General features: G+C 44.5%; 1 protein-coding gene across 1 annotated transcript; it reads left to right on the forward strand.

Moving 5' to 3' along the window:
* The first annotated feature begins 323 nt into the window (after positions 1-323).
* On the forward strand, positions 324-50,259 carry MANBAL (mannosidase beta like). Its single transcript, XM_069243726.1, has 3 exons — positions 324-435; positions 3,443-3,638; positions 50,016-50,259. The coding sequence occupies exons 2-3, from the start codon at positions 3,489-3,491 to the stop codon at positions 50,121-50,123; spliced, it is 258 nt and encodes an 85-aa protein (XP_069099827.1). The 5' UTR covers positions 324-435; positions 3,443-3,488; the 3' UTR covers positions 50,124-50,259.
* The last annotated feature ends 21,830 nt before the right edge of the window (positions 50,260-72,089 follow it).

Raw genomic sequence — 72,089 nt, forward strand, 5'->3', positions numbered from 1 at the left:
GCTGTGTTAAATATGTGTGTAAACTTTAAACATTATCAGTAAAATTGACCATAGACATAGGAGAAATACTGAACAAATATACGCGATGGTTGCAAAGAAATATATTAAATAATGTACAGAGATAAATGCACTCAGTGGTTGCATTAAAGCGAAAAAAGGGACACTAGCAAGTCAAACTAAGTGGATAATGCGAAATCACCAGAATCTTGCAATTTTATGGAAAGTTGTTTAATTATGCACTGATTGGCTCATCCTATAAAACGTTTCCCATCATAACATGGCGCTATTTTATGTCGCTGCCTGGGAGGATTGTGGGACTAGTACAGTCCTCTCTCTGTTTTTTACTGCAGACCTGTCTATGCAGCTGGAGTTTCTTACTGTGTGGTTTGGGCTATCCCTTAACTGCTTTCGCGTTGTGTTTTCGAGCTGCTGCAGGTACGCGGGCAAATCGTATTCCTTGTGTTTTCGGTCTTTGCGCCTTCCCCTTGAAGCTCTTCCTTTATTGTAGCTTCCTGAACCTCTTAGCTGCAGTTCCAGTATGTCTTCTCTCATGTGTGAAATTTGACCTGCCTGTTTTAACTTTTGTTATCTTACTGGTGAATCAGTGTTTCTTAACACCGTAATTTATAGAAGAGTGTTCGAGTCCGATGGAAAGGATTGTGCCTGAATGGCACGTGAGATGCTACAGACGGCTTTCTTTTCGTATCTTTCTCCCTCAGTAAGGCGCGCCCTCGGAATCAGTCCGGTGTATGTTGGCATTTGGAATTCTTGGATCAAAGGCAACTGTATTCACGAACTGACTTAGAAAGGGGGCAGGCCAGCTTAAAATGTCTTATTTTTGGTCACGTACACGGCTGTACTTTGTCGCTGGACACATTGAGAAAAAGCAGAGTGCCGTCTCTCAGGTTCTGATGTCCGATTGTGTCAAAACCACACTTGTGTCCACACAGCTCCTATGGCAGATTGTGATTTAACTGGTTTTAGAGCGAGAGACCGCCATAAATTGGCATATAGAGATACGCAGGGAGAGTTATGTAGCTCGAGACAGATAATAATACAGTTTACAGACAGCGACATATAAATAGACAGAAAGAACAGAGTAGATAAACATGGATGGAGACAGAGAGATAAAAACGCATAGAGCAGTGAACAGATTTATTAAAATATCGTGAAGAAGAAAGTTCTGTTTATCTTTCCTTATCTTTTCTTTACCTTGCTCTCCCTTTCTTGTTAGGGTGTCTTACCCCTTCTTTCTCCCTCCTGTTCTTTCGCTGGCTGCCCGTCTTTCTCCCTAAATGTTTTTTTTGACTCTCTCTTTAGTACTCTCTACTTGACGCTCTCTGCCCCTCCCTGTCTCTATCTCCCCTTTTCTCCTTGCCCGTCTGTCTTTCTTAGTCTCTCTTTTTCTCTTGCTTTCTCTTTTTTACCTGAGTCTTTGTCTTCTTTTCTCTTCATCGTTTTCTATACCTCCCTCACTCTCTCCTTGTCTCTCTAACATTCTCTGCCTTTTCCTGTGACTCTCTGCCTCTCTCTGTATCTCAGCGTATCCTTGTCTGTCATTCTTTTTTTCTCCCTGTCTTTGACGTCTTTCGTGCTCTCTCTCTTAATTTTTACCCCGCTCTATCTTTCTCTGATATTCTTCCTCAATTCCTGTCCCTGCTTTTCTCTCGCTCTCTCTCTCTCTCTTCCTCTCTCTCTTCCCCCCCCCCCCCTCTCTCTCTTCCTCTCTCTTCCTTTCTTTCTCTTCCCGTCACCCAGTCCTGGGCCTTCTTAATGTCTTGGAAATACCACAGACGTTCGGTGCTAAGTGCTTTATTTTTGTGGTGCAAGAGGAGTGGTACACTTCTGATCAGTTGTTAATTTGTGTTACTTTCAAATTGGAAAGCTTTGGCTAGGAACAGTCTTAGCCGTTTTTACCAACTCCTGATTTGTTTTTGTGTCGAATGCTTCTCAAGCAGTCTGCAGGGATTATAGTATTTTGGGTTACTTCTTTAACCCACATCTGCGTGCATAGTAATCATTTTGTTGGGACCAGTATTTGGCACAGAAGCCTAGAAACACTTCTGTGGTCAGGGGGTTAAGCAGTTAGTGATGGTTTCACATTCTGGTAGAAGGCCTACTTTGGCAGTAGGTACTTGAGTTAGTCCCACTTCACCGGAATGATGTGTTCTGGGATAATTGTGTTTTCTTCCTTTCCCCATAATTCCTTTAATTGGTATAGTTGGGAGTGCTTAGTATTTGACTGTACACGAGTATTGTTTTATGGTATAAGGGTTAACTTCACTCGAGACAACTAATTTTTCAACAAGAAGAAACACCCAGACTCTACGGGAAAGACATTCAACATAATTAAATATCCAAAATGTATTTTATCTTAATGCTACTATTCAGCCTATTTCAAAGAGATCACAGTTTAGATTGATAAGGAAACCGAATCATATAAAGCATTATGCCCCAGAGTCTTAGAGTTTGGTGAGAATTCAGTGCAGGACAAGGACTCCACATTGAACTCGCCCAATAAACGACAAGTTAAGCTCTGAATTGTTTTTGTGAGGAAAAGGTTCTTTGTAGTTCCCCACCCTTTATTTCGTCATGCTTGTAAATTCGACTGTACCATATAAAATTAATCCCTGATCTTCTGCCCAATAACTTCTTCAGTTGAAGTGCTCATTTACTACAGTGAATTTCCATAACACTTTTTTTTATTGCACACTGTATCGTATTATACTTAGAAAATGCATACCCTTCAGCTAATTTCCCTACTTTTTATCAGCTGGTGTATAAGATTAGTAGGTGTACTACAATACCCGACATGATTACCAGTGACAACCAGTTACCAGAGAGAGAGATGTGCACCTGGTTTTATAATGGCAGAAGGAAACTTTTCAGTTCTGCACTCTACAAGTGATGAAAGCGGTTTGGGAAACATATTTTTGTATGTGTGATCATAAACAGATGTGTGCCATGTTACGCTACCCCAGATTAATAGACCACGTGCTCTTGCATCCTAGTAGACTGTCCTGGGACACAGACCACAAGGTAGCAAAACAATGCGTGTGTATAGGGGACCCATGTCTGCTAGAGGCTGATGATGGTCTAACCAAATGCTGGAGTCTTGATGTTGCGTGTAGCGGTCCCTTTGTACAGCCATTTTCACATGTTAATGTACCTTGTATGACGGTCTGATTTACGTTGGATATGTGATTCATTATTGCTAAACTGAGGCTGAGAAAAGCAACCCCACTCTTCTGCTGTGACTCCTTGCCTTACTGCATCTGTTTGCAAGCATATTGAATCAGGGCTTTTTAATGCTGCTGGAATCATTTGCTACTTAACGTTATAGTGTGACAGTTTTGTGTATTCAGAAGTAAATATTGTTTGCAGTCTTTTCACAATGGGAAATGGAAATCTGTCCTCATATGAGAAGTATTTCTTCATGCAGAAAACAAAGGATCTAGAGTGGAGAAGTATAAAGGCATCATCTTGACATGGCAGCTGAGTTGGACCTTTCTCCCCCTGACATACCAGAACCCACGTTTCTGGAAAACCTACTGCATTATGGGCTATTTCTAGGAGCTATTTTCCAGCTGGTATGCATCCTGGCCATCATCTATCCCACTTCCAAGTCCCCACAGACGGTAAGTGAGTTAAATACGTTACCTGTTTGGCTGACTTCATTTTCTTTTGAGAACTCAATATTATTTTTCACAAACACTCCACTAGTATCCCTCTCTTGTCATGTTTTCAATCCACCTCCTGATGTCTATTTCATGTACCATGTGATTTCTACTCTATCCATATGAAAAAAGTAGGAACAGACCCGGCACACGGTGACCACGTGAGAGAGAGTAAGGCAAGAGGTAAAATTATCGTGTAATATTTGTCTTAGTGTCATCATTGATTAATTCCTCCCATTTCCGGTATTTGTTTCTCACCCTCCTACTGTCTTCTCCCCCCCATCTCTGTATTTCTGTGTATCCTTGCCTCTGTCAATCTTTATTCTCTCCCTTTCTTTGACATCTCCCCTGCCCTGTCTGTCTGTCTTTCTTTACCTCTCTCTATCTTTCTCTAATATTCTTCCTCAATACCCATCCCTGATTTTCTTTCTTTCTACTTTTTTCTCCCCTCTCACTATTTCACTCTTTTTCTCTTTCTCTCTCTCTCTCTCTCTCCCTCATTCTTTACATTCTCTTTCTTTCTCTTCCCGTCGCCCATCCCTGGGTGTTCTTAATGTCTTGGAAAAACTACAGATGTTCAGTGCTGAGTGCTTTATTTTTGTGGTGCATGTGTAGTGAACCGGTGTGAATGCCATGTGCAGTAGAACTGCAAAGCGTTCAGGTCTGAGTGTTTTTTGGGTTACTTCTTTTCCCCACATTTGCATGGATAGTAGACATCTTGTTGACAAAAGTATTTGGTGCAGAAACCCAGAACCAGTTCTGTAGTCAAGGGGTTTAGCAGTTAGTGAGGGTTTCACATTCTGATGGAAGGCCTAATTTGGAAGTCAGTACTTGAGTTAGTCACACTACACCAACATTGTTTTTTTTCTCAGATGAGAAAAGAAGTGAATTTAAAATTGTCTTTGGGTTACCTACTGGTATAGTGTATTTTAATATTGGCAACCTTGGACAAGGATTGAAGAAACCAATGAACTCAAGCATCCTAAATGTGGGTCGACATGTTTCAGCCATAAGGTCTAAGCTGCCCAAGAAACAGCCATTCTTTATTGATGAATCATATTTTCACTACATAAGGTGAGTTGCTTTTTGCACTTATCCTGAATTCTTACCCAGTTTGAGAGAGGTGCCCTGCTTGCGGAGGGAAATATTAGCAGCACCACCGGGGATAAAGGTATTGTAGGAAATTTAAGATCCAGGACCATGCTTTGCACTCCTCTCTTAATGCCCATTATTCCTGCAGTTTACCTAGAGCTCTGGCCTGTACTTCTTGCGATTGAACATAGTCATAAAGTCGTAGATAAGAGATGCCATCACAGCAATCCTTTACCGTCTTTTGTCAGTACCCTACCAGGTGTCAGAAATCAGTGATTTCCAAGTTGACACACTCATCCATGGGGGCCACACTGAACTGGCCACAATATAAAACAAAGGCGCCCCCTCCATGCTGCCTACAAAGTTGGCCAAGAGAGAAACCTGGATATGAAAGCATTCTCTTTTAGAGTCTTAAACAAGACCGAGTCTACAAATAAAGTAGGAAATGGTTTGTGATGATGTCTGAAGAACCAGAAGGTGGAACACTTATATGGAATCCTGTGTTCCTTATAGGCTTGGGAAATAGTTTGTCGTTTTAATGAATAATTGTGTATGCAGGGATATATATTAGAAAACTGAGCATGATGATTTACAGCACACAACATAAAATGATTAAGTCATTGGTATTTAATAATAACTCAATCCAATGTAATCACTAATATTTTATGAACACTTGTCTTAGCTGTGCCAGAAATTAACGTTATTTCCAGTTGAAAGGCAGTTTTTTTTGCAGCCGGTGTGCAGCCCTCTGAATTATTTTCCAAAATCAGGGCTTGCGTCCTGCAAGTTACCCAGTGATCTCTGTAAGCACATTAACCCACTGAGCTATCTTAGTAAGTTATTAGTCCTGACGGGCTTACATGCAGTGTCAGTCAAAATATACATCAACATTGCCATTAAATTGCAAGACCAGTAACAAGTTGCAAAATAACAGATATTTATGTTTGTATGTTCTGTATGTGATAAAACTAGTCAATGTGGAACATCTCCTTGCCACACATATAGATTAAAGTCAGGGTTTTGCAAGAAGCAGAGATGTTACCCTGGAGACTGGCGAGGTGCCCAACTACCCTGGTAGTGCAGGTGCACTTGAGCCCTTTCTGAGGAACCGAGAGCAGCTGGCAGAGAGGCTCCTGGGTTGTGAAGGCCCCGGAGTAATGGTATCTGGTTTCAGGTATGGAGTGCAATTGAGTGGACCCAAGTGGTAGTCAGTGTTTCCCTAAACCTGAAACCACTAGCTCTGAAATTAGGACACAGAGGCTAACTTATTGAAGCTCAGTAGAAACATGGGAAACAGAGTTCAAAACGATAGAAAAACAAACGCCCAAACTCTTATGCAGTGCACCCTGTTTTGAACCTTAAGAAAGGACCCCAACTGTTAATTAGGTAGTATATCCACCTAATAATATTAGACATATAGCACCAACCACTCTTTTGGTAACCGGAGTCTGGTCAGTTCGGTGCAACTGTGGAGCCAAAAAACAATGCAGGTGAACTGAGCAACTTGGGGAAATCCGATAGTTGAAGGCACTTCTTTTGAGGTTCATGGAGTCAACTTGTGAGTAGAATTTATGGAGAAATGAAAAAAGAAAAGTAAATCGTTTTCTGGTGGGTGTTGCATTCTCCAGGCTTCTGCAAAGCCAAGCTTACCAGTCATAGTTTTATCACCCGTCACATATTGTCGGGATTGAAGGTATCCATAGTTATATTAAAAATAGTTAAATTTACCTCACGGTAATAAGGGGATTGCTAATTTGACTGTTAACTATTGGTAAAATCTAACATTGTCATAGTTTGCTTCGCAATGACTGCAAATGGCAACTAGGCTCGCCTCTGTTTCTGTTTGGGCAATTATCAATCATCCTGCAGAGTCTTTGGCCTCACTATTCATCTTCTTTATATCAACCAGATCTGTCTCTGGACAGGAAAGTCTTTTGTAAACCGAGAGCATTACAGGCAAATGCTTTAAGTTCTTCCGTTATCCGACCTCCTGCCGGTCTAGCCTGCCAGATGGCACAGCTATCTGATTGGGGGAAAAAAGACCTGTTGCCAACTTGCCAGATTTTAAGTGGTCTTAAGGCCCACCCATTGCTACCATGGGTTGTCGTTATTTTAACTTCTGTTTGCTTGCTTCCTATTCAATGGTTTGGCTTGTCCATCTTGTGTTTGTCCATCACCTGGAGCTTTGCCCATTTACTTGTGTGCTTCCACTGCTCTCTCTTAGCAAACTACCTTTTTCTTTCCAGTTAGGCACTCTAAGAGTGAAGGTGTTTTCAAGCTGCCTTCCTCTTATCCCACCAAAATACAACCCCAACCTGTTTCTCTCCTCCTTGAAGGCTGCTTGCACTATTTCTCAACTGCTTCTCTCTCCCCCCCCCCCCCCCCCCCCCCAGTATTGTTCTCTCCATTGTCTTCCCCCCCCCCCCGACCTCCACCCCTGGTCCACATGTTGCTCTCTCTCCTGGTGTGCTGCTGTTCCTTTTCACCCAAACCCTCTAGTTCTTTCAAAACTCATTGGGCTTCTCTTCAAGCTAGACTGAAACTTACTTTTCTTCCCTGGTGTCACTTCATCCTCGTTATGGCTTGTTCCCTCGCTCAGTCATCTGGTTATCAGTGGATCTAGCTGCATTGCTCCTAACTAACTCTGAACCACCGATGTCTCCCTAGTCCTCCTGCTGAAGCCACCATCGCTGATTTCAAGCCTCTGACAGGGGGTGCTACGTGGATTTGCACCACCATGTTTGCATTTCTGAAGGGAAAAATGGTTTAAAGGAGAGTCCAAGTGTAGCCAACTCCCCTCCTAACGCACTCCCCCACACCTCCTATCCCTGACACTACATTGCAGTTTGGGGAGAGGGTGGGCTCTGGCCTGAACATCTGGGATAACACCCCACCCATATAATATACATTGTTCAGTAAAATGCTTCCCATGAATAAATGTTCCTAGACTTCAGTTGTAGGGGCATAAAGTACGTTTCAGGTGACAAGTTGTAGTAAAGTATGCAAGATTCGTTTCCCAGCATTCCACTGTGTCCTCAGTCCCAGACTAAATTGAAGAAGTGAAAGGAATTCGTCCTCTTTTGAATGAGCTAGGTTATATACCTGCCTGAACCAATAGGTAATATTATTCTACACAGGCACATATGTTCAGTCTCTCTCACACATACTCTCAAATTACCCCCCCCCCCCCCCACAACTCTTGTTCACTCTCTGGCATACATATTCTTATAGCCTATAGGGAAATTTAAAACTGACCCGGTCACCATCTATAAATAAAACAAATAAATAAAATGATGTGAGAGGTTAAATTCTCTGCTCCCAAGGCTCTCTTCACAAGTACATGTAACATTCTCCTGCGGTTAGGTGGCAGAGCTCGGTCAAGCGAGGAATACTAACATTTCAAAGACCGTCTCTGTAAATATCATATCAGCCTAAAATCATCATGCAATAGTTTTCTTTTCAATGAAATCTGTTTAACCGCAGTGTAAAATCCACAGGCCTCTCAGCCGAAGGATCGTTATTACCCAGGCCCACACTTCTTGTCGAGCCTCTGTTCCAGCTGCCACATTCATTTATAGATTTTACAAATATAGCCGCCCTGCATAATAATGGGCATGCAGTTAACAAGGATCATACCACAAGATAGTGCCAAATATTTTGTTTTATTTTTCACTATAGGACATTTTTAGTAAATTCTGAGAGACAGACTTGTCCTGCGCACGGTCCTGCTTTTTATAATTGACTATGGTCCTAGAAATCAAACTGCCAGATGAAAGGTGTAGAACCTGCGTGACCTCTGTATGATATGCTTTTTTGCTGGAAATTGACTGTTTCAACCTTTCAAACTCGCATATTTTTTTTTTTTTTTTCTAGAAGAGAATGTAAGCAGAGTCTCAAGCATACAAGTAGAGTCTTGCTTAATTAAGCAGAACTTACTTTTGATCCATACATATACCAAAGAGACATCTCCTCGTGCATTAAATGAAACTCACTTCAAAAATACTCCATTGACCGAGTATGGAATAACACCCATCGTTACAGTCATACACAAGACTTCTTGAGATACCCAACTAGCCTTTCGGTGGCCAAAAAAATAGGTCTAGCTTTTAACTGAAAGTGACTTTTCACTGGTTGGTGACTGTTTTTTTCCCCTTATCTTTGGTACCACCCACCCCCGCCTGTTCTGCTCTGATTCTCCACCTAGTCTCAATTTTTTTTTCTTTTTTTTTCTCGAGGGCCCCAGAGCTGTCAAATGCTACTTGGCCACTCGCTTCTATTTTGTGCTGTTTGTTTTTCATTTTTACTTTATCGCAGTGGCTGTTGGCTATGTTCGAGCGGTAAAGTACACAAAGCCAAAACTATAACTGTTGTTAAAGAATTCAGCTCCAGTGGAACTTCAGCATCAAATCAGGAGTAACTCAAAGACCCATTTTTAGGTCTGACACAACATTCAGCTTTAACTGAATGCTGTTTAAGACCCATTGTCTACAATGAACGCACACAGAGTGGACTTTGCGTAAACCCCTCGCACATGATTGAAGGCATTATTCTTTACCTCAGTACCCTGTTCCTTCATTGTTTGTTTTGCTCCATCTTCACGTTAGGTCATGCTGTCTGGTTGCGAAAAGACCTTTTGTTAGCTTACATCGGGCTAAGAGCCTGCCAATTGGTTACCAATGTTAGCTTTCTTCTCATTTATTTGCTGGATTTTTATGAGCTAGCTTGTGTGGGCTTTCCTTCCTTTTCTTCTATTTGTCTCTTCTGTGCAGCTTGGCTTCAGTATTTGTCTGTTTGCTACTTAATTTTCAGGCACTACTTTTTTTTCTTCTTTTTTTGATTAAGCACTCCATGAATTTGTATTTATTTTCCAACCATTTCCCTCATGTACTTTTTGTCCATCCTCCATGGTCTGTGCTGCTCTGTCTAGTCTGTGTGTTCCCCCACTCACTCAATGTTGCGCTCACCCTCATGTGCTTTCCCCCATGTGTTACTTTCTCGCACATGTTCTTCACTTCTCCCTGTACTCCAGATTGCTCTGACTTGCCCATGTCATGATCTTCTCCCCACGTCTGTGTTGCTTTTCCCCACCTGAGCACTCGGGCCCTCATTATGAGTCTGGCGGTCATACAACTGCCAGACTCGTGGTGGCGGTTGGACCGCCCCCAATGCGGCAGTCAGGCCTCCACATTATAACCGTGACGAATGAGCCATGGTCAGACCGCTGGGTCCACCACCTTTTTGATGGCCTGGTGGTGCAGGCAGTCTAGATCCACCAGGGCAGCACTGCAAGCAGCACTGCCCTGGGGATTTCGAGTCCCCTCTCCGCCAGCTGTTACATGGCGGTTGCACCACCATATAAAAGCTGTCTGAGACGGGGTGCCTAGTGGCCCTTGCACTTGGCATAGGTAGTGCAGGGCACCCATGGGCAGCCGCGTCATGCCTTTCACTGTCTAAGAGACAGTGAAAAGCGTGACGGGTGCTCCTGCACCCGGTGCACTGCTACATTTCCACTGGCTCAATTACGACCTGGCGTCAATGTTGTGGGCTGTTTCCAGCTGGGCCAGCGGGCGGAAACTCTGTTCTCGTAATAGGGGCCGCTGGAAGCAGACCGCACTGGCGGTTTCCTGAACACGGGAGTTTGACGGGCAGCATTTTCCACCTGCTAAATTCGTAATGAAGGCCTCAGTGTTGCTTTCACACTCCTGTGAGTTCAATGCTCCTTCACCAACCCGCTTTAAAAAAAAATGCTTTTGAACTACATTCTTTATTTAGTTATTTGGCTGATCTAAATTAGTTTGGTAAATAAGGGAAAAAAACTCCAGCATTGATCAGTAGATGCACATGTCTGGTGCGTACTCTAACAAAATGACATAGCAGCTGCATCATACGCTGTTTTTTTTCTTTTTTTTTCTCTCTGATTCTGACGTCGTACACAGCATCATGACATTATTTGCTTTGCCAATGTTTGTTTGATCTATTGTTTAGGCCTTTGATCTTCCATGGTAGGACATTAATCTGCTGTTATTGTTGGATAGCATGAACCTTAATTTGTATATAAACATGATGATAAAGCTTCAGTGGATTATCTTTTTTTCTTCATATCTCCATCCATTAGGAACCCCTGCCCTTCTCCCTCCCAATGACACTTGTTCACGCTCCGCATTAGCTGGCACAGAAAGGAAAAAGATAAGAAACTGATGTTAGAGTGCAGGGGTGGCACTTATTCACTGATCCTCTCTGTCACTTCCAGGCTGGTATGGAACCAGCGTGGAACCGAATGACTTCAACTCGTGCTGCACTGGAGAACTGGTTCAAAATTCTCCTGATTCAGTCTGGCACCTTGTGGATTTTCTAAGATAAGGAATCTGTGGTTAGGTAGAGTATCCACCAGAAAGAGCGTTACCAAAGGTATGTAACTTGTTCATCAATACTTTAATTTTTTTATTGTTTCTCCATTGTGGATCTCAGGAAGTCTGAAGAGCAAAATATTGTACTGACTCCCTCCGCTATCACTATGTTGACTGGCTTGGCTTTCTTTTGTAGGAGGCCATGGAGCACAAAGTCTTGGAAATTACTGATAATAGAATATGTTCTGGGGAGTGGAGTGGGGGTTCCATTGGAGTATATAGTGGAAGGTGATGTGCACGCAAAATCTCTTTTAAAAATCGTATTGCATATATGTATATATATATATATATATATATGTTTGTGTGTGTGTATATGTATGTTTGTGTGTGTGTGTATATGTATATATATATATATATATATATATATATATATATATACAATCATCAAAACACAGTACAAACGCATACTCAGGACGTCGGAGTTGCAGATGAGTGGAAAGTTTAATCAAAACACAATGCATTTTGGCCGTAGCCTTGATCACATGTAACATTCCTCCAATCACAGCAGAATAAATAAGTTTTTAGTGTGAACAAAGAAATGGGACTGCTACATTGAAATGCAGTTGCTCGTTATAGAGTACAATTATTATAAATGTCCATCTCAATCGCTTTATGCAGATCATATTATGACCACCAAGGTCCACACAATTCATATTATTAATAAATATTGCTTTGTTCCGAGTGCATTTCAACTTATTAGTGAGGTACCACACCTGAATGCCAATGTTGTGACTAAGCGCACTCAGAGTTCGAACATGTAGTCAAGTTAAACAGAATACAGATAGATCATGTAACCAGTATTGCACTGCTGTCTGAATTTAGATCCCAAAGGGGCAGTCTAGAAAATAACCTCTGTCTATACGTTAATTGCATTTCTCAGTAGGAGGACAGATCTATAATTATAAATACTATTTCTACCTTGATGCACAAACCCAAAAATAGACTCAAAATATAAAAAACCTGTGAAATCACCCTAAATTAAGAAAAAAAAATACCATTCCATTATACAATTAAAATACATCAGTACAAATACATGGTCTACATACAACTCTTATCATTGCTGAGGGCCCGATACAAGAAACATTTGATACAAATAGCTCATTTAGTGCACGAAGATTGTGCACGAATTGCAGATCAACATAAAGGCAATGTTAAAAAAAAATCAGTTCTCCGTATATGCATAACTAATAATTGTTAACTCCAGAGTAGATACAGTATGTATTGTCATTAACCTTCATAAAGATGGCTCATTTGGTGCATTAAAATTATGCATGGGTTGCAGATCATAATACATACTGTATCTACTCTGGAGTAGTCATTAAACTTAATAAAGAAGGGTATTTAGCTCTTCATCGTTATTCAACCCTTTTGGTATTTTAGTTTCGAGATCTAGTATATATCTAGATTATTTTTTCTTAGATGTACCAGTCTTTTGGCCCCCCTGTAATTAGAGGGCACCTGTTCTACAGCAAAATAAGCAAGTGAGGAATTATCAGAATTCTGATATTCTTGGACATGTCTGGCAACAGCATAGGAGGAATCATTCGATGCGATTGCTCGCATATGTTCAAGCATTTTTTTTATTTTTACTATGTGTTTAGTAATCCCAACATATCACGGTTTACACAGACATTCCAATACATATATGGTAAAAGTGCTACTGCACATAAGAAATTGTCTAATGTGTTTGTTTTCTTCTGGTTTACATGTGGGATATTCTTTCTGCATCAGACTGTTGCGGTACCCCTTACGGTAGCCACAAGGGAAAAATCCCTGCAAATTATGATCATTAATTTGAGGGACAGTGGTAATGTCATTTGACTTCAGGATATCTCGTAGACTACGCCCCTTACTATATGTGATGCATGGCCTCCTTTGAATTGATGAACCAATAAGGGGATCACCTTTCAAGATCTCCCAATTTTTTGCCAACAATATTTTGATCTCCCCTGCATCCTCATTGTTTGTCATGATTAACCTGGTCTCATTCACCTCTGTTTAGATGAATAGATCATCAGTGAATCAGAGCCATAATGTAACCTGTTCAAAATCGTGGAGCATGTCTCTATCTTTTGAAATCTCCTCTTCCCACCAACCACAGTATCAGATTTGCAAAACTAGGAGCCAAGCACGTTCCTATTGCTGTCACAAGTATCTGCTTGCACAGTGTGGCAGATTAAGTGTGGATTCTGCTGTATTGCTTTATAGTTGGATTGAGGCACGGATACTGTAAGATCAATGATGACATTGACCAGGAGAGAAAGGCAGGTGCCCAGGTGCTATTTGCAAAAGCAGTGAGAGGGCAATCACTATCAAAGAATCAGGAGTCAACCAATGACCTCAATATATTATTGTATAGACTAGAAAAATTAAGTAGAACTGAGATATCGAAATGGCACGGGCTCATTGATGAAACGTCGATTCCAGTTTCTACATTCAGTTTTTGCAGTGCAATTGACCTAAAGTGTTTGGCTTACATTTCAATTGCTGAGATGCATACTGTGGGCTTGGAGGTTCCAATCATGATTTGACCTGCTTGAGTGAGGATTTAAGGACGATTTTCTTTAAAAATCGGCACTCAGGAGTTCACTGTGAATTGCAGGGTAACCAATGAAAGCGGACAGACCTGTTGATTTCCACAATGGATTTTAAAAATGGCAAAGAATATCTGATTAGCGCTCATTCCTGCAATAACATGCCTATAGAGAGTGTTAATTGCCTATATCATCGAATTGGAGAGTGTATAAATCATCACAACCACCCATAACTACCTGCAGCAGACCTCTTGACATTCTTTCTTTGCATCAAAGAAAATTGCCCTTACAGGATTTTTATATATTTGTGCCTCGCCAGTTAGGGTTGTTATCCGATTAAGATGATCAGTCCTGTGTTCGCCACTAATGAAGCCTTGTTGCTTACACAAAACTAAGTGGAAAGTGCTAAACCTTTTACAAGAGAGTTGCACAGTGTGATAGACAGTTTAGCAACTTTTAGGAAAATGGGACTCAAGTTGCCTCCAGACTTTATGTAGAATTTGCTTCAGTACCATCCTCACCCATTACTTTGTAATGGGGATCTGAGTTTTAGGTCTTGCTTAAACATCACATGTGACTCCACATAATGCCAAACTATAGCACTCCACAAAATGCCAGTTTATGCCTTTCCCCCCTGTGCCACTCTACACCATTCTAGTCCACTCCACCCCCACACTGTGCCACTTCACTCTATGCGCTGTATGCCAGTCTACTCTATGCAGCTGTATGCCACTCCGCTCAACACCACTCTATGCCACTCCAGTCTACGACACTCCACTCCACACAGTGCCAATCTATGGCACTCTACACTGCACCTCGCCACTGTCACGCTTCTCTACACCACTTCATCCCACTCTGTTGCTGTACATCACTCTACTCTGTGCTACTCGACTCTGCTGTGTGATGCCCTTTTCTGTGCTGCTCTACTCTGCGCCGCTCTAGTCTAGGCCGCTCTACACCATTCCCTTGACTTTTAGCCATGCAGAGCAGCAGCCACACTGCTGTACAGTATGGCTAAAATGCATTGGCAAAGCTAATAGCTTTCACATAGGTGAGACCTTTTGGCTTTGCCAATGCTTCTTATTTATCTGGATCTTCCTCTGAGTGAGGTAGGTTTGAACATAACTGGGATGGCTTGTTTATTGTGGAGTCTTTGCGCATGTGCCTTTACGTACTTAATCCTCCTGTTATAACGCAGTCTGAACCATGATCCTCTAACTTATTTATTACCATAGTCATCCGTAATGCTCCAAATTTCAGTTTGATTTCTTCTTTAAAGTACTATAATCCTGCTTCCAGAGATTAGTCACTAGTTCACAAGAGTATAGTCCAGACGTGGGCAGGATTTTAGAATTCCTAATGAGAGATTAGATTATTGGGCATTCATTGTTAACTTGGAGTCCATGGTAATTCCATGGTTTCTCACTTCCTTAGATACTTTAGAAGGTGGTCCCAGATCGTCAGGCGAGGTGCAGAAGGGGTCATATTTTCTCAAATCGCCACATGTGAGTATTTCTGTTTTGGAAGCATTCAGTTTGAGATGGCTCCATGTAATCCACTGATCAACGGCTCTGAGGCAACTGTAGAGTTCTGAGTTTCCAGTGTATTTGGGGCTTTCCAGTTTAAGGAGTATTTGTGTGTTACCTGCGTAGTTATAGCATGTGTGCTGAAATTCATTGATCATTGCCGTTAATGACTTAATGTAGATGTTTAAAAGCATGGTGATATGACTGAGCCTTGAGGGACCCCTCCTTCTGTGAAGTAAGATTTGGATGAGAAAGAGGGAGTATGGGTGACATTTGTTCTCTTTTGAAGTAGACCGTCATCCAGTGGAGAGCAGCCCCCTCCATGCCGGCTCTGTAGAGTCTTTGTATTAGGGCGTCATGGTCAACTGTGTCACAGGCATCTGAGAGGTCCAAGAGAAGTAGAGCAGCAACTCCATTGCAGTCTGTGTTTTTAAAGTCATCCAGGATGGTGATGAGGGCAGATTCTATACCTCCTCCTGGGCGGAATCCAGTTTTGTAGTCTGAAAGTATGGAGTTATCTTTAATGAATTGTGAAATATGGATGAATGCTGTTCTGTCTGTCAGTTTCCCAGTAAAGGTCCATTTGTATTTGGTCTGTGGTTGTTGGGGGTCATGTGGGTCCAGGTTTTTTAGCTTTAATAATGAGTGTATGTGTGCCTTTTTTTAGGTCTTCTGGAAAGATTCCCATATTTAAAAGGTAATTGAGGATTCTTGTTCCTAGCCTGGCAGTTCAGGCTGGACTGTTACCATGGGGAACAGGATCAAGACTGATTTGCATACGGCTGGGTCCAAACTGGAATGGCATGGCAAGCAAAAAAACTGATGGATTAAACCCAGATCCGTGACTGGGGGGTAAATGTTTGATTTTTCCACATTCCGTCCATCATCTGTTCTTTTTGTATTTGTTTTCCTAGGTGGGAAGAGTATGCCCAGACATAGGTCCCCTGCTTGCTATGCCACCAGATTCAAGCTAGGCTGGCTAGGTAGGGGTGATACTCCGAAACCAATCCCAGGATGCTTGTTTCTGGTCCAGGGAGGACCTGTCCTAGCAGTTCGGGCTGGACTGTTGCCATAAGGAACAGGGTCAAGACTAAGTTGCATACGGCTGGGTCCAAACTGAAATTGCATGACAAGCATAAAACTGATGGATTAAACCCAGATCTGTGATGGGGTGAATGTTTTTTTTTTCTTCCATATTACGTCCTTCATCTATTCTTTTTGTATTCCTCCTTCTCTTCCTACTGGTGTGGCACCTGATGTAGCTAAAAGAATCTTCTTGAAAATTTATGGTGGACAAGGGTCAGAAGGGCAGCCAGAAGACCTGCTTGCTTTGACCAGATCCATAAACTCACTTTATATTTGTCTGAAGGAATGCAGACTGGGTTGGCTTACTCTTGGAGGGGATTTTTGGAAATTGGTTGATGCTGCTGTTTTTTCTTTGTCTTAAATAGGAGCGCAACGTGTCTGGTTTGGTTGAGTAATTATTTGCCAGTGATTTCTTGACTGAGTCCCTTCTGTGCATTTAGGTTTACGAACTACAGTGCGAATTTTATAAAATTCTTTATTTGCAGATTTAGCATTTCAAATTCTGTCTGAATAGAACCTCTTTTTAGCTATTCTGTTAGGTTTGCATATGTGAAGTTTTTCTTGAATTCTGTTAATTTTGAGCCAGGTTCATTGCAGCCTTCTGATATGTTGTTTTATCCTTTTTTTAGTTCTGTATTTCTTCAAGGTGCTTGTTTTCTTTTGTCCTTTTTTGGTGTTCTTAGTATTATTACGATATTGAAAGCTTCCTGTAGCCAAACATAAAGTTTTTGAAACACATTTATTGTGTATAGACCTGTGTTGGCTGTTGTGTTTCTACGTATTCAAAATTTAGTTTGTTCTATGGGTGATAGGTGGATGCATGTAAGGTGGTCTTGAGTGTGTTTATTTGTGGTGTTTTATATTGGAAAATTACCCAGTGGTGATCTAACCGTGTAACTGGTGTAATCCTTTGAAAGGTAACTAGTTCTGGATTTGCAAAAATTACGTCTAGGATGTGTCGAGCGATGTGTGTGGGTTTGTGTATGATCCAATGTAGGTTCAGTGTGACTAGGCCAGTGATGGTAGTTTTTGGATGGGTCATATTTGGTTTGTCAAACAAAATGTTTAGGTCCCCAAGAATGTATAGGTTGGAGTGTAGTGTTATAAGGTTTGAAGCTGTGTCTAGAAATATGTATGGGAATGTTGCATTGCTAGATGGTGGTATGTAAAGGAGGAGGAATATGGTGTAGGGTTGCATATGGTGATAAGGGCCTCACAACCTTGTATGGAAATGTCCCCATTTTTGGTGAGATGCATTGTTTGGTTGAATATAATAGCTAATCCACCTCCTCTTTTGCCTATTCGATTTTGTATGATAGTTGGATAGCCTGGAGGAACAGCTCCATGCAATACTGGAGCCATGCCATCTCCCAGCCATGATTCTGTTATGAAGGGCAAGTCAGGATATTTGTCGGTGAGTAGGTTGCAGATGTGGAGAGAGTAAGCGAGCATTTATTAGTAGGCAGTTTAGAGTTAGTGTGTTGGTGTGACTTTGTTTTCTTGAAGAGTGTGCAGTATATTTTGAACTTTTAGCAGGTGTGTCGTTAGTGTTGGTATTAACTGTATGAGGGTCACAACAGTGTTGCTTTTCTATGTTGTGTTCCTCGTCCAGCAGGCTTAGAAGGCATTTTGTTGGGACTTTGTGTGTTGGTGGTGGAGATTGTGAATGAGAATAAGATGGCGAGTTGTGTTGTTTTTGTAGAGTAGCCTTGTGTAATAGACATGTGGATGTGAAATTGTGAAGTGGGGCATGTTGTTTATTTTGTTTGCATCTGTTTAGGGGGGGAAGTTGTATGGACTAGGGGAGGTCGTGGAGTATGTGGGTCATACTTTCAGACTCTGGATGAGAGGCGGTTGATGTATTTGGTGTTGGTGAAGAAGAAAAAATTGGGGGTAGAGATGGTTTAGGATGTGTGTTATTTGTGTAGTCATAAGGGTGGTAATGGGTGTATGAGTCTAATTTGTGACGGAAAGTTTTATGAAAGTGTGTGTAATTGTTGATGTGCTGGTGTGTGCCTTTTTGTTTTGTTTTTGTGGAGTAGTAAGAGGAGGTATTGATGTAGTGTTTTTCTGAGACGAATTTGTATGTAAAGTACTGCTGGTGAGTGGTATTTGAATTGTACCAGGGATGGTGATGTGTTTTGGAGAAGAGTGTATGTGATGTGTAACAGGGGATGGCAAGAGCTATGAGTGTTTGTGTTAGATTTGATAACTGGAAGAGGTAATATGTGTGGAGAGGATTGTTTGGTTTTGTGTTTTTGGTAAAATGAGGAGGAGGGTGCTGGTGGATGATATGATAGAAGGCTGAGTAGAGGCCTTGTGGTGATAAAATGGAGTCTGTTAAGAGGAAGGCAAGAGGAAGGATAGAGCTGGTTCGTAGCCCATCTCAGGGTAAATCCATTACCTTGGAGGCGTGTTGCAACTGAAGAGAACCTGAAAGAGGTCAAGGCAAAGGTCACAGTGAATGAGTAGTATGTAACAGATATTAAAGTCTGAGCAACCCCTTCTAGACTTTAAATGCTTCTCTGCATCTTCTCCGATGTACTTGGAATCGCAAAAGAAAAACTTAGATTTGTAGAAGATTCATAGTAGGATGCCCACATGCTGTTATTAAGGGTTTTGGTCCAACATGCAGAACGAGTACCTTTAGTGCTGACATCCCGGGTCTTCTAGAAAAAGATGTCCTGCCGGCCAACACCTCATCTACAGTCACATGTGGAAGACTTACACGCTACCAAGCAGCACCATCAGGAGAAACCCAGAGGTAACCGTGATGGCTGAGCGGGGCAGTCCACAGGACTGCATGCAATTTTCTGTGTGAAGTTAGCAAGTACAAACTACATTCCATTGGTGGTGGAGAATATTGCTCTTCCCTGATTAACTCCAGGGAATCATAAAACGTATGCAGACGCTGCAGGTGATTAAGAAGGAACTGTTTAATACGAGATTTGAGGCATCGTTGTGGCATCCATTAAAACTAAATGTCACAGCAGAATGGATGCTCTGTGCTTTCATACAAGTTAAAAGTAGCCAAGGTGGTCCTAGATGCAATAAGGAAACGTGTGAGGATTTTCCGCGGTGGGCGGCAGATTGACTTCGAGAATTGGTGTGTACAACTTTTCAGCTGTCTGCGGTGTATTGGCCCCGCATTTTTGCCTGGTGGTTTGGGGTTATTTTGCACCATAGCACATGGGTATTTTTCTTTTGAAGTAGAGATGTGTATGTTTCTCTTTTCCGACTCGCCTCCTCACGCCCCTGCCTGGCCAACCTGTCTCTCGGAGGCGAGTTGTACCTTCCACTTCCGCACCAAGGTTATACTAGCAGTAGGCCACTGTTCTGATTATTGAAGATGCATGTGTGTTATATTGGTTCTCTTTTTGAGCTTATGTTATTTGGTCAGAATTACTCCTCAAAATTAAATCAAGAAAAATCTCAAGCCTTTCCTCTTGGACAGCATTATTGTCTCATAAGCACTCGTTTGTCGGTGGGACAGTGTGATTGGAACTGAACATATTTACTTTTAGTTTTCATAACAGTTTGTTTGATGTTGGTCTGTTCTGCCCCTCTGACACTGCTCTGTCCAAGACGTTCATGTTCTAGTATCATGTGTTTTGTTTTGGGAACATTTGTGGACAGGTGGGCAGGTGTGTAGATAAAGCTTTTTCTAAGTTATGTGGATTCAAATATTATTTGTTAGACCTTTTGGTGTTTTACAACTTATTTGAATGGAAATGTGCTAATATAAGTGACTGCCACAAAACGTAACTGTTTATTTGATTGGTCATGGTCCGAGTTAGTAAATATGCATCGTGTTGGTCTGTGACAGTTCTTTAATGCAGCCTTCTTGCTACCAAATTCCACCACAGAGTGTTGTGAACATACCGGGGCTCTCTCTCGTGGCCATGTCCACGTCCTCTAACCCCCACTATATTTCTTAATTCCGTCAACGGTAGTTATCCTCACTTCTCCCTGCATGGCTCTAAACGTTGTACTACAAAAAAACTGCCATGTTGATGGATTTTGCTTGTTGCGGTGCATTTGCGCGTTTGTGTCCTAAGATCCCGAATCTATGAATTGAGATCGGTTACCTGTGCCCACACTTTGTATTTCATGGTGCACCTAAGTTGAAATCTAACTAGGTCTAGAGTTGGTTTCAGTCTGTATGAACTGAAGGCAAATCTCCAAAGCGCACCGGATATATATTTCGTTTGAACTGAAAAATTGAGCAACTCCCGTGTTAAGCCGCTAGGGGGTAGTGTCACTCTCTATTGGAACCCTACGAAGCCTTCCACCTGAGAAACTGTTTAATGTGCAGCCAGAGTAAACCGTTCTGCTTCCAAAGCCTTCGAAACAGGGGGTTTAATGCAGGCCCCTGCAGCGCAGGGGGCCTCAGCCCTTCAAGGAGCCCCATTACGCGAGATATTAAAGACTCGGGGCCTTCAGTTAGTTTATTTTATTTATTAATTTTTGTATGCATATTTATATAGCACAGACGTTACCCAAATATGCCAGAGCGCTTTAAAGGGGAAACATTCTGTTACATGGTAGTTATAGATGGTTTATTATTAGACAATGCAACTCTAGATAATTACAAAGGATTGAAAATATAACCAGGTACATCCTTACATGAAACGGAATGACCAAAAGCCGTAAGTCATTACGGATTGTATGCGGAGTGTACAGAGGTGTACATATGGCTGTAAAAAAGTTGAGGTGTTATACAGCTGTTTAAAAAAAAAAAAAAAAGTTGAGGTAGTATAGGGGTCTGTACCAAGAGTTGATTACAGTATTTTAGCTAAAGGACCGTTAGAAGAACTTCAGGGCTCTTTTGAAAGTCATCCATGTGTGGTAGTAGTGTGCGTATTTGGAGGTAGTGAATTCCGGATTCCAGTTGCGCTTCCTGAGGAGGATTATGCCATTGGGTTGGTCCCTTTATAAAAAAAATAAAAAATAACAGAGGTTCAAGAGGCATTGCTTCAGCATTCTGCGATGACCTGGAGCCACCTGGAGCTGCCTGATAGCTTGAGTTTGTCTGCCAGGTAAAGAGGAGTGGATGTCTGCAAGACTTTATGGGAGATGTAGGCAGTCTTGTAGATAGGAACACAAAAAGAGGATGGATGGAATGCTGAACATTGTCAAACATTCTCCTAAAGTCACAGACCTGGGTTAAAACCACAATTTTTTTTTGCTCACTCTGCCACTCATCCAGTTTTGACCTAGGCATATGCAAATCAGCCTTGACCCTGCTTCCCATGGAACAGTCCAGCCCGAATGGCCAGGCCAAGACCTCCCTGGACCAGACACAAGCATCCTGGGACTAGTTTCGAGGTACCACCCATCATCGGCTAGGCTAGCAAGAATCCAAGTGACACAGTGAGCACGGGACCAGTGTCTGGGCATACCCTTCCCACATAGGAAAACTATAGAAACACAAAAAGATGATGAGGAAGGAATGCTGAACATTGTCAAATATTATCTCCCAGTCACAGACCTCGGGTAAATCCATAGTTTTTCTTTTTGCTCACATGTCACTCCAAGTCTTGTAGATGGCCCTTGCTTCAGTTCGCAGCCATCGAAGAGTGATTAGTATGGGGGCAATGTGGTCATTTCTATTGGCCCGTAGGCGAACCATGCTGCTAAGGTTAGAATCATTTTCAGGGGAGTAAGATGGAATTTGGGGAGACATGTCAGAAGAGAGTTACAACAGTGTATTATGAAGGGCACCAGTGCACAAGCAAGAGATTTAATATTTTGTTCTGGGATGTAACGGTGGATTCCCCACAGAAGACATAGTTGATAGCGTTTTTGGCCATGGTGCTGATTTGAGAATGTAGGTTGAGTCTTTTGCCAAGAAAACTCCAAAAGACTTTGCACTATTGACAATGGTGGGTTTACTTTTCAGGATGTTGTGTTCCCATCCAGTATTACAGTGGAGGTTGGAGAAGCTTCATCTCTGCCCTAGTTCAGAATCACTTGTTAAACAGTAATACTCACAAGCTGAATATTTGTTCCTTCCAAGCGACTGAGACGTTCCTTACCACTTAATTACCTCTTCAATCAATCATATATTTATAGAATGTGGCAAATCACCCAATTCAAACATCCAGGTCTTTTGTTCACTTCTGAATCGCTGGAGTGACAATGCGGTCCTGAGGTGTAGGGAAGGTTGTTCAAAGTCTTGGTTACCAGTTGTGAGAAGTTGCGTCCTCAGCTGTTGGCTCAACGGATCCATGGGGTGTCTGCAAGAGAGAGGGAAGCTCATCGGAGGTGTCTGGTCGATTGGGTGGAAGGTCAGGTGTTTATTGATGTATGCTGGTCCTTTGTTGTGCACAGCCTTGTAGGTGTGGGTCAGCATCTTGAACTGGATATCTTCTGAATCTGGATCCAGTGTAGTTTCTTGAGATAGGGTGTGATGTGGGTCCTTCTGGGGAGGTCGAGAATGAGTCTTGCCGCTGAGTTCTGTATTGTCTGAAGTCTCTTCAGGAGGTGTGGTGTGATTCCTTTGTAGAGCGCGTTTCTGTAGTCCAGTCTGCTGGTGATTTGGGCCTGCATGACAGTCCTGTGAGACAGTCCTTCTTTATTTGCGGGGAGCCACCTGAAGATCTTGCGGAGCATGCGAAGGGTGTGGAAGCAGGCAGATGAGACTGCGTCCACTTGTTTCTACATGGATCAGGATGATTCTTCTGTTGAAGGCGTTGTCTGTTGGGGCTGGGGTGTGTGCCATTTTCTGTGGCCATTATGTGTCAGTCCATGGTGAGGTGTTGTTCCCAAAGATGAGGACTTCCATTTTTTGGGTGTTGAGTTTGAGACAGTTGTCCTTCAACCAGCTGGCTACAGTCCTGCATCTCTGGAAGAAATGTTTTGTGCAAAGGGATATTTGAACAGTGAGAGGATGAGCTGTGTGTTGTCAGCGTAGGAGATGATATTGAGTCCATGTGATCTGACAGTAACTACTTTGGGGGTCATGTAGGTGTTGAAGGGGGCCAGGCTGAGGGCTGATCGTTGAGGGACTCCACAGATTATGATCTTGGGCTCCGAGGTTAAAGGTGGGACACAGATCCTTTGGCTTCTGCCGGTGAGGCATGAGGGTGTTTCCTCAAATCCCAATAGGGTGGAGTCTGTTGATCAGGATGTGGCAGGAGATGGTGTCAAATGTGGCAGACAGGTCGAGGAGGATGAAGGCTGCTGTTTCCCCAATCAATCAGGGATTTGTAAAGCGCACTACTCACCTGTGAGGGTCTCAAGGTGCTGATGAGGGGGGAGGAGGCACAGGGGGAGGTGCTGCTACTGCTCAAACAGCCAGGTGTTGAGAAGTTTCCCCACGGTCCAGGAGGGCTCTGATGTCATCTGTGGCTGTAATCAAGGCTGTGTTGGTGCTATGATTAGTTTGAAATCCAGATTAGGAGGGGTCCAGGAGGTTGTGGTTTTGTAGGTGTTGGGTTAGTTGCTGGTAGAATGCTTTCTCGAGGACTTATTCTGGATAGGGGAGCAGAGAGATGCAGTAGTTCTTCAATTAGGCTAGGTTGACTGATATTTTTTTCAGGAGTGGCCTCACTTCAGCGTGTTTCCAGACCTCTGGTAAAGAAGCCACAGTGATGGAGGTATTCTGGACCTTCCTGAGCTCGTCTCCAATTGTCTTGCTTCTGAGTTTGAAGACGTGGTGGTGGTGGTGGTGGTGGTAAGGGTCCGTGGGTGATCCTGAGTGCACAGAGTTCATGATGGAGATAGTGTCTTGGGTGGTGAGCAGTTCGCAGTGGGTATGTGGGTAAAAAGGTGTTCGGAATTTGTGTTCAGGCATTTGAGCTGGTTGGTGCTGTCTGTGGTGGAGGGTTGGCGTTCAAAGTTTTTGTTGATGGCCTAGATGTTTTCGAGGCATAAGTCCACAAGGTTGTCACACAGTTCCTGAGAAGGAGTGTTGTCATTCCCGGTGGCTGCGGGATTGGTGAACTCCTTCACGATGATGAAGAGTTCTTTGCTGTGGTTTGTGCTGGCTTTGAATGCAGTCTGCTAGAGCGTTCTTCTTGGTTTCTTTCAGGAGGCAGTGGTACTGGTTGAGAGTGGACCTGAAGGCAGTACGGTCTTCTGTGTTTTTTGCTGATGCGCCACTTTCTTTCAATTTGTTGGCCGTTTCTTTTGTTGAGTGCAGTTCCTTGGTGAACCAGCTTGCTCTTTTGCTTTGTTCTTTGTTGTTGGCTGTCTTGGTGGGAGCGATGGCATCTGTGCATTCTGTGATCCATTGGTAGAAGCTCATTCCTGCTTGTTCAGGGTCGTGTGTAGAATCTGGGAGGTGGGAGTAAAGAGTGTCTTTCTACTGGTCTTCTGATACCTTTTTCCAGTTTCTTTGCATGGATCTGTGGGTGGAGGCATGGTGCCCGGGTAGGTGGGTCCAGAGATGGCGAAGTGTACGCTGTGGTGGTCGGACCAGGTGAATTGTGTGGATGTACCGGACTCCGTCGCTAGAGATGTAATTGTGGTTCAGCATGTGTCATGCATTGTGGGTAGGGTTGTTGACGAGCTGCTTGAGGCCGATGTTCTCAAACTTTCTAGAAGGTCAGGGGAGTTGGAGCCACTGGGGTCTTCAAGGTGGAAGTTGAGGTCTGCTAGGAATATAGAGTGCTCAGAGTCAATTGCTTGCGAGGCAATGAGTTCCGGGATGGCATTGCAGAAGCTGGGTGTGGACCTGGTGGTCCCCATGCAAGGGGACTTTTGAAGGTGCTTCTTCTGTCTCTTTGAAGTTGGGAGTTGAGGTATTCCATTATCGGTGTTGGGTCTTCAGGGGATGTCCTGCAGTGGATTGTGTGACTGTAGGTGATGGCGAGTCCGCCTCTGTCCTTGTTGGTTCAGTCCTGGTGTGTTATCTCGTAACCATTGGGGATGGTGGTGGTGATGTCTGGTGCGGATGCAGGGTTGAACCAGATTTCTGTGAGGAAGATGACATCCGGGGTGACAGAGGAGATCGTGTCCCAGACCTCAATGGCATGTATAACTATTCAACATGTGTTTAGTAGAATGCACTGGAGTTGTGTTGTGGTGGTCTCGGTCGATGTGTGGGGTGTGGCCGCATCTGCGGTGCTGCTGGTGTCATTGGTTGCTTCGGTGCTGAAGGTGAGGCAGCACTGTCGGCAGGAGGACTTTCTTCTGGTGGTACGCAGGGAGGTGCAGCAGCAGTGGTTGATGATGCGTCCAGGGCTGAAAGGTAAGCAGCGGTGTACCTTGGTGGGGTGGGGACGGAAGAGCCAGGTATCCTTGTGCTGTTTGTGGTCCAGGCACAAACAGACTTGCTTTTGTCTCAAACATGCTGCGGCTTCCATTAGGTAGGTCCTGAAAGGAGGAAGGGGTGCTGGGAGGCCGTGGGCGGGGGCTAGGTGGGACAACAAGCGGCAGGCAGGAGAAGCAATTGGGTAAAAAAGGAATGAACAGTGAAGTAAAAGGAGGCAAAACACAGGGGAAGTACTCGGAAAAACGGTGAAAGGAAGGAGAAAGCTGTGAAAATGAGGCAAAAAGCAGAAGAGCACTCGGAAAAACGGGTCAGAGAGCAGGAGAAAGCAGTAAAAATGAGACAAAGAGCAGGAGAAACCACCCAGAATAACAGGGGGAGAGGATTAGCATGCAGTTAAAATGAGACAGAAAGCAGTGAGAATGAAGCAGAAAGCAGGGGAAAGTATTGCAGCAGCAGGGGAGAGCTGACCTGGGACCTCCATTAAGTAGGTCCTGGGAGGAGGGAAGGGTGTTGGGAGGCAGTGGGTGGGAGAACGGGTGGCATGTTGGAGCAGCAGTGGGTGGGGGGTGGAATGAACAGTGGGGGGAAAAGGAGGCAAAAACTGGAGAGATTACTCAGACAAATGGGAGAAAGGAAGCAGGAAGGAGTGAAAACAAAGCAAAATGCATGAGAGAGCACACAATAAGTGGGGAGAGGCAGAGAAAGCAGTAAAAATTAGTCAGAAGAAAGCAATCAGAAAACCTGCAGGGGTGGCGGGGGAAAAGCAGTAAAAACAAGACAGAAAGCCTAAAAAAGTACTCAGAAAACCAGGAGGAGAGGAAGAGAAGGCAGTGAGAATGAGGCAGAAAACAAGAGAGAGACCTTTTCACCTCCTTCCTCGTCACAGAGCATTCATTTCCGATATGGATCCACCCAACCCTCCGTCGCCTACTGACTCCATCAGCTAGCATTGTTTTTTCCTAGTAAGATAACTGTACTGGAGCAACAGAGACTTTTCTTCATGTCTTTGGTGTACTTGGCCTTTGTAAACCATAATGTAACATTATTTTGTGGTGTACAATATGACTAATATTCATTGTGCACTGCATTATCACAATTAAAAAATTAAGGTTCTTTATAGGGCAAGGGCAAAACCCTTTCCTTAAAAAAAAAAAAAAAATGTGCAATTTTAAGCACTGGGGCAAACATTTGTTGAGTTTACCACAAAAAGATGATGTTTGGACGTCTAAAATTAGATACTGGCCCTTAAGAATGGGTTTCGGTTTGTGTCTGGAATAGCAGCTAAAACAATGCAACTATATTAGTTGAAATAAAGGTGTCAATATACAACCAGAGGTGATTGTACACAAAACTTTAATATCTCTGAAATTTGTACTTACATTTTTTATTTTGATGTACATAGATTTTTGTTTTACACAACTCAATTCTAAGACCAATTGTAAAAAGTGAGTTGCTATAAACATCAGATAATGAGTGGTGTGTGCACATAATGTAATACCAGGGCCCCTGGCACATTACTAGAGGGACGTGAAAATCAGCACAATACCACAAAAATGTAGTTGCAAACCATTATTAAGATTAAGCAATGTTCACAAACAGTACAGTGATGTCAATAACTGTCTGACTGTGATCAGTGTTTTGCAGATTGGTGGATTTGTATTCCTCCTGTCAAAATTAAGTTTGTTTGTTACAGTTTAGTTATGTTTACTCTTCATTACATTTGTGTTCACAAATACTGTGAGGGTTTGGGTGAATTATATGATATGGCTGTGGGGCCTTATCCTACAGTACACTCACAAATACCATCTTGGTCCAGTCAGGTAAGTTTGCTTAACCTTAAGCTCTACCCTGGGTAGCTTTGACTCCAAACTGTAAGGCTTAGAAAAGGAACATTGTATAAAGCATTTAACGGCACCAAACAACCACAAAAAGAAAGCAACAACACGTGAAAGCAAGATACTAATTTATTGAAATAGATTTTATTTTTTTGAATTTCTTGAGCCCTTAATGGACAATATCTACTGGAGGGTTCCAGAGATGGAGATTTTTGAAGATATTATTACTTTTAAATGCAACTCCATACAAGCGTTGGTCATCAAAAATGTTTGAAAAGCTAGTTCTGAGTGGCAACTTTCTAGATGTTGCTTAACTTTAATAGTGGTATTAAATCCAACCTGGTTATTGGGTCAGGTTTAAAGATTAATATGATACCTTATATGACCCAGTTTGATAGTCCCATTCAGGAGTTGGCTGTCATACTTAACAAAATACAGCTCCCTGCCAAGGGCTTTATAGGCCTGCCTTTGGGGAGACTTACATATAGTGTTAAGGGGTAGGGCGGTTTTGCCATTGGAGTGAATGTCATGGTCGAACTGGAAGTGAAAACACTGTCCTGTCAATCTGTAGTGGCAGGATGGAGAGCTGGAGATCTTTTTGTACCTTGTCACACACAGGGAGGCACAAACAGTGCTGCAGTCTTGATTGGACACTCTGTCTTACATGCTCTGGGTACATATACTAGGGACTTATAAGTAAGTCGGTTCTTGTCAAATGGATGTATCCATTTTGAAATGCAATTTGTATAGAGTTTGAACACACTTGCACTAAGGTCTGCTTAGCAGGCCTCTGTGCACTCTCAGGGTTGAAAAACAAGCAGCAGCTGTCCAAAAATGTGGGAGTGAACATGCAAAAAGAGGCATATCCTTACAAATACCTAAAGCAATACAGAAATAAAGCAAAAACAATGGCAAGAGACATGGTGCACCTTGTAACCTACAAAAAAAAGGGGACGGTGTCGCTGACTTTGCTGGCAGGACATGTTTTGCCCTAGTTAGGGCTCAGCAGCATGGACCAATCTGTACCTGACTGATGAGCTCTAATTAATGCATACCCAGTCCTAGGTTGCTTATGTTCCACTTCAGGGAGGATTAGGCCTGGCATTTTGGGCCGGACTATTTTCATTGGAGCAGGGTCACACCTCATTTGCATATGACTGAGTACAAACTGAGGTGGCATGGTGTGCAAAATAACAGTTGACTGGGATGTGACCTGAGTATTTACCAGTGGGGGCGATTAATTACGCATTCCACCCCATAACTTTTTGTGTCACTGCGGAAGTTAGGTTTGTCTCCTGGGTTAAGGGTTAGTAAAATCGCTTGCCCTAAATATTGATACCCTGCTTCCGAGGGTTTGTGCAAATCCCAGTTCTAAAATATTTTAGGAAGCTGGAGGGTAGCTTAGAGTCGTATGTTCAGGCTCGCGAAGTTTTGACAGTGACTCATTGCCATTTAGAGTGAGTACTTCCTCTTAGTTCAAATGAACCAGGTAATAAGGCTATGAAACTGTTTCTCTACCTTAGGCTAGTCTCAGAAGGTCTCCCAAGAATACAGTGGTGTAGTTACTGCCTCTATGCAGCAGAACAGATATGCCACCCAGGGGCTGCAGTACTCAGACCTTGAGTATTCCCACCAGACATCTCAAGAAACAAAGAAAAGCTGATTAAAAAATGAGGAATGGGGTTCTCAATGGACAACATTTTTCTACCAACTTTTAACAGACATCCTCATAAAGGTAAATTTTCTTGGTGGCCGTGGATAACCATAACGATAAGTGCAGCAATGGCATTCACAAAGCATTGACTATACAAATCTGTCCTAATCGATTTCATTTTCTTGGTAAATGAATTAAAATCAGTACGTGAAAAGCATCTTACACTTGTCTATTTCCATCTCATTCTTAACAGTTTACGGACCATGTGTACCAAGGCCAATTGGCCTTAAAATCCAGAAACAAATTAAATAATGTTTATTGCCACTGCCTCATCCAGATTCTTATGCGTCAAAATCGAAGTGATCAGTATTTTTTTGACTGTCATTCTCACTTATCAGCAAATCTCATTGCTTTACTAAGAGTGTGACCTCCTGATTGCACAAATTGGACATGCACATTATTTTCTTTCACAGAATGATATTGCGCAAATACAAATCAAGTGGATTAGGTTCTCCTTCTGCACCTTACTCAATCAACACTGACTGGTGGAAGCTGAAAAGAAGTCAGTGTTACATGGAATTGAAAAATACAGGCCATAAACATAGGTATCCTAAGAATTTACCTTGATTCATTTTTCTCATACACTGTTCAAGACAAGTACATATTTTCGTTTGTCCTAGCTTTGACTTAGATGTTTGTGGCAGATTTCCATTTATTTAATGCTTAAAGATCTTCCTCATAAGAAAGCTCTCTTGTTTTCAGTATTTTTTAGCATCAGCTTAAATGTGCTAATGGTCCTTTTGTGACTCCAAATCTTCCTGGAGCTTTGTCATCTAGAACTGAGACCAAGAATCTGGACCAGTGTTGTCTCATACCCCTAGCAGCTTTCCAGTTATTTCAGAATAAGTTCTTCCACATACAAGCACATGGTCTGCTCAGTTTATCACTCATTAAAGTTGCCCCATCATTAAAGATGGTCTTAATATTATGAGCTCCACCTGCAGTTGAGCTTTGTGCAAAGGTCTAGAGGAGTGAAGCGTAGCTCGTATAGTGGGGCATTGAAAGAAAGCCAAGTGTTCTGCTAGGCATGATCAGTAGATGGATAAGTGCACAAACACAAAGTGATGAAGTACAAAGGGTTCCTTAAGCATATGCACTTAATTTAAACAGAGTAGTCAGTAGGCAGCTCTGCAGAGTGGTTACGTCTTTGAGCCTGCAGAGTGGAGAGATCCTTGTGAGTGTCTCGGCCCAGTGTACATCCAATGGATGGCCCTGGAGGAGGATCCGTTTGCACTTGGAGGTGCCTGGTGGGAGCAGGGGCTCTACAATCTGTTGCCAAAAGGCAAAAAGACAGTTCTGTCTCTTGGAAAGCATTCCATTCGAGCTGTTCTAGCTTTTCTGTGTCACACAGATCCTGGACCCTTCTGAGCCTAATGGACTGTGATCTTTCTTGAACCGACAGATCATGGAATGCTCTGCCTCGTCAGCCATATCTCTTCTCCGCCTTTCAGGTCTTATTCCTTCACTGTCTGATTTCTAGCATTTAAATGGTGAACAATGTAAACCTAAAATCATTTTGTTTCTATAATGTGGAACTGTCATTAAAGGAGAGTTTCTTCTCTTTGATAGATCTATAGTTGTCAGATGTTCAGCCTTTGCTTACATTAGAGCAGAGGTCTTCAAACTGGGGGGCCTCAAGTGATCCCAGGGGGGTGCCAGGCTCTAGCCAAAATAAACATTATACAGATAACAGGGCTTTGTTTTAAGCAGAAGCAGGTTATTCCGTTTTTTAAAAGGTAACCGTTCTTAACTGCAATGTTTAAATAGGTCTAGACATATTTAAACATTGCAATCTTTACTAAATATCTGTGAAAAATTATGAGGGGGGCCCAATGATTTTTATTTTTCAACTGAGGGGGGGCGCATTAAAAAGTTTGGAGAACACTGCATTAGAGAATGGTCATCACTCTGACAGCAAAGGCGTTACCCCATCTCCCAGTGCCCCCCACCCCCGGTGCAAAATTATCTTCTGTCTCTAAATTGGGTAGCAGAGGAAGAGCCTGGAGTTTCTGCTCAACAGATCTGAGCAAGTGAATGGATGTATTAGTTAGATAGGCACCTTTATCTGATTGCATCTTGCAACATCTTGCGTATTTCTTTAACAGCAATGAACTGAGTCCTTTCCTCCGGTGACCCTTCATCTCACTCTTTGGAGATCGTTTCCCCCTCTTGATCAAATGCTTCTTCACGTCTTATACTGCATGATACTTTCTCACTGCTGTCATACTGTCTGGCTGAATTTTAGTTTTAGGAACTCTTTAAAGTTTAGAGTTTCTTTGCACTTTATTGTTTATGTGACCAATCTCCCTTTCTGTCTTTGTGTCTCCTTACTGTTTAGCTTTTTAGGAACCCCTTCCCCTTAGTTTTAGCAGGTCGTTGCTGTTGCTTTGAGGGGCTCTTTAAACCTGCTTGATATGAGTTGCCCCTTGTGACTCGTTCAGGGGGTCCGGGCTAATTTCCGTTGTTCTGGTTGTAGGTGTTTCTTGGTGGCCATACTCCTTTGTGATTCAGGGGCCCTGACAGTCTTTTGACCTGAGAGGCCTCGTTACTTCATTACCAGTCTGTCTTCCAAGAGCCACTATGCGGTATTTACCAGGTTTCTTTGTTCATTGGGTTCTTCTAGTTGGGGCCGCTTGTTTTCAGCCTGTGGTGTCGCTGATCCTTACACTCTTGTGTGCGCAGTACCTACATGCTCTGTCTCCCCGTGGGACTTGCCTTTTCTTGACCACGCGTGGCCCCAGTGAGACCATGTGGTACCTGCATGCTCTGTCTCCCCGTGGGACTTGCCTTTTCTTGACCACGCGTGGCCCCAGTGAGACCATGTGGTACCTGCATGCTCGGTCTCCCCGTGGGACTTGCCTTTTCTTGACCACGCGTGGCCCCAGTGAGACCATGTGGTACCTGCATGCTCGGTCTCCCCGTGGGACTTGCCTTTTCTTGACCACACGTGGCCCCAGTGAGACCATGTGGTACCTGCATGCTCGGTCTCCCCGTGGGACTTGCCTTTTCTTGTTGGCCTCCCGTGGTCCCTTCGAGTTGTCGTTCCCACCGGAACGCCTCTGGCCCTGAAGTCTGGCTGACTGCATCTTGACATCCAGGGTCGGCCGCATGGTGGAATGAGCTGTGATGGCCTCGGCTTCCCAGGGGAGCACAATACAGCCTATTGTTCCAGAGAAGCCTTGAGAAGGTTACCGCTGTCTCACAACACCCCCTCCTCTCTCTGGCAGATTGCATCCTTTCCCAAAGCAGTCAAGTCTTTGTTAATGAGGCGCTTCTCTTAATGACGACATAATAGGCCTCCGCCATTAGAAGCCTTTGAAGAAACAGCCACATTCCCAGAAAGCCTCCGTCCCTGTATGCGCACATCAAATGCTTTGGGTTTGTTGTGTTTTGGTATTTGAGCTGCTCTGTGTCTGTGGCAGCTTCTTTTTGGGTTTAGCCTTCAGTCCCTCGGTTTGCCTCTGTTTCATAATCCGTTAATCTAGAAGTTTATTTTCTTTTACAAAATGCATAAATAACTGGTGTCCGCGTTACACTTTCTATCCGGCTAGGACAGAGAATCCAGGTCCGCATTCATCCCTGTAATGTCTCCCTCATAAGTGCTACCTTTCCACACAGAGCACTGCAGCGCATCACTTCTTCCTGTCCATGAGCACCTTTCTCTGTGTTTACCTCTGTGACAGCTTGTTTTCTGCTAACATTTCTTTTTGCATCGTTGTATTTCCCCTCTGGGGCCCCTCAGTGCATGTTTGGTCGTTTTTAGACGTCTGTGTACCTTCGTGCATCCCAGTCTCTTCCTGTGTTTGCCCCTTTGTACCCCTGCATTTTATGATATGTGGTAAATTGCCTTGCTTCTCGCCAGTGACGTCATGTAACGGTATGTTGGTTCCATGTTGACTCTTCCTGGCAGTTAAACCTGGGCTGAGCTCCTGGTAACAGCTGCTCCTGATGGGGTGTCCTATACATGATTATACCTGTTCCTGCTACTGAATACAGGCCTGCTGCCAGGGTTTCTGAGAGAGCCTGTGTTCTCTTCCTGCCAGCCCACCTCCCTGCAGGGTACCTAGTAGGTGTGCGCACTGAGGTGTCTGCTGGTGCTTTTATTCCCTTGTCAGTCTGTGGGAGAAGGATCGCTGCCGGAGTACTCGTTGTGCGCCTCTTTTAAGGCATGCATTTTCTCCACGTGGAGTTTTCTTTGTCTCCAGTTCCCATCACTGAGAAAGCGCAACCTGACGCTAAGAGGGAGGGTGTAGGAGGAAACTGAAGTCGGCCGTAAAGAGAATCTGGCATTTGATCTAAGGAAGTGGACAGGCCTTTAAAAAGCGACAGGCGAGTCTGTGGCGGTATGATGTTCATAACCCTCTTGATAGATATACTGAAGTTGAAGGGTCTGATGATGAACACGTGTGTTAATGTTGAACTAGTAAACTGTTAATAGAATTCTCTGAAGACTGTGAAATAGTCATTAGTAGAGGTAAGGTTTGCAAAATGAGGAATTGTTTTGCCTGAAAAACATTGGCACATGGAGCAATATTTGAGGAGAGTATTATTTTTTTGAAAGATCAATTGTCCCTCCTACTTGTTTTCTGATGTTTTAACCATGCCCGTGTTTCTCGTCTTATTTGTCATCTCTTTGCAGAGGACAATATGTGCTCCCACCATGGGTACCTACTATAAATAGACGTGACAGTGTGATATAATCTCGTACAGATGTACTTCCTTTTAGACATGGGAGTTTTTTATTTATTTATATATATATATATATATATATATATATATATATATATACACACACCAGTGTATTCGGTCTCCCATTGCTCATGTTATTAGTAAAGATGTATTTCTGAACAAATAAGATTTTTAAAGGAAAAAAAAAAATGCATTTAAAATTATTCACAGAAGCCTCTTCAAGTCAGCATAATGTGCTCTGTCGCCCAGAAATTGTTTGTAATCCGCAGTGTTTGAATGCACGGATTTAAATCAGTCTTCAATTTGACGACTTTAATGTAAAAGGTTAATAGTCTGTGTATTTTCAAATAACTTTGAATATCCATTAAAGAAAACACCCAAACACAAGATCTTAATACATTAAAATCAATTGTGAAAATTGTAAACTTGGCCTTTTATAATGGATTATTTTATCGGAATCATAGTGAACCTGTATAATCTGATTTCCCCCTCGCCCTGTAGGTTTTGGTATTTAAACTGATATTCCGCCCGAAACTGTCCGGAAGAACTCCATTCCAGCCAGTTGGGTGTTGGGCCATCATATTTAATAAACCGTCTCTCAGCCTGTCAAAGGTGCCTCCTCTTTTGCTTTCACTAATATTAAATATAAAATATTTTTTGGCTCTTGTAGCCGCAATAAAGCTCTTTTGAATTGAAATATAAAGACATATAATATATCTACCTACAGGGCCTTTCAATCAGCCCTCTTCATCCATTGGTCTGTTATTGTATCATTCACATTTTGATTCTGCCCACTACCGCATACAGCGCGGGGCAGTGGTTAAGCCTGATTCGGCCACTGTCTGACCTCATTGTGAGTGACCGCATTCTGGCCTTTCACAAGACGCACATCCACACGCAAAGCAGTTCCACCAGCTACTGTAGCGATGTGTGCTTGCAGAGAACCCACAAAATATTTTTATACTTTTAGCTGACGAGTAACGTTTTGCAGATTTTTTTTTTTTTTTTAAACACAGAACAAGCCCTCACAAAGTCAAAAGGTTGATAGTGCAGAACTACCTGCTTTTCCAGTGCTTGTTTGCATCAAAGAGGGATTCTAACATACTTCGCCTAGAAGCATGCTGTAGTGACCAATCTTAAAAATATGATTGTAGCTTTTTTTTTTTTTTTTAAACACGCAGACATCTTGTTTAGGAATCCAAGAGAGCTACGGCTCAATATCCTTTCACTTTAGACTATGAAGAATTCCCTTAGGTTGACAATATTTGCACCCTGAAAAGGACCAGTATTTTTATTGAAACAGTGAATCCTGGTCCTTCCTGATCGAATCTCTTTTGGCTTTTCGCCTGGTTTGAATGCATGCGTGCATGAATGAATTAATGAATAAATAAACAAGACTAAGGTTTAGCACACATCACATGCTCATCATCCCTAGATCTGTTCAGCCACAAGTAATCTCACAATTCAACAAACCTTAGCACATGTAACCAACCAAAAATATTGTGCAGACTGAAACATTACTTCTTTACTTCTTACCTTTAAGGTGACTTTTTAAGTTGAGGAATTTCTTCCAGCTTCCGCTTTTTATGCATTTGCTATTCCTTTCCAAATCGAGACCAACGTGAAGATAAAAATAAAACTTAAATTTTGTTCCCTCGTAATACTTAGCTCAGAGTTAATATTTTGTCGCAGGATCCCAGAAGCCATTACCAGAGACTAGCTGTCAGTGCTAGAAGGCCTCATAAAATAGGCTCTGACAAAGTAGGTACCAAATGAGACGGAACAAAATGTTGGAATGCGTGTATTAATTCTAGCCAATGGTCATTTCTCAGGACTGTGTTCCTTTCCATTGTTTTTATCTCGTCTTTGCCTTAGCAAAATACTCATAACGACCACTAGAGCTGAAACATCTTTTAATGTCATCGTTGCAAGGGGTATTGTTTATTACAAAGGGCTTGGAGCTGCCCATAACTTTGTATTTGTTGGGATCACTGATACTCTTCTTTGCTGTTTCCTTATTGGCCAACGCATATCAAACGTCGTTTTTTTTTGGGGGGAGGGGGTCTGTGGATTGTGAAGCAACCACAGAGTAATTCACATTAATTAGTGCCCGTCTGCTGCTTGTGCTGTGATTGAGGTACTATTTCTTGCCCCAGACACCCACCGACCCCTTGTCCGCATTTCTTTGGCTCTGCCCACCCACCCCTTGTCCGCATTTCTTTGGCTCTGCCCACCCACCCCTTGTCCGCATTTCTTTGGCCCTGCCCACCCACCCACCCCTTGTCCGCATTTCTTTGGCCCTGCCCACCCACCCACCCCTTGTCCGCATTTCTTTGGCCCTGAACCACCCACCCACCCCTTGTCCGCATTTCTTCTGCCCTGCCCACCCACCCACCCCTTGTCCGCATTTCTTCTGCCCACCCACCCACCCCTTGTCCGCATTTCTTCGGCTCTGCCCACCCACCCCTTGTCTGCATTTCTTTGGCTCTGCCCACCCACCCACACACCCACCCCTTGTCTGCATTTCTTTGGCTCTGCCCACCCACCCACCACTTGTCTGCATTTCTTTGGCTCTGTATTGTCTGCATTTCTTTGGCTCTGCCCACCCACCCACCCCTTGTCTGCATTTCTTTGGCTCTGCCCACCCACCCACCCCTTGTCTGCATTTCTTTGGCTCTGCCCACCCACCCCTTGTCTGCATTTCTTTGGCTCTGCCCACCCACCCCTTGTCTGCATTTCTTTGGCTCCGCCCACCCACCCCTTGTCTGCGTTTCTTCAGCTCCGACCACCCACCCCTTGTCTGCGTTTCTTCAGCTCCGACCACCCACCCCTTGTCTGCGTTTCTTCAGCTCCGACCACCCACCCCTTGTCTGCGTTTCTTCAGCTCACCCGCCCGCCCACCCACCCCTTGTCTGCGTTTATTCGGCTCATCCGCCCACCCACCCCTTGTCTGCGTTTATTCGGCTCATCCGCCCACCCACCCCTTGTCTGCGTTTATTCGGCTCATCCGCCCACCCACCACTTGTCTGCGTTTATTCGGCTCATCCGCCCACCCACCCCTTGTCTGCGTTTATTCGGCTCCCCCACCCACCCCTTTCTTTGCCCACCCACCTCTTCTCTTCTCCACCCCCCCACCCCGCCCTCCCTTCACAGCTTTTTTACACCTCCCCACCCCTTCTCCACGTTATGTTTATTTCCAAAAAGAAACGCAGCTCTTTACCTCACATGTCCACAAGGAATAACACTGTTTTGTTTAACTCAGCGAGGCCTATCCGAAAGAGGATGGCACTGTGTACCCAGAGCTTCAGATGTGCTCATGCCCAAGCAGACTTCAGGCATATGATTTGAAATGGTCTTGTGGTTCAATTCTGGGGATAGGGGTGAGCAGTAGTGAAGACGCTGTTGGGGGGGGAGGGGCGGGACGTCTGGCAGAGCATTCATTACAACACTGTATTTTGAGGTTGCCTCCCAGGGGGAGGGTGCAAAAAGACAAAACAGAAAAAATTGTTTGCGGCTAGTTATGATCAATAGACCTAAAACGGTAAACATTTTGTATCCCGTTACCCCATATTTTGAAAAAAGGTGGACAAAATATATGGGAATAAGATGTAAATCGAGGAAGGAAGAGTGGTCTTGGATCTTACAGACTAGAGCTACGCCCTACAGGAGTTTTGGAAGACTAAAGTCTCTCCGGGACTGTCCCACTAGAATAATAGTTTAGAAATCTGATCTGCTTACTAGCTAACTGTACAGATTTGTAATAAAGTACTGTGTGATTTTAAGCAGATTATGTTAAGCATGATTGAGTCTTAAGAATGTCTTATGAAAGAAAAACCAGTACATGTATTTAGAAAAATGTGTCATGGGGACACCATTTTCTTTCAACAACCTACTGAGGGTGCAGTCCTGGTTCATTTCCACTTACCCAATTGGAATTCTAACAGACCCCCAAACGCGCAGGACTGGAACCTCGAGCTTTTGATGAAATGGAGCCGGAGCCCTCCGTATGGGAACGTAGAAGTGTGTTTGAAGGTCAGAGTGTGCTAGGCTTTTCATCCTAGAGGAAGAGGTGCAAGTCCTAGGATTAACAATAGTAGGTAGTACCCAATGTAAATAGCTGAAAAGCTGGTGCAGGACCTGACTCAAAAGTAGTGTGCTTCGTTACTGTGCATTACAGCATGGGTACCGTTCCAGTTTAAAACGTCTTGCACATGCCTCCAATGCAATTGATTCGGCAAGGTCGGTATTGTGCCTTTGGATATATATTCATGTGTTGGCTGTGAGTTAAAACCATGTGAAACCACGTTTACAGCGAACAAGCTTAGTGCCTGTAAGGGCCACGAGAAAGTCTCCTCGGGGACGAAACCAGTCATCTGGCACAATTGGCCATAATATGTTTTTAATCCATTTCTTCGGATGAAAAATAATTATAACGACTTTTAAATTGCAAAGAATGCAAGACGTTGTCAGAATATCTGTGTGAGGGACTGATGATGGCCTGAAAAAATGGATTGTCGTAAAAGGTGCTGAGGGCACACTCCGTTCTTTTAGAAGTGTTCGACATGTTGTGTTCCGTAAACTGGCATCTGCCTCTGGTCTCTTGGTGCTGTTTTTCTTCCGAGTATCCGCAGGTTCACCTTGAAGCGAGACTGGTTTGTGCACCTCCGGGCCTGCCCTCCTGCTGGCAGAGATCCACATTACTTCAGCTGTCCTGTACTCTCTTCACAGCAGCGCCCTTCGTCATAGCCAAGTCTGCCGCTGCGACTATTAGCAGGAACTGGAGGAGGAGGGTGTTTATCACCATTATCAGCTTGACAAAGACATTGTGATTCGTGAATGCTGTGGTGCCTTCCACGTCAAACCCTTGCCAGTATTTGGTCTAGCACCGTTGACCAGAGAAGAGCTGGGGGCCTGATTCCCTGGCTTGTGACGTGTTTCCTGCGCTCTCTGCTGGGCCCTTGACAGCAGTGAACAGGCCCCTCTGGAGGCCACATTGCCCAGGACCATCGAGGCACCTCTGTTAGATATTCTAGAGCTAAGTGTCAAAAGGGTCCTTTCGGAACCGACCACGCCCACAGTCCCTGGTGACGTGCAGCCACTGCCTGCTTCGTACATGCAGTGCTTTTAGAGTCAGAGCAACAACTATGCAACCAAGGCAACATAAGAATTGATAACGAAGCACTCAGGAGTTTATAATCCTTAATGGAAGAGTCCACAGTGTAGGGAAAGAAACAAAAACGGTCGTGATGTATTCATTTCGCAGTTTCCAACTGGTCCAATATATTTTTTTTCTTTTAACCTGACTTTATTGCGTGATCATTTGACATAGCACATATATGCTGGCGCACCGCGGACGTATTACAAATACATGGTGTTACAGATAATGGTGACCAGCTGGCCAAGGAAAGTGCGTAAACTGATGGTCCGTTAAGGTAAGTGTAGGAAGCCTTGTAGGACCACCCAGCATAGTCTTGTAGGACCACCCAGTATAGTCTCCACCGCTCAAGCCTTTCCCATATTTGTCCAACCAGCACACAGGGTGCAGTCCAGTGGTGCATACAAATTTACGTCCAGCAGTGCTGTCTTGAAGTATTAGGCCTTTTCAAGCTTTTCCTTAAATATGTAAATATTAACCAACGTGGAGTGGCTAGTCGGCGAGTGTTTATCTATTTAGGCTCATGTGTGGTGGGGGAAGGGTGTGTAGGGTCAGGGAAGAGAGTATCTGCTAATAGCTTTAGATGTAAAGGCTTGGCGGTGAGCAGCATGCGCAACTGGTCCAATATTCTTTAGACACTGAAAACATCAGGCAGCCGACACGTGTTTCTTCTTATAGTGACTTTTTCAAGGCTGAAATGTAAAAGGCGTAGTAAAAAAAATTATTTTCACAGTTACGGGTGTTAGCCTATAAAGCAGCGGTATCTTGCGTATATGAAACGTGTATGAATGCTGCAAAATATGCACCGGTAGGGAATACTCCGTAATGAGTAATGTCAGATGACGTCAATATCTCAGGAGGAGAACATTGTAAGCTCCCACCTGTGCAGCTACAGGCACAGTTTCAGCTTTTCAGGGCAACTTAGGCATTCGCCCAGAGCAGCACCATTTAGGGGGTACTTCGTGTGTTAGCTCTAGCCTCAGTTTTCGAGACTGCAGGTTCTGGGTACTGGGCAACAAGGGTCTGCCCTTGTGTGCTTATCGCCGACTCCGCCTTTCAGTTTCTGCAAGTCAACTAGCTGACTTCCCAAGGGAAGGCCTGGGTGCTTAATTTGTGTCAGTGGTTGGCAGCAGTTCTCATCTTTGGAAACTAGGCCTTATTTTCCAGCTTCTGATTTAAACCAAGAACAAATAAAAGCCAAACACTGTAAAGAGAGAAGGAAAGAGGAAGAGGAAAATAGGAAAGCAGTGACAACAGTAGGAAGGAGGGGTAGGAAGTGTGACACAGAGACTGGAAGAAAGGTGCGTGAGGTGGAATCGAGACTTGGCATCCGCTGGATGCATCAACCCAGGCACTTAGCAGTGCCTATAGTGAGCTCCTAAGAAAAGCATTGGTCCACTTCCTTTTTTAGGGCGAAGCCCTTACGAAGTCTTGTGGGAATTCAGAAAGCTTCCCTAGGAATGCATTCTGCCCATTGATGACCATTGACTTTGTGGTTTTTAACTCACATTTTCTGCATTTCTATTTCCTGGCTTTATTTGTTTTAGGCTGTCTAGCTTGAGTTCATCCCTCCTAATGCCCAATTCGTGTTTACTGTATTCTTCCAGGAACTCGCTTTTTGTAAACAGGCTTTTAAATCTTGTCTTGTCACATTTGCTGTGCTTTCAAAGACAAAGGTCAAATGTTAGCCACTGTCTTCTGAGGGAGCGTGCTGTTTACTTTTCCTTCTCTGACTTCAGAGTGAGATAATTTATGTGACAATCCTGCTGAGTAGGAGAGGGTGTGGGATGTTTTTCTTCCTAGCACACAGCAAAAAAATGAACTGCTGATATTTCAGAATATATTAGAATTAGTACAAGTGAAGCACATATTTTGTAATTTTAAAGTGTGGTGCAAACAAATATTTTAATACGATCAAAACACAACAATACACTAGGTGATGACATTTGCACATATCATTATTGCTGTGCAAATAAAATGGACATTTCAAATGTGTTGTCTGTAATGTCAGTGCACTAACACACAGTGCATACTCCACACTACGCCACTGTACTTTGACCTTCCACTCTATGCCACGCCACTCCATTCTACGACATGCCACTCCACGCCCCTCCAGTCCACGCCAATCCATGCCACACCCATCGACTCCCCCACTCCACTCTACTCCATGCCAGTCCATTCCACTCCACCATATCCAACTCCACGCCAATCTATTTCACTCCAATTGATCCCACTCCAATCTACCCCATTCCACTCCAATGCATCACAACCCTAACTGCCCCACTCCAATCTACCCTACCCCAACATATCCCAGTGCACCCCACTATGATCCAGTCTACCCACTCCAATTCAAATCTACCCCAGTCTACCCTATTCCACTCCATTCTACCCCACTCCACGCAATCTAACTCAGTCAACCCAACCTCACTCCAGAATATCCCACTCCGTTCCAATCTACCACACTCCACCCAAATCTGCCCCACTCTGCTCCAGTCTACCCCACTCCATTCCTGTCCACTCTAATCTGCCCCAATCCACCCTCCCCAGTGTACCCCAATCCAAACCAACCCACTCCACTTCAGTCTGCCAGACTCCACCCCAACCTACTGTACACCACCCCACTCCAGTCTACTCTACTCCACCACAGTCTGCCACACTCCAATCTACCCCCACTCCATTCATCTAATTCCACTGCACCCCAATCCAATCTACCATACTCCAATCTACCCCTCTCCAATGTACCCGATCCCAATTTACCCTACTCCAATCTTCCCACTCTAATCTTCTGCACCCCACTCCAACCTACCCACCCCATTCTACCCCGCTCTACCCATTCTACCCCGCTCTACCCATTCTACTCTGGTCTACCCCATTCCACTCCAGTCTCTACCCCTATTCTATTCCACTCCAATAATCCCACTCCCAACTACCCCATTCCAATCGTACCCACTCCATTACAAGGCATCCTACTCTAATCCACCCAGCCTATCCCACTCCACTCTACTCTACCCCACTTCACTCCATTCTATCCCTCATCACTCTTCGGAAATCGATCTCGCACCACTCCAGTCTCTAGTCCCCTCCAATCTGTCCGGCTCCACTTAAAGCCATTTAGCCCCACTTCAATCCATCTCACTCCAATCCACCCAATCTAACCCAATCTACCACACTCCATTCCACTGTAACATAATCTACTCCACTCTGCTTTCTTCCAATCTACCACAGACCAGTAAATTCTACCCAGTCTCAATCTAACCGACTGCACCTTGGGCCACCCAACTCCAGTATACCCCACCCCACCCCACTCCACACCAAACTACCCTACTCCAAACTACCTCATCCAAATATACCCCCCTCCAGTCTACTCTACTCCAATCTATTGCACTCCATTCCAGTCTACCTCACTCCAAACTACTTCACTCCTATATCTCCTGCTCCAATCTACACTCCGCTCCCATCTACCCACTTCACTCCAGTCTACTCTACTATAAGCCACCCAGTCTTCTTCAGTGCAATTTTCCTCACTCCAATCTACCCCTCTCTAGTCTTTGCCAATATATCCCACTCCAATCTACCCCACACCCATGTACCCCACTCCACTCCAACCTACCCCACTCTTCCACGGTCTACTCTACTTTACCCCACTCCTATCTACTCCACCCCTTCCCAATCTACCCGAAACCACTCCAGTCTACTCCCCCAATCAACCCCCACTCCGTTCCAATCTATCCTACTATAATGCCCACATCTACCTCCCTTCACTCCAATCTCCCCACTCCACTCTACCCCACTCCACTGCAGTCTACCCCAGTCCAAGCCACCCCACCTCACTACAATCTACCAAGCTAATCTACCCAACTTGCCCACTCCTGTCTCCCCCACTCCAATCTATCCCCCCATGCTACCCCACTTCCCTCCAGCCTACCCCTATCCAATCTACCATCCTCCACTCCAGTCTACCACACTCCATTCCGGGCTAGCCCACGCCATCTCAATGCACTCAAATCTACCCTACCGTAACCCCACTTTCTCCCAATCTCTCCCAATCTCTCCCACTCTCTCCCACTCTCTCCCACTCTCTCCCACTCTCTCCCACTCTCTCCCACTCTCTCCCACTCTCTCCCACTCTCTCCCACTCTCTCCCACTCTCTCCCACTCTCTCCCACTCTCTCCCACTCTCTCCCACTCTCTCCCACTCTCTCCCACTCTATCCCACTCTATCCCACTCTATCCCACTCTATCCCACTCTATCCCACTCTATCCCACTCTATCCCACTCTATCCCACTCTATCCCACTCTATCCCACTCTATCCCACTCTATCCCACTCTATCCCACTCTTCCCCAGTCTGTCCCACCTTACCAGGTTCCACTCTACTCCAATCTACCCCACACCACTGCACACCACTAAATGTTAGACATGCAGAACAGCAGCCATGTTGGTGTACATCATGACTAAAACACATTGCCAAAGCCAGTAGCTCTCTCATAGGTGAGATCTAATGGCTGCTTTTGTTTTTTCTATTTTTACAAAATAAAGCTGTTTTGCCTGATTGAGTTATAGGTTGAGCAGATAGGCATGTGAGTTCTTTATCCCATTGTATAGGCAAATCTGAGCCATCCATCTCCTGTGAGGACATTTCTGAAGTGTTCTGCAGCACTTCAGGCTATGCAGTTGGACCTTGAAGGACAAGCACTGCCATTATATCAAAGGTGGGTGAGAAATGGGCACTGTGTGTGGAGAGAGAAAGTAGCTTACTTGGTCTGACTCACTTGGAATTACCAATGCAATAAAATGTTTTTAATTCTACACCCTTTCATATTTTTTCAAAGAGCCTCTTGAGGAGAGAAGCTGCACTCTTACGCTGAAAAGAGAATAGCAGAGGGATGACTTAGCTGACAGGAAGGGCATAGGAGACGCCTTTACATTAGGACAACCACCATCAACCCGCTTAAACAATCCACACAATAAAAGGAGGTCATGCTTTCAGTTCATAAAGAGATATGCCGAAGTAAATGTGACTGCTGTGTCATAGATTCCTTACATTGCAACGGCTGCTATCTTGGGCGGCTTTCAAGTACTCCATCCCCACAGCTCCTAGTCCTCCCTCAGCCAGTTTCAAGACTGAACAGTCTAAACCAATTTGAATTCTCGTAACACAGGAACAGCTTGCATCGTTCATCCCAGCAGATCTCCGCCCTTTGGGTCAAATCTTTCTAGTCTGTGTTAGGATCATACAGAAAGCTATCCTCTAAACGGGTGAAGCAAGCACAGTAAAAGAGTTGATAGTTCAGGAGTCACACACAGACACGCATACACACCTTGGTGGACCTGCAAAATAACTCCTGGCGACCACCTAAAGTTAACTGCCCACGCTTGATTTCTCACTTTTTATGAGTGCTCCCCTTTTAAGTGCCACATCCCAGGATTGGATGAGTGCCCTTCTCTGCTTACTTACACACAACACCAAAACGCTTCCCACATATACCCTACCCCAGATTCATTCTTCCCAGCATGCACTTCCACAGTGTGGCACGGTATCCATCAGTGCACTTTGGCACCTTCAAAGAGCTATGATGTGCTATACAAATGCAATTACAATAGCATTGACACAAGACCGCGGAGATCACTGGCCATCATCTGATGCATTCACAAAGCTACCTGCCTGACAAAGGCAAATAAACAAAGATATCTGATAGCTCCAAGGCTTGGTTGATCAGGCTGATGGGTGGCACTATCTGAGGGGAATGAACGCAGTGTCATATGAGTGAGTAAGGACTATAGGAAAGAAGAAGATGTCTGTGGTAGAGTATTGGTGAATGTGGCTTGGCGCAGGGTAGAGAGGGCTGGCGAAGTTGAGCACCAGGAGTATGAATACTGATTATGTAAAACCTGTGGAACTTGAGTGACACCCCTGCTTTTATATGAATGTGAAATATAGCAACCTGAGTCTATAATCTGTCAAATGTGTGTCCTTTTACTGATGACCTTTCTGTCTCAGACTTAAATTTGTAAACCATGTCTAACCTGGAAGACCCGTCTGCTTTCTGGTACCATAACTTAAATGGACCTAAAATGGGTAGGTCACAGCTCTGCTGTCTGAGGGCTGGATCCTAAATGAATAGCTGTGCTATCAAGAGATGCGAACCCTGCTGGACTGCATGTCCTAGGGATCACCATGGTGTTCAGTGCCTGAGCAGCATGTCTGTGTAATAAGGGGGCATATCTCATGTTACACATATCTCAGTCTCCTCATTTTCGTCACTTGCTGGTACTTTGGTTCCTTGTGCCAAGGCAATGTGGCTGTTTTTATAAAGGGACTGGGCTTGGTGGGAGAGGGTGGTCAGACAGTACCTGCTAATTGGCAGTGGGGTGCTGGCTTTGCCTTTTTGTGGATATATGGGAGCCTGCTCGATCAATCACTCAGTGTATAAGAGCTTGTTAGTACAGGTTTCTGTTTATCTAAGAGCAGCTTGTAATACTTGGGGGCTATATAAAGGCTGGTAGTGCTGGTTACTAGATACATAAGAGCTAGCAGTACTGCTTAGAGAGTGTATTGGGTCTGACTTCTAGGTATATACAAGTTTGTAATACTGCTTACTGGGTATATAGAAGTTGGTAGCACTAGTTAGTTGGTATTTACATGCTGGTACTTCTGGTCTTTGTTATTTATTGACTGGAAGAAGTGCTTACTAGGTATGTAGCAAGTGGGAGTACTGTGAACTGGGTATAGAAGGGCTGGTAGTGTTGCTTACCAGGCATGTAGGAGCTGATAATATTGCTTGCTGGGTATATAGGAGCTGATTCTACTGATTATGTATGGGGCTGGGTGTGCTCCACTACGAGGCAAGTTGAATGCTGGAAGGAGAAGGTGACCCCAGACACATCCATTTCGCTGGACATTGTGTGGTGTCTGTTCTGTGGGGGTGCTCTTGGGGGCAGATAAAGGGGACAGCACCTTCCGAACCAGACATTGAATGTGTGACAAACAAGGCACTGAATATACTAATGGTTATTGCAACATGTCTCTATTTGTTGCCTTGTTATATTTTTAAGTTGATGGTCCGTTTACATAACATTTTTTTTACAATATTTATTATTTATGGTGTATATAATTTGCATAAACTCTAACAATAAATATTGTGTAGTGGGCACATAAAAAGAGTCTCTTATTTGTCACACTGTTTCCTTTTTTATGGTGAGAAGTATCTTTGAAACAGTTTCTTTCAACAGGTTTACATCCGCAATTAGCACACAAAAATGTGCATCCTATTTTTAACCTTTAAACTACTGCATGAAAAATTGGCCTTCCATCACTGTTTTTTTAAAATCGCCCTCTGCTTCTTTCTACCTTCTGTCTCCCTCTTCTGTATACAAGCTACTCTAAAATCTCACTGTCTTAAAGCTCTTTGGAAACCATAACAATATGTATTAATTCCAGTTAGGAATTGTGTCTCAACTAGCCCCCTCTAATGATCACATCCATGCAGTCAATTACCACAAAGAAACTGGTGGGAATGCAGGGAATGAGCATGCAAAACTGACCCCAATAATCAGTTGACTGACCACTAATTTGGCTCCCAAGTATCGTGCTACTCGCTGCAAAGTGCTTCGACGCCTTGTTTGGGGTAGTAAGCTCTATACAAATACAATTTATAAAAATGTATTTATAACTGAATAACTACTAGAACTGCTATCTAGGTGTATAGGAGCTGACAGTGGTGCCTACTAGAGACACAGGAGCTGGCAGTTCTGGTCACTGGGCATTCAGTAGTTGACAGTCCTATACATCCGACATGAGGATCTAGCAATGATTTGTAGTGGACAGATTCCTCAGTTGCCATTAAAGTGACGCTTTTATTGGGAGTGTAACCATCTGTTTTGTGAACTTCTGCATCTCCGAGGTGCAAAGGTGGAGGTTATGCGAGCGCTAGGTGTCGGTTGCGGTGTAACTTCGTCCCGCAAGGCTATGGTGTAAACGAGATGTCACGAAGCGCTAAACACTGTACTGTTCGAATACGTTTCTTTCGATATGCCTAATCTCGCTCTTTTTTTTTTAACCGAAATCTGATCTGGATAGAAAATATCCTCCCGAACGATATCCAATTTCAGCTATGAAAGCGAGAGGTAAAAGCTTCCTGACCCGGAAGTATCCACTGGTCCGTTCATGCGCGCCTCGGCCTGGAGTCTCGCAGCTGCGGCCAAGCGCCCTGAGTCTGAGCACGCCGCGCATTCCTCTCTCTGCCGCTCGGCCGCAACCCGTTGGTTTTGTCTAAACTTGACTGAAGAGCTTTGGGTTCTGCTTGTTGAGAAATCACCGCCCACATAACTGGGTGTCTGCGTGCACGCTATGAAATAAAACAATAATTAATGGCTCATTGCTGCGGAGAAAAATACTACGAAGAAACTAAGAGCTGTGTGTTTCCCGGTCCTGCACCATGTTTCGCCGGAATAGATGACTGAAGCAGCGCGAATTACCTTGCAGCTATAAAAAGCCCGTGGAGCAACCTGTAGTTAAGGGACGAGTAAGGTGGTCGTTAGTCAGGAGACCTCAGTTAAAAATGTCAAACCGTTAATCTGAGAATGTTTTCCTGTTGCCGAGGCACCACATTCGGAAACTCCTTACCGTGGTATTCGGTAATTCCAGTGCTAATACCGCCAACCTGCAAGTGTACCGCTATTGGAATGAGGGCATTACGGTCGAAATCTGTAATTCTCCTGTGATTTTACGTAAAATCCCGAAAGTGCAGGAATACCGCTTGCGTAATTACCGTGTGTTTATCTCGGAAATCTGCTTCAGCTGATAAATTGCCAGCACCTTGCAAGAAGAGGGCAGTTTTGACCATCTGCGTTATATCTTTCGATCTGTTATTTCCAGCTTGTGCTTGTAACACCAAGTGCCATATATATTTTAATCATTTGTATTTAATTCGATGCCAAAGAAAGCAGTGAGAGAGTAAATGGCAATAGTTTATCTGTTGAACACATATTTACGTGGCGTAGCAGTTCACAAATAGACATAGGGCGTACTGAAGCAAAATTTACCACAACTTAATACATTTACTATCAAGTGTGTTGTTTGTTTCAAGCAAGTAGTAAAAAAAAACATTAAAAGAGTCAATAGATCTGCATTGGCAGCAAGCCTTTTGGCTTTGTTTCTGTTTGTTCTGTTTTGTTGTCATGTGTTTGCAAACCTTTATTGTTGAGGGAGCTGGTGGGTTTAGTTCAATCTAAAAGAAGAAACTGTCTAAAAGCAAAAAAATTTTTGGTCTCCAAATCCGCAAATTGCCATAGTAGTCCCTGTCACTGAAGGACTACTGTGTGAGTGAATGTGCTCCTTGTGAAAGGGTAGAATGCCCACACTCACAAGGAAGTTAGTCTATTAAGTGGGTTGATGCTTTGCCTGATAGTGTATTCTGTGATGGGTGGAACAAATGTGAATGGCACAACAGACCAGTGGATGAAGAGAGCTAGCTGAAAAGCATGATAACCAACTATATTATGCACATCATTTTAGTAAAATCAAAAAATTTTGGCTAACGCCACACCTAATGTTAAAGGGGTGTGAGTCCGGTTTTCACATCTTACTGTTGCAGCTGTTTCCCTTCTAATGTCCCCCTTTCCACCCCACCCCCAAACACCAGTAGTATCCTGGACCTTCTTGTGAAATAATTAGCTGAGCAGAATAGAAAAATAAAACGGGTTTCTGTTTAGTGACATCTTTGCAGAACAAGCATTCAGTAGGACATTAATATCACATTCCCACCTGGGTGTGAAATCAGCCAAGAACAGGATACTAAAGTCTAATTTTACAAATAATGGGTTGTCCTATGAGTAATCAAAGACAGACAATTGAAGTATCATTGGACCACTATGTGGCCATACAGGTAGAGAGCTCTTCTCAAAGTAAAATATCTTCATTAAACCTCTGAAGTACATGCTTTGAGGCTAATGAATAGGGTTTCCATAATGTTTAAAAACAATTTAACAACATTGAGAAATCTATATTAACTTTGAGACCATGGGATTACACAAGAACATTAAAGGGGTCCAAGATGTGGACGCCCAAATTGGAACCGGTCTTAACTGCACTTTTCAGGTAATCCTGTTTATCCACTAATTAAAAGTTTAATAAACAGTAGGCTTGCAAGCCATCTCATTAACTAGGCTCTGTGTGGATACAATGCCCTACATTTTGTTTACTGACTAGAAAAAATAAGTAAAACACAATAATACCAACTTTAAATGGTCTCTATGCCCAGATCATCCATTAAGATTTGTCATGTAGAATCCTTGTGAGCAGTTAGTTTGGAGTGTGACTACCAGTTGGAATAGTCTTCCTGTCACAATATGTAACGAGTTTGAGGAGTCTGAGTCAAAGCAACACTCATGCGTGCACGGGGTGTTATTGAATGGTGAGTTGTGAACAAAACTGTGTCTTTCCTTGTTATCTAAATTACTTTATTGTGAGTAAACATTAGAGTTTGATTTTCTCCATGAACATGAAATGCAGAACCTGGAAGTCTCACAATTTACCTTAGTTGAGATTATAAGAAGAAATAAAAGGAAGGAGCTCCTAAAATTACCAACATGTGTTTCCCTGCTGGCAACATGGGGCCAACATGCATTTTGAGGCACTGCAAATACAAGTATACAGAGGTTCCTCCTGTATCGGGACTTTATTGTGGACCAGAATCATAGTCACAGACCGTGTCTTACCACACATGTGACTTTCCAAAAGCAGTTTATTATAAAGCCTTGAAAAAAGCGTGCTGGAGGGATTTTGCCAAGAGCGAAACATGTGGCTATATTTAAACGCTAAGTAATCATCAGAAATCCTGCCCCGTCCACTGTGGACATGGAAGTCTATATTTCCAGATACCGGTGTCTTCCTGCACCGGTATCTGGATACCCTATCAGATGTCCCTTTCAGATCTCCATCACCGTCTTGCAAAAAGCAAGAAAGACACATATGAACTCCAAAGTTATGTGAAATCACAGACCCTTGTCTGACAGCAAAAGTTATCGACTGATGGTTTGTTTTTCTCTTCCTTCTGTCTCCCTCGTTCAAAAACCTGCAGGATGTTGATCAATATGAAGTTAAAAGTTCTGAGCCAGCCAAGAAACCAAAACCTGTGACGGCACAAGTGACGAAGAAGCCAAAGAAGGAACCCAAGAAGAAACGGTAACGAAGCTTGGCAAAGGCACCGAACTGTATGCCACCTGACTGCGAACAGGCAGCAGCCCTGACTGCTTGACATCACCGGCGGTGTCCAGACCTCACACTCAAGGGACAAGTGCCCTTTCCTTTTGTGCTGTGAGTGGCACGACAAAGCTACACAAACCATTTCACACGACCAACCCCAGATAAAAACAATTTTTCAAGTGCATAGTGTGTAAAAACCACAAACACTGACTTGGTTCGAACAAACTCCAACAACCGTCTCTGTACAAGTGTTTTTTGTAACCTGTTTTGTTTACTTAAGTGTTAAGTCTCTGGGGTGTATTTAGGCTCCACCCTTTGTTACCTAAATTCCCTCAACAATGGGACTTTGATGTGACGAAAAAAAGCCGCCTGCGTTGTACCTAGCCTAGTGTCCTGTCGTTCTGTTTTTTTTGTTTGCAGGCACCTATAACTCCTTTCAGTGTAGCCTTTCTTTGAAGTGTAGGGTGAGTAATAGTGGAACTGATTCAGATAAATCTTAAATAAAGAAAATCATTGGTAAAGAATGTCTCACTTTTTTTTTTCTTCGCCTTACTGATTTATATAGTAGAAGGCACGTGGTCCGTTTCATTTGAGGGAACGTTGTATTTAACAAGGCCTCTTCCTTTCAGCCTTCAGCCCCAGCACAAACCTAACACACATTTGGATTCTGTCTCTTGCACCATTTCAATTGCAATGTTTCATAAGTCTCGAAACTGACTGTAGGAAACTCCCGTGTTGTGCTTTTCACACGATGACCTCCTATAGCTGATCACTTTCCACGTGCAGCTGGGAAGTTCCGCTGCCTGTAATGGTGTTCTGAAGAGCATGGCTCTGAGAGTACAAGTGCCCAGATCGCCTGTGATTTCCCGACAGTTTAGAAATGTACCATTTTCATTAATTGGCACTTTACCCTTCCTCTTTTTAAGACATGTTAAGATGTTTTTGTCCTGTTACCATCGAAAGTTGCTTTGTTACGTTCCAAATCTGTTATGTTCAAGAATGTGCCCCTGCTGTCTTTCTAGCCAAGAAAAGAAAAGTATTTAAGGAACATCTCTCACTGTTTTTTTAATTCTGATCAAAATACAAGGACTGACTAAAAAAATATTTGTATCTGGTAAAGGCAGACTCCTTAAGCAGCCGAAAGGAAGTTGGGCCAAATGGGAAGTCTGACATTAATCTGCAGTAGATAAAATCACTCTAGGAAGTCTGAAAATTAATGCCAGGCGAAACTGCAAAAGTGGGTAGAAATTTGCTGGGGGGTCCTCTTTCAATCAAAAATGAACTTTTTTGTGTTTATCCTTCTTCCCCAGTTGAACTCTTTAATGCAGAATTTCAAGATGCTCACTGCAGTCGTGATGCTGATACATCCAGTGTAGGCGAAGCAGGTGTGCATCTCGGTTTATGATTCATCTTTTCTGTGCAGTTCTTTCATATAATATGCCAAGATGAGACCTGCTTTGTTAGAAAGGTTGCTGGTCCTCGTATCCAAACGCTAGCTCACTGAATTGCTCGGCTCCCGAGGGCTTTGAAAACAAACATATTCCCATTATGCATCAGAGTTTCCTGGGCCAGTTTGGACTCCAAACACTACAAAATGTCATGGTTGCAAGAGAACGGGTTCTTTTTGCTGCGTATTACCCACTCTTTGACGTCTGAGAGACTGAAGCAAAGTTGTCAACGAATGTTTACGACTAAACGAATCGCTGAAACTGATCAAAAGTTTCTGAAAGCGAAGGGACGTTTTTGCTGCGCAGTGGAAAGCCTTTTGCAAGGGACACTGGTTAACTTTTTTAGTTGCTTAGAGCTGTATACGAGTGTTAGACTGAATCCGACGAGGTGAAAACGTTACCCAGACAGTGTGAACTTGTAAAAATGACAAAATAATGAAGTAATACTATAACAAAATGTACCTCCTAATGTTGCATAATTTTCCTTTTCGGACTGCGTACATTAGCCAGACGTGACTTTTGCCCTCTCTGACCTCATAATTCCAGGGGCCCTGGCCGAGGGCTGTCAGTTTAATATTTTCATCTGCTGACCTTGTATGAAAATAAATTGTAATGCTCCTGGGAAACAGAGAAGCTGATCAAACTTGGATTTTTAGGAATACTGTGGTTCGTCTGTATTCCTCTAACCAGATACAGTTCAAATACTCCTGCAAGCACCACAACTTATGACTGATCAGTCAAAAGATCTGATGACCACTGCCAAGAGGTTGGCTAAAACAATATTTGTTCCCTCCTTTTTATTATTGATGCATGTTGGGATGGGAATATCCCCCGCATGAGAACAGGCTTGTGCTTCCACCAGTACTGGATTTATGTGAACATGACTTTAAATCTTGTTCTTATTGTGTCACATTTGCTGTGCAGTCAAAGATAGAGGTCAAATATCATGCTCTGTCTTCTAGAGAGCTTGGTGTTTACTTTTCTTTTTCTGACTTCAAAATGAGAGGAAATATGTGCCAATCATTCTGACAACTGGGGGTGTGCTCCCCGGAAGCACATAACAAAATTTAAATGTCTATAAATGAACTGTGTAGCTATTTTAGACTATATCAGAATTAGGACAGAACAAATGAAGCACATTTTTTGGCAGTTCTGACATTTGGCAGAAACAATACACTTAAAAAAAATCAATATACTAGACCATATGTCTGTGTAAATGTAATGGTAATTTCAATTGAAAAATCTATTGCCTGTACTGGCAGTACGCTACCATACCATGCCACTCCATTTTACTCTGTGCCAATGCACTCTACCGCACACTACTCTACTATGCCATACTGCATTCTTCACCACTGCACTCTACACCATTCCACTCTGAGCCACCCACTGTATTCCACTCTACAACACTGCACTTTACGCCAAAGCACTCTTCCCGGTAACACTCCACTCCATGCCAGTATACTCTGCGCCAATCCACTCTACCCCACTTTAATCTACTCTGTATCACTCCACGCCACTACTCTACACCACTGTACTTTACTGACCCAAGGGTAGGTCGCTCCCCCTGCCGCTGCAGCTCCTCCAAGTTCCCGAGTTCCTGTGTTCCTGAGACCCACCTAACTGTAAGTACCCCCCTCCTCCCAGCCCCTTGCCCTGCCCCGCGCCACTCACCTTCTCTCCTGCTCCTGCTTCTTTTCCTCCTCTCTGTCTCTTCCTCCTCGCTCCCCCTCTGCAATCTTCTTCTGTGTTCTTCTGTTCTTCCCTTCTGTTCTTCTGTTCTTCCCTTCTGTTCTTCTGTGTTCTTCCGGTCTTCTGTGTTCTTCTTCTCTGTTCTTCTCTGTGCTTCTGTGTTCTTCTCTGTTCTTCTCTGTTCTTCTCTGTTCTTCTCTGTTCTTCTGTTCTTCTCTGTTCTTCTGTTCTTCTGTCTTCTGCTCTTCCGGTCTTCTGTCTTCTGTTCTCCTGTCTTCGGCTCTTCTACCTCCTCCGTCTTCTTCCCCCGAGCCTGCCCTCCTGCTCCTTCCTCATCCCCCTCCCTCACTCGCCTCCCCCTCTCTCACCCCTAGCTAACCCGTTCGCTATCTACCTCCCTCACTCCTCCTATCTTCCTATCTCTCTAGCTCCCTATCTCACTATCTAACTCCCCCACTCTCCACCTCCTCCTACCTACCTATCTGTCTATCTATCTATTTCCCTATCTATCGACTTCTCTATCTATTTTCTCTATCTATTTCTCTATCTCTCCCCCCCCTCCCGCCACCCCCTCTACTACCTATCTCCCTATCCTCTCACTCTACCTCTCTCCCTCACCCACCTCTACAACCCCCCCTCCCCTATCTTCACAACCCTACTCCTATCTCTCTCACTAATCTCCAAACCTCCTGACACTCACCCTCCTCCACCCTAAACCCCCTCCCCCAGCTCCTCTCACTCTACCTGTCCCCCCCCCCCTCGCGCTTTCCCGCCGCGACCTCCTGCACGCCCCCAGCTCCCATTCGCCCCCAGCTGACCCCTCCCCCCCTCCTACCTCTTATGGCGGCCGCTGCGCGACAGTGGTAGCGACCCTTGACCCAAGGGTAGGTCGCTCCCCCTGCCGCTGCAGCTCCTCCAAGTTCCCGAGTTCCTGTGTTCCTGAGACCCACCTAACTGTAAGTACCCCCCTCCTCCCAGCCCCTCGCCCTGCCCCGCGCCACTCACCTTCTCTCCTGCTCCTGCTTCTTTTCCTCCTCTCTGTCTCTTCCTCCTCGCTCCCCCTCTGCAATCTTCTTCTGTGTTCTTCTGTTCTTCCCTTCTGTTCTTCTGTGTTCTTCCGGTCTTCTGTGTTCTTCTTCTCTGTTCTTCTCTGTGCTTCTGTGTTCTTCTTCTCGGTTCTTCTGTGTTCTTCTGTGTTCTTCTGTGTTCTTCTGTGTTCTTCTGTGTTCTTCTCTGTTCTTCTGTGTTCTTCTCTGTTCTTCTCTGTTCTTCTGTGTTCTTCTCTGTTCTTCTCTGTTCTTCTCTGTTCTTCTGTGTTCTTCTGTGTTCTTCTGTGTTCTTCTGTGTTCTTCTGTGTTCTTCTGTGTTCTTCTGTGTTCTTCTCTGTTCTTCTGTGTTCTTCTCTGTTCTTCTCTGTTCTTCTCTGTTCTTCTGTGTTCTTCTGTGTTCTTCTCTGTTCTTCTCTGTTCTTCTCTGTTCTTCTGTTCTTCTGCTCTTCCGATCTTCTGTGCTTCTGTCTTCTGTTCTTCTGCTCTTCCGGTCTTCTGCTCTTCCGGTCTTCTGTTCTTCTGTCTTCTGTTCTTCTGTCTTCTGTTCTCCTGTCTTCGGCTCTTCTACCTCCTCCGTCTTCTTCCCCCGAGCCTGCCCTCCTGCTCCTTCCTCATCCCCCTCCCTCACTCGCCTCCCCCTCTCTCACCCCTAGCTAACCCGTTCGCTATCTACCTCCCTCACTCCTCCTATCTTCCTATCTCTCTAGCTCCCTATCTCACTATCTAACTCCCCCACTCTCCACCTCCTCCTACCTACCTATCTGTCTATCTATCTATTTCCCTATCTATCGACTTCTCTATCTATTTTCTCTATCTATTTCTCTATCTCTCCCCCCCTCCCGCCACCCCCTCTACTACCTATCTCCCTATCCTCTCACTCTACCTCTCTCCCTCACCCACCTCTACAACCCCCCCTCCCCTATCTTCACAACCCTACTCCTATCTCTCTCCCTAATCTCCAAACCTCCTAACACTCACCCTCCTCCACCCTAAACCCCCTCCCCCAGCTCCTCTCACTCTACCTGTCCCCCCCTCCCTCGCGCTTTCCCGCCACGACCTCCTGCACGCCCCCGCCCCCCAGCTCCCATTCGCCCCCAGCTGACCCCTCCCCCCCCCTCCTAACTCTTATGGCGGCCGCTGCGCGACTGCGCAGCGGGCGCGCCGGAGGCGCGCCAGAGGCAAGCCCGTCTGCGCCTGGCCCGCGCCCAGCGCCACGACCCCTGGTCCCCAGCTCCCCCAAGCCCCGCTGATCCGCTACGACCCCACCACCCTCCACGCCCTCAACCCAGGGCGCTCCAAAACCTGCTTCCTAGCTCACCCCAAACGCACCCATGGACCCTTCGCCTGCAACTCCTGCAAACGCATCTTCCACCACGCAACTACCACGACCACAAGCCCACGCGCCATCAACCACCTCAAGTGCATCCTGGTCAACGCTCGTTCCGTCCACAAGCACGCCGTTGAACTTTGGGACCTCCTGGACTCCACAGCCCCGGACGTCGCCTTCATCACGGAGACATGGATGAACGCCTCCTCTGCTCCAGACATCGCTACCCGCCATCCCCGAAGGCTACAAGATCGCCAGAAAAGACCGCACCAACCAAGTAGGAGGAGGTGTCGCCATCATCTTCAAAGACTCCATCAGCGTCACCACCTCCACCGAAGACCCCCCCCCTCGCCGCTGAACACCTGCATTTTCAGATTCGCACCGACCCAAGGACCACCCTCAGAGGATCCCTCGTCTACCGTCCTCCCGGACCTCGCGCCTCTTTCAGCGACGCCATCGCCGACTTCATCTCCCCGCACGCCCTCGCCTCACCGGACTACATCCTCCTAGGCGACCTCAACTTCCATCTGGAACAAAACAACGACCCCAACACCACCACCCTGCTCGACAACCTCGCCAACCTCGGCCTCAAACAACTGGTGAACACCGCCACCCACATCGCCGGACACACGCTCGACCCTATCTTCTCTGCCAGCAAACACGTCTTCTTCAGCCACACCTCTGCCCTACACTGGACCGACCACAGCTGCGTCCACTTCACATTCCGACGCGAGACCTCCCACCTCCGCACTCAACCCATCCCTCGTCGACAGTGGAACAAGATCCCTGAAGAGCAACTCTTCTCCGCTCTCGCCGCCAACCAACCCACCCTCACCACCGACCCCAACGACGCAGCTCTCAACCTCACAAACTGGATCTCCAACTGCGCTGACAACCTTGCTCCCCTCAAACGCACGCATCGACAGACCAACACCAAAAAACCTCTCTGGTTCTCTGACACCCTCAAAGAATCAAAGAAAACTTGTCGTGCCCTTGAGAAGGCCTGGCGCAAGGACCACACCGCTGACAACATGACCGCCCTCAAGAACGCTACACGCGAACACCACCACCTGATCCGCACTGCCAAAAGGAACTTTTTCACCGACAGACTAGACAAAAACAGCCACAACAGCAGAGAACTCTTCAGCATCGTCAAAGAGTTCTCCAACCCCAGCGCCAGCGCCAACGCCGTCACGCCCTCACAGGATTTGTGCGAATCCCTCGCCACTTTCTTCCATCGCAAGATCAGCGACCTCCACGACAGCTTCGGACACCAGACCCAACCATACACCACTGAACCCGCTTCCCCGGACATCACCCTCAACAACTGGACCCACATCAACACGGAAGAAACCAAATCCATCATGAACTCTATCCACTCCGGCGCCCCTTCGGACCCCTGCCCGCACTTCATCTTTAACAAAGCCGACGACATCATCGCCCCGCACCTCCAGACCGTCATCAACTCTTCTTTTTCTTCTGCTACCTTCCCCGAATGCTGGAAGCACGCTGAAGTCAACGCCCTACTAAAGAAACCTACGGCTGACCCAAGCGACCTGAAAAACTTCCGCCCCATCTCTCTTCTACCTTTCCCAGCCAAGGTAATAGAAAAGACCGTCAACAAACAGCTGACCACCTTCCTGGAAGACAACAACCTGCTCGACCCTTCACAAACCGGATTCCGAACCAACCACAGCACGGAAACCGCCCTCATCTCAGTCACAGACGACATCAGAACCCTGATGGACAACGGTGAAACAGTCGCCCTCATTCTCCTCGACCTCTCGGCTGCCTTTGACACCGTCTGTCACCGCACCCTAATCACCCGCCTACGCTCCACCGGGATCCAAGGCCAGGCCCTGGACTGGATCGCCTCCTTCCTCGCTAACCGCTCCCAAAGAGTTTACCTCCCTCCGTTTCGCTCAGAACCCACCAAGATCATCTGCGGCGTACCTCAAGGCTCATCGCTCAGCCCGACACTCTTCAATGTCTACATGAGCCCCCTTGCCGACATCGTACGCAAGCACGACATCATCATCACCTCCTACGCCGACGACACCCAACTTGTACTCTCCCTCACCAAGGACCCCGCCAGCACCAAGACCAACCTACAAGAGGGTATGAAGGACGTCGCAGATTGGATGAGGCTCAGCCGCCTAAAGCTGAACTCTGAAAAAACGGAAGTCCTCATCCTCGGCAACACCCCGTCCGCCTGGGACGACTCCTGGTGGCCCACGGCCCTCGGCACCGCACCGACCCCCGCAGACCACGCCCGCAACCTCGGCTTCATCTTGGACCCTCTTCTCACCATGACCAAGCAAGTCAACGCCGTGTCCTCTGCCTGCTTCCTCACTCTCCGCATGCTCCGCAAGATCTTCCGCTGGATCCCCGCCGACACCAGAAAAACCGTGACCCACGCCCTTGTCACGAGTCGCCTGGACTACGGCAACACCCTCTACGCCGGGACCACCGCCAAACTCCAAAACCGCCTGCAACGCATCCAAAACGCCTCGGCCCGCCTCATCCTCGACGTACCCCGCAACAGCCACATCTCCGCACACCTGAGACACCTGCATTGGCTCCCAGTCAGCAAAAGGATCACCTTCCGTCTTCTCACCCACGCACACAAAGCCCTCCACAACAAGGGACCGGAATACCTCAACAGACGCCTCAGCTTCTACGTCCCCACCCGCCCCCTCCGCTCCGCTGGCCTCGCACTTGCTGCCGTCCCTCGCACCCGCCGCTCCTCGGCGGGTGGGAGATCTTTCTCCTTCCTGGCGGCCAAGACCTGGAACTCCCTCCCCACCAGCCTCAGGACCACCCAGGACCACTCCGCTTTCCGGAGACTCCTAAAGACTTGGCTGTTCGAGCAGCGATAACCCCCCCTTTCCCCCCTAGCGCCTTGAGACCCGCACGGGTGAGTAGCGCGCTTTATAAATGTTAATGATTTGATTTTGATTTGACTGTGCACCACTCCACTCTGAAACAACCTATTCTATGCCACTGCACTCAATGCCATAACAATGCGCCATAGCACTTTAATCTGCACCACTCAACTCTATGCCACTATGCTCTACAGCAGTCTAGGCCACTGCACTGTAAACCAGCTTCACTTTACGTCATTGTACTTAATGCCACTGCACTCCACGCCAATGCAATCTATTCCAATCTACTATGCCCCACTGCACTCTATGACAGTCTGACCTGCAACATGGCACTGTTTCCCACTGAACTCTATGCCACTGCATCCTGCTATGCTCAACTCTGTGCCACTCTATGCCAATTCCTCTATGCCACTTTAATCTGTATCAGTCCACTCTATGCCACTCCACTGTACACCACTACTCTGCAACACGGCACTCTCCACCACTGACCTCTACTCCACTCTACTGCACTCTAGGCCAATGCACTTTATGCCACTACACTCTAATCTGCGCTACACCACTGCATGTTAAAACACTACACCCCAAGACTACATCACTCCACTCTGTCACTGCACTCTATGCCAATCTACTCTAATCTACTCTGCACACTAGAACACTGCACTCTGACACTGTACTTTATGACCCTACACTCTACATCACTCTATTACATTCTGCACCATTCCACTCTGCCATTCCACTCTGCCATTGCAATCTACCCTGCACCGCTCACTCCACTTCACTCAATTATACACTGCTGCACTCAACGCCAATGCACTTTACGCCAATCTACTCTGAACCACTGCACTGTATGCCACTTTCCTCTATTGTGCAACACTCTACGCCACTGCACTCTACACCAGTGGGTCCTATGCCACTCTACACTACTGCACTTTACAATACTCCACAACACTGAACTCTACACCACCTCACTGTACAATCTACTCTGAGCCATTGCACTCTATGCTGCAGCACTCTACTATCCACCACTCTACTCTCTATACCACTGCCCTCCATGCCAATGCATTCTACACCATTTACTCTATGCCACTGCACTCTACACCACTTTACTCAAACCCCAAGCACTCTATGCCACTATACTCGACACCAGCTACTGTGCACACTGCTCTCTATTCCACTGTACTCTACAACACTGTCACTGTACTCTGCACCACTGTGCTCTATGCAACTCACTGTGCTCGATGCCATTGCACTTTGACACCTTTCTACAAGACTTTTCTCTCTAGATTTGAATTCGGTGCCACTGCACTCTACATGACTCTACGCAATGCACTTTTTTCGCCACTACACTCTATATCACTTTACTCTGTGCCAGTCTGCTCTGTTCTGCACTGCTGCATTCAATACCACTACACTCTAAACCACTGTAAATCACTGCACTCTTAGCTACTTTACACCTCTGCACTCTAGCCCGCACGACTCCACTCTGCCGTACACCACTTCACTCTACCGTGAAACAATCGAATTTACTCCACTGAACTCTACTCCACTGTGTTTTCTGCCACTCTGCGCCATTCCACTCTGTGCCATAGTACTCTACACCACTGCAATCTACTCTGCACCACTGTACTCTGCATCATTGCGCTCTAGGCCAGTGCAGCCTACACCACTTTACACAAAACCAATGTGCGCTATGCCATTGCACTCTAATTCAAGCTACTCTTCACCAGTGTAGTTTACATTACTTCACTATAGACCACTTTATGCCACTCCACTTTGAGACTACACTCCAAGGCTCTACTCCATTAAACTCTACTCCACTCTGTGCCACTCCACTATACTCCAATCTATGCTACTCTGCGACAATACTCCACTCTACAATACTCTGAGTAACTCCCTCTGTGTGACTCCATGTCACTTTTCTCCACTCTATTTTAAAAAGCACTGCTCTGCTCCACTCCATGCTATGCTGCTCTATGCCATTCCACTCTTCTACACTACTCCACTCTATGACAACCTTCTCGGCACTGTGGCACTCAACAACACTCTGCTCCACTCTACACCAGTCAATGACACACTATGCACTCCATTACATAGGAATGTACTCCACTTTGACACTTACTCCTCTCTACTCTTTTCCCTCCACAACACTCCACTCTACACCCCTCTATGACACTTCACTCCATGCCACCCAGCTCTACTCTACACCACTCTACGACTCTCTATGCCACTCTATAATACTCCACTTTACATCACTCCACACCACTCCTTTACCCAATTAACGTTTAGCCATGCTGAACAGCGCCCACACTGGTGTACAACAGGGCTCAAACACCTATTGTCTTTGCCAGTGCTTGTTCTCATTGTTAGGGAGCTGCAAATGTGGTATCTTCCCTTCAGCTTTATAAGCTGAGATCGTTCTCCCCACCTTCTAGAATAATTAGAATTGAGTGTTGGTGGGAGTTGGTGGCTGATAGTGTGGACATAGTGCACAATAAACCGCACTTCATCTTACCTGGACATGGCTTGCATCTTTTGGAGAAAGAAGCAGATATTGTAAGCACATTTTACTGACCTCACTCATACTTAATTATGTTGTTATGTGAAACCTAAAACTTTGCGCTGCTATTCTGTGTGTTTGTATGTGCAGTGAGTTTTTAACACATGTATGGTAGTAGTACTCCCTTGCACTTTATACATCTGTTTACTGGGGCCAGTGGGATCATTTGTGCATGGCCCTTAGTTTAGTATGTCACAAGACTGAGGATCATACAGCTTCCTCTGAAGTTGGAAGTGTATTAACTGCACTCCTTTCGCTGGTGCTTAGACCTCTTATCCAAGTGGAAACTGGGCTGCCTTTTAGCAGTACAATGAGGAACTTGTTTGCAAACGGTTACTGATTAGTTTTTTCTTAGTACAGCCCTTAATAGTTGGCTGGGGTCGGGGTTGGGCTGCAGTTTCCGATGTTCTAGCTAAGGAAGGTTTTAGGCAAGGTTTGTCCTTTGGTCTGTGCCTGATTACTTCTTCATGAAAGATAATGACAGCCAGGTGCAGATATCTCCCGTTTCATTAAGCCCTTGTTTTGGATTCTCCTGATCGATCCTATCCCTTTGCTTGCTGATGTGAGAGCCACTACCTTGCTCAAACGCTTTCTGAGGAACAGCCAGAAGATAAAAATTGAAAGAGAACCTGTGCAACTTGCTTCAGAATGGAAGGTCTTCCTACCACTTAGAAGCATGCCTGTTCAGTGAGATAAGGGGAGAGCCAGGCTCCTACAGGCACAGAAGCCAACTGTATGCTCGTCATACAGAACTTCCTGAATTGCTCACTGCCCTTGTGAGCAAAGCCAGAGCCAACTCGTATTGTAAGGCATTTCCTATCACAGTCTAAACCCACCCTCCCCTGTAATGGAGTGATGTACACAAATCAAGCCAGACAAGAAACCACATACTGTTGGACACCCTTGGTCTATCAGCTCAAAGTGAATGTGGTGGAGGTACTCTTGTTGCTACCAAAGCCTGTTCCCGGCCTATAGGGTGCACCTGCCAGACGAGCTCCCTGTCTGATCCCAGCCCGGAGATTGCATCTGCATGCAACAAGCACCTGTCAGGTCCCAGCCAGGAGACTGTATCCTCCTCTGTAGGCACCCGCTGAAAAAGGCCTGCTACATGACCATTACAGCATGGCCAAGTAACGGGAACGCACACCAGAGAGACTGAGCTAGACACACAGATCGTAATCTGCTGTAGGAATACTGTCTGTTACTCAAAAAATCCCATTTTGGGTACAAGGTGTTGAACTGAATTATAAAGTTCTGAACATGAGGAGAGACCTAGTGAGGTATATCTGGGCCTAATCTATGACTATTCTTACTGTAAGAAATTGTATTATCAATTATGCTGATAACTACCTCAAGAAATACTTCTAACTTTTATCAGGGTGGCCCTCAAAGTCACTAAATTAATCTGAGCCTAACCCCCTGGTTACAGTGGTACAGAGCAGGCAGGTTTACCATAGGGTATTGTGCAAAGTATTTATGCAGTACCAAAAGAGTAATAAAGTAAAAACACAGAACAATACAGATACTAAGCTAAATGAGAACATCAGAGTAAAATGTAATAAAAGGACAAAAATTCAATGAGGTGAACCGGAGAGATGAATTTTAGGTTTAAAGTAGGAATAGCACCAAGAAGCACAAATTGCCAGTGATATTCAGTGGTCACACTGTGCCGAGACATAGGGAAAATCTGAGCTTCCTGATGGTGGCGCACAGGTTGGATATTCCACCAGGTTTGCCCTAGTTAAATATTCTGCCTTCTCAGTTAGTCCCAATCTACAACAGGAGTACACTTCTAAAGACCTAGAGGACCACCTCAGAGGAGGTACTTAGAGGCTCACAGGGTGTCAGCCGGAGGCCAACAGCAGGGTTAAGTCCAGGTTCAGTTGTCACTGGTTAGCTAGGCAGTTGAAGGAAAGGCCTCTTGTAGCTTCTTGTATCCTTGCAATTTGAACAGCAGGTCAGCCTTATCACCCTAGAAGTCCAGTTCTTTGACCCGAGATGAGCCCTGAAGGGCTGGACCTCATCCCTCTTGTACACAGAACAAAGACAGCAGGTACAGCTCTCTTCAGTTCTTCCTCAGGTCCAACAGTGTTCTTAAGTGGGTCTCTAGAGGTGCACTGTCCCTATTGGCATTTATGCCTGGCACACGCTAGTGGGTGTGATCACTCCTAGGCATGGGGTAAAAGTTCCAAGGGCCATCCCTGCCTACTTTGGGCATTTTCAAAACGGTGAAAGTCTTTTCCTTACTACATTTGGGCACTGAGGCTTGGGGGTGTGTTGAGGAAGTGCACTATGGTAGTCATAGTGCACTCCCGAATCTAATACCAAAATCCAATGTGAAGCAGCCACCGTACTCCCAAGAAACAGAGATCAGGTAGGACAAAAGCAGGGTTCTTCAACAACCAGACAGTGGATACACAAGACTTATCTTGACATCCTGTTCCCTTCCTTACAAGTGCACCTCACGTGTTCTATGTAAAACCAACATACAGAAGTCTGATAGGGCAAAGCCTGGTCCTACAGCAACAAGACAGTGGATACACAAGAATTATATTTGTATCCCATTCTCTCCCTTTCAAGTGAAGCATGGCTCAGCTGGCCTCTTAAGCAGTAGGTAACACTGTGCTGTGAAAGGAGGCCCAAAACCCCACATTGCATACTCTGTGAGGTTCAGAGGAGCCATTTCTGCTCATTCTGGACAGGCTATTACTTTCTCCTGGCAGGCATTTCACACCCATTCAGATGCTAATCACTGTGTGAGAGAAGCTGGAGAGCAAATGTAAATTAGTGTCCATGACGTCAGGCAGGGAAAAGGTAATTTTCTAAAAGTTACTTTTCCTTAATATTTATTAGAAATGTAACTTCACAATTGCATTGGATTTTTAATAACTATCAAAAGATAGTTTATTTATCTAGAAAGCCCATTTCTCAATATACAGTATTAGGATTTTAAACTGTACTCTAGTTTTCTACACGACAACTAAGCCTGCCAAAGTGAAAATACCTTTTGGATGCTAGTCAAGTAAGGACATGTTAACATTACATTTCTGTTTGTCCTACTTTACAATACCATGCACCTTACAGAAGAGTGATTTTTTTTTTGGTACTTAAAGAGGAGGTTACGACCTGTCAAAAGCATTTATTTTGACACGTTGAATTGCAGTTTTCTACACTGCTACAATCTGGCTAGACTAGTAGTCCTTAGGCCATGTGTGTACTGCTATTGTAGTGGATGTGACAATAGGTGTTTCAGTACACTAGAGGCTTTTTATTTCAGTAGCTGGGTGCATCTTGTACCATATACTGGAGACTTATATGTATGTTAAATATACCAATTAGGAATATGGCAGTTCGTGTTTAAAGGGGGAGCACGGGCACTTTACTTATGAGGGTAACGTGCACAAAGTTCTAAGAGCTGCACAAGCTTAGGGTCCAGCAAGAGGAAAAAAATCTGGAGTGGCCATGCAGAAAAAGTAGTTTTCCTAAACTTAGTCTTGGGTAGAAGTCCCATATGCACTAGTGTAACTCCTAGAACAGGGAGAGAGGGTGCCAATAAGGGTGTAAATGCTTACCTAGGAAATGTATTTGGAATCACAGCCTGCAGTTGTGCTCAATTGAACTGTGTGTTGTTAACACTTGCTGTGTTTTTAAAGTACTTTCTTTTCAAGCACTTGGCTGGCCATTGAAGGTATTGTGTCTGTTAGTAGATTGATGAATTCTGAGGTCTTGCCACCAAACTATGTCCCTGAGAACCTTTTCGGTTCTCACTTTCACCGCTCTGACAGTCAAGTGCAGAAAGGGTGTACTTGGCCCATTTTGGCGAGCCGTAGTAGGATGCGCCCCAGGATACCAGTGGTATAACTTGGGCCACTACAGTTGAGTCCCAGGAACCCCTGTGTCTGTGCGTGCAACACCGTTAAACTGGGTTTAACAGTGCTTTAAGTATGAAGGACACAGCCTCTTACTATGTCTATTTACTATCCGGCTCATGCAAAACATTTACAGGAGGAACTCAGTTCCAAATATCAACAGTGTCACATTCTTCCACTCCATGGCTTAAATCTGCATGTATGTTTGAAACACTACCTGAATAAATATATTTTTGCAAACAAATCTGAACATTTTGCAAATAAATATTGTGCTTGCTTTAGTTACAGATTCAAGCCCCTTGCCGTGGTGCTTAAGAACGTTAGTAGATGGGTGACATGTTCTATTCAGTAGGGCTTGGTTTGGAATGTATGTAGGTATATGGTATTTCAGTAGTGCAAACCTTTCCAAAAAGCAATGGTGTACTGTATATGGTCAGGGACCAGCATAAAGTCAATGAGTAACATAAGAGGAAGCTGGGTTATGAATGGTGACGAATTTTGTAGTGTTCTTAATAGAGGCGAGTCTTCAACTCTTCCCTAAATTGGAGCAGCTTTGGGGTGGTCCTGATGGATACAGGAAAGGTGTTCCATAATAGGGTTATGTTGCATTGTGGCCTATACGGAAGCATTTTGGAGTTGTACCTGGATGGTCAGAGTGGGCCCTTTGTCTTAGGTCTCAGTGCCTAAGTGTGTGGTGGCAGGTAAAATGATGAGAGAGAGCCTTTACAAATGTTATTCATTTATTTTTGTTCCTGATCAAGTAATTGCCATGGAATTAATCCTTAAAGAAGAGAGGAGCAATCCTTGTCATGCACCGAATACAGGAAGTAATTACGTGTTTTGTGTAAGCCTCCAGAGCGACAACTGAGTGAGCCACAGGCATGCAGTCTACACAGCCAGCAATAATAAAGTAGTGGAGCCCATCTAAGAATGACAGTGAGTAACCCAAATGCATGCACAGGAGAAATCCAGTCACAGTAATGCTCTTTAAAGGATACCCACCAACAATGTAGGACAACCAGGAGTGCATTGGTTAAAGACAGCCAATATAAATGATCATTGTAGTCCAGCCAGAGCCATGGATCCACAACTTAAAAACAGCCAGGGTGCATGCACGTTAATGTATGTACATTCATACATACACATACATAATGTCTCCCTAAGACTGATAGATGAACAACCCTCAGAGGTGTCCTAATTAAAGTGTAAATAGTATTGGCTCCACAGAGGAATGAGAGGAGATGCACCCACCCAGGGGCATGGACTGCAAAGCGTTAACCTTGGTAAATGTTAAACCTGCAGTCATAAATTCTTTGGAAGCTACCCAGAAGTGTCAAATTGGTAATCTGCAGATTTTCACCCCACGGCTACAGTCGGTCATGGAAACCCACAAAGAATGTAGACAAGCAGATGTGCAAGTTGTCTAGTCTAGTTCTGACAAATAGAGGAGAACAAAAATAGGACTTAATCTCATCCACTGGTAATTACCTCCTAACATTAATCCAGACCATTTATTTTGCCCAATATGCCACCTCAAATGGGAACCAGCCATATGCAAATCAGTCTTGGTCCTGTTCCAGTAGAGAGAGTCCATCTCAGACTGCCTGGCCTAGCTCCCCTGCATAGGAAGAAACACAACCTCACACTGATTTTGGCCTATCGGGGACTCATCAGTAGGGTTCAGCTTGAGTCCTATTGCCCAGTGAGCACAAGACCTTTGTCTGGACAGTCCCATCACAATAAGGGCATCACACGGAGGAAAGCAAAATAATTATGTGTGGGTTGTTTCAATTAATCTAAGCTACTTGTTATTACTCTGAGCCACAGTGTAGCCAATTGGCTGAGTTACATATGGCTGATTTTAGTATGATTTGGCATGGTGGGCATAAAACACTAGCTGGATTGCAGCCCAAAGTAATTACCAGTGGCTGAGAGTAATTCAAGTACTTCACCCATCACTTGTGTTTTCACAAAAAAAATAGCATTCATCCCAGTGCAGTCCATTAAGGAATGGTGGAAGCTAAGTCTCAAGTGTACCATGGGTGCCACTGTTGCTGGTCTGTGGAATTCACAAGGATGAAGATGGTACACTGGTTACAAGAGATACTTCAGTGGAAAGTTTATTGAGCCACTCAGGTTGACAAAAGCATAAGTAAAGTAAATTCCCAGACACGTCGGTAAAGGATCTTTGGTGTACCATCCAGAAGTGCCGAATGCTCAACACAAGTAATTCAGATCCATGACTAGCAGGCCAATTGTGTGCCATCGTAGGCGGTGAAGGTGCAACTCAAGGAAATTCACATGTATCTCAGCAGTGGCATGGCATTACACAGAGACCTCATCAAAGGGTTGTGCATTTAGGGGGAAAAGGGAAGGGAAAGTTGCAACCCCAAGATTACCAAAGACACCTCAACAAAGGATTTAGGGAATTCATCTATAGGAAGCAGTGGTGCCACTTAACAAGAAAGGGTATAGTGCAGCTATGTAACTTCTAAGAGCAGGTGGTGAATAGAGATCTAGTGTAAATAACGAAGTGTGTGTGTGTGTGTGTGTGTGTGTGTGTGTGTGTGTGTGTGTGTGTGTGTGTGTGTGTGTGTGTGTGTGTGTGTGTGTGTGTGTGTATGTGTGTGTGTGTATGTATATATATATATATAATATAGTTTCTGAAAGGATATGTGGGTGAGGCAGAGGGTTGGATGGTTCGAAAAGGAAGTTTTTGGTTCTGGCCAGAGTTACTTATAGGACCCTAAGCGGCCCAAACAAGAAAGTCACCCTGAACTTCCCCACCCTTTTCTTAAATGCCGTGGACAGATAGACAAAGAAGTGTCACACGTGTGAAGAGGGAGGAGCAAAGGCTCTGCCCATTGATGAAGAGGTGGTGTATGATCGTCGGCTAAGGCACTGCATATAAATATGTCCTGTTATTTTAAATAAATACACAATGCTCAAAAACATAATCCTACAAACAGGACAAACTCCATGTGGAAGCTTAAAATGTATATAGTCGCCTGTCCAGAAATGTTTGCAGTGTTGTCAAACTCGTCTGCAGTTGTAAGATCTCCACAATGTCCTACTTTATGTTTCCTGTCTGAAAATTGTGCAGCTGGAGAGTGTGACACCGACAGGAGGGTGGAGGGTAGGAACAGGAAGCAAAACCAAGCCACGTGGGCAAAAAGGTGGTTTGTGATTGTTGGTCAAGTGACTGGTATAAACATCATTCCCCCTTCTGTTTTTTGATTCATATGAAATAAATACACAGTGCTCCAAAACAAACTACTGATACAAAAACATAACCCTACAAAGAAAAACTTAATGTGGATGCTTAAAACCATGGCAGGGCAGGCCAGGTCTGAAATAAGAGAAGTGACTTGGTATTCTACAGAGACACAAGCATCTTTTACAATAATAATTGGAAGAAATCATAGATATGATTGTCTTAAAATTGTACAGATAGAAATACCAGCGAGTCTCATTAAACGTACAGATACATCCATGGTCGTCTGGCCACGCACATAAAACAAACATTAAAACTGAAAACCAGATATGTAGTCATTAGAAATGCTGGCACACCTTTACACTGCAAGATCCACGACACTGTGTGAACATGTCACTTTTGTCCCAATTGGTGCCTATAGGATACTTGGTATCCCTCTCTAAGAAGGGCCGGTCAACAATGGTGAGTGGAGTTGTCACATATAGATGGCTACTGTATCAAGATGTATCTTGTTCGCATCAAATCTGTCCCCTTTAGTGGTTCAAAATATTATATTAATATTATTTTAAACCCTGGTTATTTGTGATGAGTCGTGGTAGTTGCAAGGGTGGTGATTCTTTGGTGTTTGACACCAATCTATTGTTTAACTTCCCCATCTTTGAACACTGCTTAGTATTGGAAATTCCTCCCTGTAGCCCTGAAAATGGTTGCATACTGATGGATGGCTTGGACTTACTAGGGCTGGCTAATGATCACACGTTTTCCTTCCCTATGGTATGACTTTCAATGAAGCCCAAGGTCCAAAACTAGCCAGTAGTGTGCTTGACACTTTTACAGTTTCCTTGTAAGATTTTTATTTTCTTTATGCATTACTGCCTTGTTCTAGCATAGCTTTCTGCGTTGCCTTTTCCAAGACACTGTTGGCCAGACCGCAGGATGTCCAGAATGCATCCACTGGCCTCATGTTAGGAAGGCTCAAAGGAGTAACAACTGTGCCAGCTTGCGAGTCTCTTTTTTCACGTAGCATGTGCCTACTATGATATTGCCTTTATCTCTAGTGGGATTATTATTTTTTTTTACTAGATTGCGATATCTGCACAAATTATAATCATTTCACCCATTTTCTATAACTTTCACCCGGCCTTGAAGCAGCATACATTGCATCCCTAATTTTGTGGTCTACATTGGTGGACGTGTCTTAAACCATGGCAAATGGGTGCATATAGCCTTTGTGCACATTTATTTTTCAAGTTTTCCTCTCTGCCTGGATTTCACTCAGATCATGGCTGTTCTGGTAAAAAACAATGTTTGACTCCTTCCTTGAAACGCTGTCAAGAGCGATATCTTCCTAATTCTATACCATGAAACCATAATGCAAGTAAACCATGTGTGAAACATGGTGAATAAGCTATTTCACCCCTCTAAATAATTCTCTTGAGATGAACTACTTACAGAACAATCTGCATTTGCAGTGTGAGCCATTTATAAATTATGCATGTGGCACCGCCAAGCACGGAAAACCTGAGTTTGTTGGAAAAACTGTACTCTGTGGGGGTGCTGAATGAGGGGGCTAAAGTAGGTCAACCTGAAAGGTCTTTGTGTTGCTGTTGTGATATTTATGGAGTATCCTGATTTTCTTTAAAGGGGAACTGATCATGTTGGATGTATTGTAAATTTGAACACTTGTCTGAGTGTTTTATACATAATTTAGAAATATAAAGTGAATATACAGTCTAAATGTTTTCTTTTTAATTAATACAATCCTATCTTTAGTGGTCTGGTGGGAGCAATTTATTTATTTTGTTAAGCCACCGTGAGGCAAATAAAAGTCAATTTGCTTGGTGGCAGAGCCTGCTATTGCAATTTTTGTGAAGTGCCGTAATTTTGTGAAATGCCATAACTGATTCCCAGTATGACCCATAACCAACTTCTCATGCCTTCTTGTCAAGCACTGGACACAACAGAAAGCTTTCGTCTTGAGTCTGTTTTCCAGACGTAATGGTGACTCATTCATTTAGCCATGCTGTTGCCTATGCCTAGTATTTAATGTGTGTGTCGACCAGGGGGGAAATGCTAGCAAGAGCACATTAATGGAAGAAAATGCCCAAAGGACATAAAAACCTACAAAAAGAAAGGTACTGCCAGGACATTTATCTACTCTGAATGCAGGTGTACAGAAATTCCAGAACAAACTTCTTGGAAAATTTGTAAAAATCAAGAGTAAGAGGTTGTGAATGCAATGAAAAATAATATCAACTGTGTTGCAGCATATCCTTCCCTGAGCTGAGTAGGGGAATGTATGAAAAGAAGAATAAATGACCTCGGGGAGAGACGGGGAGTAGCCATCTAGGGTTGAGCAGAAGGATATAAGGTTTCAGTAATCTCAATCAATCTTTAGTTGGTAAATTAAAATAGTAACTTCCTACTCAGAAACTGTTAACTGTTTGAGGCAGATAAGACAACACAGAGGAGTATCTGGTAAGTAAAAGACTGACTTTTTAGTGGTTGGAGAGTCGTGTATTCATATAAGTCTGAAGCCACTCATGTAGGAGTTCAGTTCTTTGTTTCATCTTAGGCCCCTAGGGTACAGCAACAGCAGGTAGGTCCTATCTGAGCTCGATCTACCCTCCAACTGTTCCACCACTAGATCCACTCCACACCACACAACATCATTATAATACACCACTCATTAACAGCATCCCAGACACAAGCTCAAACGTACAGGAAATGATGACAGGAAACTACACCTTCATTTTATACGCTTGTAGCAACTATAAAGGGGGAACTTCTCGAGCGAAGTTTCCCAGAAGGCAAGGTCGCCCTGCACTCTTGCTTTTACTGATGCTGCAACTTGTTGGAGCAGAGGGGGGTAGGGCATGGTGGCCAGTTCATGAACCCGGATATGTCCTCCTTTGTGGTTTGTAACCTATGAGCATGGCTCTGGAACACCCAATGCACAACGTTCTTCCTGGTTAACATTAACTGTGACGTGCATTTCTCCCAAAACTGTTCCCAAACCTCCCACTTGCTCAAGGCGAGAAATGCTTGTCATTAACTTTTCTTTATGATTTGTGATTCTTATGTAGCTTTGCATAGTGGGTTCCTCATTGCCATTTGTTTCTTCTCGATCGGTCAGCCAGGGCCTTGCACCCTCCCAGTCATTTTTGTCTGTCCTAGAAGGTGGAGTAGGCCCACAGCCGACAAAGCTCGAAAGGCATGTAGATGAAGGCAACATGTTTGAGGTACCACAGAGGAGATGAATTCCTTTTTTCCCTTTATCTTAGTCCTCATATCACCGCTTAGCTGCATGAGCTGGAGTTGAGACACCTCCACCCAACATGTTTATCATGTATGTTTGATCGTTGTTTCATACTTATGAAGAGAGGAAAGCAGCCCTCATTCCCAGCAAAGGACAGAGGTGCAATCATAGGGCAGTTCTGATTTAGATTGGCAGGCAACAAAGGGACTCAGATCCAATCGGCTAATACAGCTGACAGATCTGAGCCAGTCTGATACACTTGGGGGATCTGGGGTAACGCATTTCTTGCAAATTTCCCTCCTTGCAGGTAAGACCAGGAAAAAGATCTATGAGGCTTTCTCCTTATTTAGCTGATAAGATATATCCGATCCAAATAATATCAGGGAGCAGTTTACCCTTAATCTCCCACCCCTTCTTACATTCCAGTGGCTCAGGCATGAAATTAGCAGGCCTCGCAGAGACCAAGAGATCCTGTGGAGAGTCAACAGATGATTGTTTGAGTGGTGCAGCAGCTGCAGCAAAACTGTAAATTTGATAAATTAGTCAATGGACATGACCATTTTAGTAAAGTGAACTCACTGTCTCTCATTTCGGGGGCGGGGGCCATTCCTGCTGCAGATTGGCAGCACGAATGACTTGCCTAAAGCGTGCA

The sequence above is a fragment of the Pleurodeles waltl genome, chromosome 7, assembly GCF_031143425.1.
Source record: "Pleurodeles waltl isolate 20211129_DDA chromosome 7, aPleWal1.hap1.20221129, whole genome shotgun sequence".
In the NCBI taxonomy this organism is placed as follows: domain Eukaryota; kingdom Metazoa; phylum Chordata; class Amphibia; order Caudata; family Salamandridae; genus Pleurodeles; species Pleurodeles waltl.

What these genes read in the sequence shown, in the direction of transcription:
- MANBAL (XM_069243726.1), top strand. Translation starts at nt 3,489, where the DNA reads ATGGCAGCTGAGTTGGACCTTTCTCCCCCTGACATACCAGAACCCACG. An exon ending in CTTCCAAGTCCCCACAGACG is followed by an intron (nt 3,639 to 50,015) that starts GTAAGTGAGTTA and finishes AAAAACCTGCAG; the next exon opens with GATGTTGATCAATATGAAGT.